Source organism: Arachis hypogaea, chromosome 13, assembly GCF_003086295.3.
Source record: "Arachis hypogaea cultivar Tifrunner chromosome 13, arahy.Tifrunner.gnm2.J5K5, whole genome shotgun sequence".
Lineage (NCBI taxonomy): Eukaryota > Viridiplantae > Streptophyta > Magnoliopsida > Fabales > Fabaceae > Arachis > Arachis hypogaea.
In genome coordinates, this window is record NC_092048.1 from 115175998 (window position 1) to 115248086 (window position 72089).

The following is a 72089-nucleotide window of genomic DNA, read 5'->3' on the forward strand; positions in this document are numbered from 1 at the left end:
TTTAATGCCAGGAAAGGTAGCAGAGCTAGCGTTAAACACCAGATTTGGCACAGAATGGGCGTTTAAACGCTAGAATGGTGCAGGGACTCAGATTCCTTGACACCTTAGGATTTGTGGATCCCACAGGATTCCCACCTACCCCACCTCCTCTTCTCTCCTCTTCACACCTTTCCATAACTCTCTTCCCCATACACCCTTGACCAATCACCTCAATACCTCTTCCCCAAACACCCCTCACTTATCAAATCATACCCTATTCCCCACAACCTCTTCACCACTCACATCCATCCATCATTAAACCCCACCTACCTAACCATTCAAATTCGAACCATTTCCCTCCCAAACCTACCCACACATGGCCAAATACCCTCTCTCCCTTACCCTATAAATACCCCTCCTTACTAGCTTCATTTTCACACAACATACACACTACTACCCCCCTTGGCCGAAACCAACACTACCCTCCATCTCCTCCATTTCTTCTTCTTCTACTCCTTTCTTTCTTCTTTTGCTCGAGGACGAGCAAACCTTTTAAGTTTGGTGTGGGAAAAGCTAAGCTTTTTTATTTTCCATAACCACTAATGGCACCAAAGGCCGGAGAAACCTCTAGAAAGAGGAAAGGGAAGATAATTGCTTCCACCTCCGAGTCATGGGAGATGGAGAGATTCATCTCAAAGGTCCATCAAGACTACTCCTATGAAGTTGTGGCCAAGAAAAAGGTGATCCCTGAAGTCCCTTTAAAGCTCAAAAAGAGTAAATATCCGAAGATCCGACATGAGATTCGAAGAAGAGGTTAGGAAATTCTCACTAACCCTATTCAACAAGTCGGAATCTTAATGGTTCAAGAGTTATATGCTAATGCATGGATCACTAGAAACCATGATCAAAGTATGAACCCGAACCCAAAGAATTGGCTCACAATGGTTTGGGGAAATTAGTTGGATTTCAGTCCGAAAAATGTGAGGTTGGCATTCAACTTGCCAATGATGCAAGGAGATCCTCACCCTTTCACTAGAAGGGTCAACTTTGATCAAAGGTTGGACTAAGTCCTTAGGGACATTTGTGTGGAAGGAGCTCAATGGAAGAGAGACTTAAGAGGCAAGTCGGTTCAATTGAGAAGGCTTGACCTCAAACCCGTGGCTAGGGGATGGCTAGAGTTCATCCAACGCTCTATCATTCCTACTAGCAACCGGTCTGAAGTTACTGTAGACCGGGCTATCATGATCCATAGTATCATGAATGGAGAGGAAGTAGAAGTTCATGAGATCATATCCCTAGAACTCTACAAGGTGGCAGACAAGTCCTTTACTTTGGCAAGGCTAGCCTTCCCTCATCTCATCTATAACCTATGCAATTCAGCTAGAATTGTCATAGAGGAAGACATCCTCATTGAAGAGGACAAGCCCATCACTAAGAAAAGGATGGAGCAAACAAGAGAGCCCACTCATGGACCTCAACAAGAGCATGAGGAAGTTCCTCATCATGAAATCCTTGAGATGCCTCAAGGGATGCACTTTCCTCTACAAAACTATTGGGAGCAAATCAACACCTCCTTAGGAGAATTGAGTTCCAACATAGGACAACTAAGGATGGAGCACCAAGAGCACTCCATCCTCCTCCATGAAATTAGAGAAGACCAAAGAGCCATAAGGGATGAGCAACAAAGGCAAGGAAGAGATATTGAGGAGCTAAAGCACTCCATAAGATCTTCAAGAGGAAGAACTAGCCACCATCACTAAGGTGGATCCGTTCTTTAATTTTCTTGTTCTTTATTTTTCTGTTTTTTGTTCCCTATACTTTATATTTTATCTATGTTTGTGTCTTTATTACATGATCATTAGTGTCTAGTGTTGATGAGCGGATAATTTATACGCTTTTTGGCATTATTTTTAGTATGTTTTTAGTATATTTTAATTAGTTTTTATTATATTTTTATTAGTTTTTAAATAAAAATTACATTTCTGGACTTTACTATGAGTTTGTGTGTTTTTTTGTGATTTCAGGCATTTTCTGGCAGAAATTGAGGGACCTGAGCAAAAATCTGATTCAGAGGCTGAAAAAGGACTGCAGATGCTGTTGGATTCTGACCTCCCTGCACTCGAAGTGGATTTTCTGGAGCTACAGAAGCCTAATTGGTGCGCTCTCAATTGCGTTGGAAAATAGACATCCTGGGCTTTCCAGCAATATATAATAGTCTATACTTTGCTCAAGATTTGATGGCCCAAACCGGCGTTCAAAGTAAGCATAGAAATTCTGGCGTCAAAACACCAGAACTGGCACAAAAGCTGGCGTTTAACTCCAAGAAAAGCCTCTACACTTGAAAGCTTCAATACTCAACCCAAGCACACACCAAGTGGGCCCAGAAGTGAATTCTGCATCATTTACTCATTTCTGTAAACCCTAGGTTACTAGTTTTCTATAAATAGGACCTTTTGCTATTGTATTTTCATCTTTAGATCATCTTTTAATCATGCTTTGATGATTGAACCCTCTTTGGGAGGCTGGCCATTTGGCCATGCCTAGACCTTTTGTTCTTACGTATTTTCAATGGTAGAGTTTCTACACACCATAGATTAAGGTGTGGAGCTCTGCTGTTCTTCACGAATTAATGCAAAGTACTACTGTTTTTCTATTCAATTCACACCTACTTCTTCTCTAAGATATACACTCGTTCTTCAACTTGATGAATGTGATGATCCGTGACACTCATCATCATTCTCACCTATGAACATGTGCCTGACAACCACCTCTGTTCTACTTGCAATAGCTTGAATGTGAATCTCTTGGGTTTCTAATCTAAGATTAAAACCTTCGTGGTATAGGCTAGAATTATTGGTGGCCATTCCTGAGATTCGGAAAGTCTAAATCTTGTCTGTGGTATTCTGAGTAGGATCTGGGAAGGGATGACTGTGACGAGCTTCAAACTCGCGAGTGTTGAGCGTGTGACAGACGCAAAAGGATCAATGGATCCTATTCCAACATGATCGAGAACCAACAGCTGATTAGCCGTGCGGTGACAGCGCATTTGGAAAATTTTCACTGAGAGGACGGGAAGTAGCCATTAACAACGGTGATGCCCAACATAAAGCTTGCCATGGAAAGGAGTATGAATGATTGGAAGAAGGCAATAGGAAAGCAGAGGTTCAGAAGGAACAAAGCATCTTCATACGCTTATCTGAAATTCTCACCAATGAATTACATAAGTATCTCTATCCTATTTTATGTTTTATTTATATTTTACATATCAATTCTCCATAACCATTTGAATCCTCCTGACTGAGATTTACAAGATGACCATAGATTGCTTCAAGCTGACAGTCTCCGTGGGATCGACCCTTACTCACGTAAGGTTTATTACTTGGACGACCTAGTGCACTTGCTGGTTAGTTGTGCGGAGTTGTGATAAAGAGTTGAGATTGCAATTGTGCGTACCAAGTTGTTGGCGCCATTGATGATCACAATTTCGTGCACCAAGTTTTTGGCGCCGTTGCCGGGGATTGTTCGAGTTTGGACAACTGACGGTTCATCTTGTTGCTTAGATTAGGTAATTTTATTTTATGTTTAAGCTTTTTACTTCTTATTTTCGAAAAAAAATTTCAAAAATACAAAAAAAAAATTCTATTATGTTCTTTAGAGTTTTTAAGAATGAATTCTAGAGTTTCATGATGATTTGTTGAAGTCTGGCTGGCTGTGAAGCCATGTCTAATCTTTTGGACCAAGGTTTCAACTTATCATCACAAGAGCTTGATGATTTCTATCAATTTTGCTGTTGAAAGTAATGATCTGCTAAAGCTTGGCTGGCCATTGGCCATGTCTAGTGTTTTGGACCAAAGCTTTCACTGAAAGCTTGGCTGGCTAGTAAGCCATGTCTAATTCCTGGACCGGAGTTTTAGACTAACATTGCAATGATTCCTGGAATTCTTATTAAAAATTTTGAATCCCTTTATTTTCCTTTCCATATAATTTTCGAAAAATCACAAAATTTTTTATAAAATCATAAAAATAAAAAATATTTTATGTATCTTAGTGTCAATTTTTAAGTTTGGTGTCAATTGCATAGTCTTCTTGCATTTTTCGAATATATGCATTATGTTCTTCATTGATCTTCAAGCTGTTCTTGATGATTTCATTGCTCTGATCTTTAATTTCTCTTATTTTGTGTCTTTTGCATTTTCAATTTGTTATAGTCCTTAGTATACAAACTTCTAAGTTTAGTGTCTTGCATGCATTGTTTATTTGATCTTAGTTGCATCCTTTTTATTATTGTGTCTCATCATTAAAATTTCAAAAAAAAAATTTCAAAACTATGTCTTTTCAAGTCAATAACACAGAGAATTGAAGATTCAGAACATTCAGCAGAGGAATTACACAGAAAAAGCTGGGCGTTTAAAACGCCCAGTGCAGAAGGAAAACTGGCGTTTAAACGCCAGCCAGGGTACCTGGCTGGGCGTTAAACGCCCAAAAAGGTAGCATTTTGGGTGTTAAACGCCAGAATGAATGCCATTCTGGGCGTTTAACGCCAGGAGGACACTAGAGGGAAGATTTTGTTTTTAATCCAAATCTTTTTCAAGTTTTCATGATTTTTCAAAATCAAATCTTTTTCAAATCATATATTTTCAATCATATCTTTTCAAAATCAATTTCTTTTCAGTTTTTTTTATTTATTACTATTTTCGAAAATCCTTGCTACAATTAATGATTTAATTCAAAATTTTCTAGTTGTTATTTGCCTATGAAGAAAGGATCATATTTTAAATTCTAGAATCATATCTTTTAATTTCTTGTTAGTCAAGTAATCAACTTTAATTTTAAAACTTTCTCTTTTTAATTTGATTCTCAATCATATCTCCTCAATCATATCTTTTCAATCACATCTTTTTCAAAATTAAGTTTCAATCATATCTTTTTTATTTCTAATTCCAAAATCTTTTTCAAAAATCACTTAATTTCTTTTCCAATCTTAGTTTTCGAAAATCATCAATCGAATTTTCAAAATTTCTCTTAATTATTTCAGAATCTTTTTAATTTATTTTCGAAAATTCTTCCCCTCTTCTCACATCCTTCTATTTAAGGACTAACACCTCTCCATTATCAACAATTCGAACTCTATCCTTCTTGATAAGTTCGAATTCTCTCTTCTCTACCTCATCCTTCTATTTTTATTTTCCTCTGACACCTTAAGGAATCTCTATACTGTGACATAGAGGATTCCATCTTTTCTTCTCCTCCCTTTTCATATGAGCAGGAGCAAGGACAAAGGCATTCTTGTTGAAGCTGATCCTGAACCTGAAAGGACCTTGAAGAGAAAACTAAGAGAAGCTAAAGTACAACTCTCTATAGAGGACCTAACAAAACTTTTCAAACAAGAAGAAGCCATGGCGGCCGAAAACAACAACAATGCCAACTATACAAGGAAGGTGCTTGGTGACTTTACTGCACCTACTCCTGACTGCTATGGGAGAAGCATCTCAATCCCTGCCATTGGAGCAAACAACTTTGAGCTTAAGCCTCAATTAGTTTCTCTAATGCAACAGAATTGCAAGTTTCATGGACTTCCATTAGAAGATCCTTATCAGTTCTTAGCTGAATTCTTGCAAATCTGTGATACTGTCAAGACCAATGGGGTTGATCCCGAGGTCTACAAGCTTATGCTCTTCCCCTTTGCTGTAAGAGACAGAGCTAGGACATGGTTGGATTCACAACCTAAAGAAAACCTGAACTCTTGGGAAAAGCTAGTCAATGCCTTCTTGGCAAAGTTCTTTCCACCTCAAAAATTGAGCAAGCTTAGAGTGGAAGTCCAAACCTTCAGACAGAAGGAAGGTGAATCCCTCTATGAAGCTTGGAAAAGATACAAATAATTGATCAGAAGGTGTCCTTCTGACATGCTTTCAGAATGGAGCATCATAGGTATCTTTGATGAGCGGATAATTTATACGCTTTTTGGCATTATTTTTAGTATGTTTTTAGTAGGATCTAGTTACTTTTAGGGATGTTTTCATTAGTTTTATGTTAAATTCACATTTCTGGACTTTACTATGAGTTTGTGTGTTTTTCTGTGATTTCAGGTATTTTCTGGCTGAAATTGAGGGACTTGAGCAAAAATCATATTCAGAGGTTGAAGAAGGACTGCTGATGCTGTTGGATTCTGACCTCCCTGCACTCAAAATGAATTTTCTGGAGCTACAGAACTCGAAATGGCACGCTTCCAATTGCGTTGGAAAGTAGACATCCAGGACTTTCCATCAATGTATAATAGTCCATACTTTGCTCAAGTTTAGATGACACAAACTGGCGTTCAACGCCAGCTCTCTGCCCAATTCTAGAGTTCAGCGCCAAAAAGGGATCAAAAACCAGAGTTGAACGCCAGAAATGGATCAAAACCTGGCGTTCAACTCCACAAATGGCCTCTGCACGTGGAAACTTAAAGCTCAGCCCAAGCACACACCAAGTGGGCCCCGGAAGTGGATTTATGCATCAATTACTTACTTCTGTAAACCCTAGTGACTAGTTTATTATAAATAGGACTTTTTACTATTGTATTAGTCATCTTTGGACGCCTGGTTCTTAGATCAGAGGGGCTGGCCATTCAGCCATGCCTGGACCTTTCACTTATGTAATTTTAACGGTAGAGTTTCTACACTCCATAGATTAAGGTGTGGAGCTCTGCTGTTCCTCAAAGATTAATGCAAAGTACTACTGTTTTCTATTCAATTCATCTTATTTCGCTTCTAAGATATTCATTCGCACTTCAACCTGAATGTGATGAACGTGACAATCATCATCATTCCCTATGAACGCGTGCCTGACAACCACTTCCGTTCTACATTAGATTGAATGAGAATCTCTTAGATCTCTTAATCGGAATCTTCGTGGTGTAAGCTAGAATGATGGCAGCATTCAAGAGAATCCGGAAGGTCTAAACCTTGTCTGTGGTATTTCGAGTAGGATTCAATGATTGAATGACTGTGACGAGCTTCAAACTCGCGATTTCCAGGCGTAGTGACAAACGCAAAAGGATAGTAAATCCTATTCCAGCAGGATCGAGAACCGACAGATGAATAGCCGTGCCGTGACAGGGTGCGTTGACCATTTTCACTGAGAGGATAAGATGAAACCATTGACAAGGGTGATGCCTCCAGACGATTAGCCGTGCCGTGACAGGGCATTTGGATCATTTTCCCGAGAGAAGACCGAAAGTAACCATTGACAGTGGTGATGTATCACATAAAGCCAGCCATGGAAAGGAGTAAGGCTGATTGGATGAAGATAGCAGGAAAGCAGAGGTTCAGAGGAACGAAAGCATCTCTATTCGCTTATCTAAAATTCTCACCAATGATTTACATAAGTATTTCTATCCCTGTTTTATTAATTGTTTTCGAAAACACCATTATCAATTTATATATGCCTGACTGAGATTTACAAGGTGACCATAACTTGCTTCATACCAACAATCTCCGTGGGATTTGACCCTTACTCACGTAAGGTATTACTTGGACGACCCAGTGCACTTGCTGGTTAGTTGTGCGAAGTTGTGAACCATGGTATTGGCATCATGTTTTTGGCGCCATTACCATGGAAAGAAAGAGCGATGAATTTTACATAATTAAAGTGTAATCACAATTTTCGCGCACCAAGTTTTTGGCGCCGTTGCCGGGGATTGTTCGAGTTTGGACAACTGACAGTTCATCTTGTTGCTCAGATTAGGTAACTTTCTTTTCGTTTTCTTTTCAAAAAGTTTTCAAAAATTTTTTTAAAAAATCTTTTAAAAATTTTCTCCTTTGTTTTCGAAAAAAAAAATGTTTTCAAAAATCTATTTTTCTTCATAATTTTTAAGAATGAATTCTAGTGTTTCATGAAGCATGGCTGGCTGTAAAGCCATGCTTAATACGACTGTAGGGCATGTTAGACGTGTCATGTCTGAGTTACATACTAAAGCTTGGCTGGCTATTAAGCCAAGCCTGACCCTTTGATTGGAGCTTTAGAGCATAAGATTCCTGGAATTCATATTAAAAATTTTGGAATCCTTATTTTTCTTTTTTTAAAATAATTTTCAAAAAAAATTAAAGGAAAATACAAAAAAATTAGAAAATCATAAAAATCAAAAATATTTTTGTGTTTCTTGTTTGAGTCATGTGTCATGTTATAAGTTTGGTGTCAATTGCATGTGCATCTTGCATTTTTTTCGAAAATTCTCATGCATTCATAGTGTTCTTCCTGATCTTCAAGTTGTTCTTGGTAAGTCTTCTTGTTTGATCTTTGCATTTGCATGTTTTGTGTCTTTTCTTATTTTTCATATGCATTCTTGAATTCTTAGTGCCTAAGCATTAAAGAATTCTAAGTTTGGTGTCTTGCATGTTTTCCTTGCATTAAAAATTTTCAAAAATATGTTCTTGATGTTCATCATGATCATCATAGTGTTCTTGGTGTTCATCTTGACATTCATAGCATTCTTGCATGCATTCATTGTTTTGATCTAAAAATCTTCATGCATTGCATAATTTTCATGTTTTTCTCTCTCATCATAAAAATTCAAAAAATCAAAAAAATATCTTTCCCTTTTTCTCTCATCAAATTCGAAAATTTGGATTGACTTTTTCAAAAATTTTTAAAACCAAGTTGTTTCTTATGAGTCAAATCAAATTTTCAATTTGAAAATCTTATCTTTTTCAAAATCTTTTTCAAAAATCAAATCTTTTTCAAATTTCTTAGTTATTTTCGAAAATTCCAAAAATATTTTTCAAAAATCTTTTTCTTATTTTCATATCAAAATTTTTGAAAATAACAATGACAATTAATGTTTTGATTCAAAAATTTCAAGTTTGTTACTTGCTTGTTAAGAAAGATTCAAACTTTAAGTTCTAGAATCATATCTTGTGACTTCTTGTGAATCAAGTCATTAATTGTGATTTTAAAAATCAAATCTTTTTCAAAAACTAATTTCTATCATATCTTTTAAAAAATATCTTCTTATCTTACCTTTTTCAAAAATTTGATTTCAAAATATCTTTTCTAACTTCCTAACTTCTTATCTTTTCAAAATTGATTTTCAAAAATTGTTTCAACTAACTAACTAACTTTTTGTTTGTTTCTTATCTTTTTCAAAACTACCTAACTAACTCTCTATCTCTCTAATTTTCGAAAAAATATCTCCCCCTCTGTTTTGGCTGAGCTTACGGCAGTGCTCAGCCCTGATCTGAGCTCCCTATCTCCCTCATCTGAAATGATGAATCTCTGTTGTTCATGGTTTTTTTTAAGTAATTTCTTGCTTATCTGTTTTGAGTTTTCTTAGGTTTCTTGCTTATCTGTTTTTAGTTTTCTTAGGTTTTTTTCTTAGTAATGATTTTTTTAGGTTTTTCTGTTATGAGCAATTTAGATTATTTTATTTTACAGTAATTATGGAACTGTTTTTGTTGTTCAGATGTATTTTTATTTAATTGTTCAGTGTTGTGTTTATTGTTGTTGCTGATTGTTGCTGTTTGTTCTTGATGGTTTTGATTGGTGATGTTTGTTCACTGCTATATTTATTCTTATTGTTCTTGATTGTTGCTATTTTTTTCTTGTGCTATTTGTGGTCTGAGTTGCTATTTTTCATGTTTTTGCTATTTTTCATGTTATTTTTTAATGACTATTTGGTTTCTGGTATCTTTGAAGATGTTGATTGCTGGCATCCTGAAATCTTGAAGCAAGAAGTAATGTTTCCAGAACCTGATAGTTATGAGCCAACCATAGAAGGAGCTTTACCAACAAATAATATCTGTTCAATTTTTATTAATGGAACCTGCAGACTTGAGTCTATGGATATCTCTGATTTAGCATAAATCATATCTTTTCTTTTCACATACCAGAACTCTATTGGAAACAACAATAATCATATTGTACCCTTAAAAATTGCTATTACAATCTGTTGATTGCTTACATGAAGTATCTGTCTCTGGTTGCACATTTACTTTGTTCTTAGGTCTTGTTCAAAATACCTCGTGTTCAAGAAATGAGTTCAAACAATTGGTAGCTCAGATGCTAATGGTCATATCTAACTTGGTGAGAGAAAACAATGTTTATTTAATTTAGTGTCATCACTGTCTTGCTAATGCTTATGCTTGGTTCCTGTTTTGAACTTTTGATATGTTGTATAATGTACTGATTTTGTTGTTTTTAGTGTTTAATTTAGTGTCATCACTTCCTTGCTAATGGTCTGGTTAATTTAGTGTCATCACTGCCTTGCTAATTCTAATGCTTGGTTACTGAATGCTCTATTTTAAACCTTTGATATATTGTATAATGTACTGATTTTGCTGTTTTTAGTGTTTAATTTAGTGTCATCACTCATCACTGCCTTAGTAATGCTCTGTTTAATTTAGTGTCATCACTTCCTTGCTAATGCTAATGCTTGGTTACTGAATGCTCTGTTCTAAACTTTTGATATGTAGTATAATGTACTGATTTTGCTGTTTTTAGTTTTTAGTTTAGTGTCATCACTGCCTTGCTGAATGATGTTGCTAATGTACTGGTGTTGCTGTTTTAGTGTTTTGATAATGTACTGGTATTGCTGTTTTAGTGTTTTATAATGTGTTGCTATTTCATTGTTGCTGTTTGATAATATACTGGTGTTGCTGTTTTAGGGTTGCTGATGTATTTTTTGATCTTTTAAGATTTATATTAGACTATAATTATATTTTAGGGTGATTAATTATAATTTATTTATTATTTTATTCTAAAACAGTTTTTTCGGTTGAACCATCGGTTAGACCGGTTAGACCAGTGAACTAGTGAACCAGTGACTAAAGTGGTTCGATGATCGGTCCGGTTCTTAGAACCTTGACTATGAACTCTCACCCCTTTGGCTATAAGTCTGGTTACAATTATGTTGCAGGAAGAAGAAATTACAATGAGAACAGGCATCAAGGTTGGAACAATCAAAGATAGGAGGAGCCACAAAGATTTAATAAACCCTCATGGCAACAACCACCTCCAATGGACTATCAACAACCACCACCATATGCCTATGAACCCTTTCCTCAACATGACTTTGGACCATCATACTCACAAGCCTCTTTCCGCCAATCACCTCCATATGACCCTAACCCGTATCCACCATACCAACCACCTTATGAGCCAAATGAACCATACACAGAACCACCACCTTTCCAACACAACTACTCTCATGAACCACCTTCCTATTATGAACCCTCTCTCCCAACCAATGAATCCTCATATCCACCCCAACCTCCAATGGATGACAGACTTCGTGTTATTCTTCAAGGGCAAGAAAGGATGAATAAGAGTGTGCAAAATTTTGCGGCTGCCTTCGGCGAGTTAGTAAATATAATAGCTTCCCAATATCTGAGTACTCAAAGAACTCCCATGGCTACATGTGGAGAATCAAAAGAAGAGCAAGGCATGAAGGAGACACTAGAAACTTCGATGGACAATGAGGAACATGGCTTTGTATTGGAACAAGTGGAGGAAGCCATAATAGTTGCAGAGGAAGAAGTGGTTGAAGACTTAGGAGATGCTGAACCTCCATGGGAAAGTCAAGACATAGAACCTCCTTCCAAGACGGTTGCATTTGATGTTAAGGAGGGTGTACAACCTCCAGGGCATATCATAGTTGAAGACTTGGAAGAGGTTGGTCAAGAGATGGAGAGTAAAGAAGAAAAAGCACAGCCTCCCATGCCCTTGGTAAGTAATGAAGAAGAGATTGAATTGGAAGAAAGCTACCAAGAGGAAGAGGTTGAAATTGAAGAAGCTTGCAAAGAGGTGGAAGTTGTCAAAGAGCACAAAGGAGTGGAGCTTGAAATTACCTTGCCAATGTTATTGGAGACCCCTCCCCCTAAGTTGCCATCATCCTTCACAACATTCAAGTGGGTAAAATTCATATCCCTTAGCTTTCTAATCCCACTTGAATATGGGCTACTGGAGATGGATGGTCAACTTAGAGCTCTTTGTGGCATTAAGAGTAAGAGGAAGATGGCCAGTGGTAAGAATTATCCTGCAGGGTTCATTATGGTTGGAAGCTTTAAGTTTAAACGCAAATGTTGGTATAGAGCTCAATTGAATGGGTCTAGGAAGTTGTTTGGACGCTTCAGTGAGAATTCTAAAGCTGAATCACCCGGATGGAATCATGATAATCAACTTGAAGACGGGTGCAAAAGCAAGATTTGGGACCCCGGAATTCATTCTGGCAATCAACACTCTTGGGTCCTTGTAACTTGTTTTAACCTACTTGAAGGCTTGCTGCGCCTAGTTTGGGACCCCGGAGGTTACTGGAATCACAAACATTGGTGGAGATTCCTGGATGAGTTCAAGCATAAGCCACCATAACAGGAAGCTCATCCAATGTCCAACTTAAGGACTTTAACTAAAAGTGCTAGGTGGGAGACAACCCACCATGGTATGATCGTTCTTTTTTTCATTTTTATTTAGTTTTATTTGTTTTTTAGTTTCATTTTATTTTATTATATTAAACCTGGATTTTTGCATCACATTCATATTAACACTGCATTCTATATTTTTTTTAGATTATAAAAAAAAGGGGATTTTCGCATGCGACGCGACAGCGTCGCCGACGCATCCGCGTCGTATGTGTGTTGTGAAGAAAAGAAAGTAAACAGAAAGTCACGCGAAAGTGTGGCTGGAGGCGCGCTAATGGAACAAATTGATCCATACGACCGCGTCGCCGATGCGGCCGTGTCATTTGAAAAATAGCTTCCCCACGCGTTCGCGTCACCCACACGAATACGTGGCTCCGTGGAATCGACATAAATGGGTGTATGGCAGAAAGTTGAGTTGGAGTTGGGCTGGACTCGTGCTGGAAGCCCAAGCCTAACCACGCGAACGCGTGCCCCACGCGTCCGCGTCGTTTTCAAAAGATGGCCATTCACGCGGTCGCATGCCCCACGCGATCGCGTCACCCAGATTTTTGGCAAAAGAGTTTCGAACAGAGAGTTGCGCGACCGCGAGGCTGCACTCGCGCCAATCGCACAAAACAGGCCACGTGATCGCGTGACCTACGCGTCCGCGTCACCTGACCTTATCACGCACCACGTGACCGCGTCACTCACGCGTCCGCGTCACAAGCGGCGCACAGAATATCCAGATCAGCCAATTTTCTTATCTTCTCTAATCCTTATTTTTCTTATCTTTTCTTATTTCTTTCTTCTTCCTTTCTTATTTTCTTTCACCTCCATTCTATTTTATTTAATTTATTTACATATTTTCATTCATTGCATTTTAAATTTGTGCATATTTTTATTTTCTTTTCTGAATTTTTTATTTTTCTATTGGTGTTAAAAAAAATTTTTATTCAACTGTTGCATCTTTTCTTGAATTTATTTTGGTAACTTGTTTTACACTGTGGGATGATATTAATTATCTGCCAATGCCAATCTTTTATGATACTTGCACTCCATTTGCATTGACATGAACTTGTATTGATACTTCCATTACCCACAATCCTCCCCTATGTTACAAATTTTATACCACTGGCATGCCATGGCTTCTATTATTTTCTCACGTACATGTTGAAGCTTCCATGTAAATGAGACCATTATCATTTGGCATTAACCCACCCATACTTCATTTATTTTCATATCTTTATTACTAGGTTACTTTTCTTCCCTTTTTCTTTCAGGATTGCCACCCGGAAGGGAACCGAAAGACGTTTACATAGGGAGACAGACAAGTCCATCTGCAAAATCTTGAAGAAAAGCATCAGTTGGAGAAACCCGTCCACCTGCACATCTCAGCATGCACCGAGGACGGTGCAATCTTTAAGTGTGGGGAGGTCGATACCGATCTCCATGGTTTAGTTATTTCCTAACTCGACACCAAAATTTTTATTTTATTTGTTTGTTCATTGTTGCATTTGCATGTTTGATTGCATATTTGTTTAATTTTGTGCATATTTTACTAATTGGTTGAAGTAATATTTTCTTTTTCAAGAAACTTTTTAGAGCATTTCACTAATTTGAATAAAATTTAATGTTACACTTGTTTGAAGAGATATTATACTGGAACATGGTTTAGAGCTCGAACACACAAAACCTGTGAGATTTTTGAGCCTATTTGAATTGGTTGCATTTTACCAACCAATATTTTATTTTTAGTGTGTGTTTTTCTCTCTAAAATTGTGATCTTTGTCTTGCTTAATTCTATATTTCCATTATTTGATGTATGCATACACTTACATGATTGAGGCCTTTGTTTCACTGAGCTTACATACCCATATGACCTTACCTTTCATTATCCTTTGCAAACCAATTTGAGCCTATTTTACCCCTTTGTTCTTTACTTTAGCACATCATTAACTCTAAGCAGAAAATAATATTGTCCTTAATTTGAATCCTTGGTTAGCTTAGACTAGTGAGAGTGCTCATGAATTAAGTGTGGGGAAATTGGGATTGAAAACATTTGGTTTGAAAATTGAGTATGTTAGAATTTTCTGAAAATGTGAAAGAAATGTTTAGGACATAATTCATGCATTCAATAATCTAATCATATGCATTAAAAAAAAGAAAGAAAAAAAAATATATATATATATAATAATAAAAAAAAAGAGAGAAAAAAGAAGAGCAATTAAGCAAAAATGGGACAAAATGCCCCAAAGTAAATGGTGAAAGCAATGCATATGTACTGTACTTGAAATTAGAATGCATGAATATGTGAAAAACATGGTTAATGGATAGTTAGATGTGGTATTATAATTACATGGATTGTCTAAAGTTAGGTGGAAAGTTTAAGTTAATTAAGGATTCAGATTTTAGTCCACTTGACCAAATACAATCCTACCTTGACCCTAACCCCATTACAACCCTTAAAAGACCTCTTGATATGTGTATCTGTGCATTAAATTTATGTTGATTGTTAGATGAAGAGCAAGCCTTAGAAAGCAAGGTTAGTGGAGAATTGAGAGAATCGAATCTAAAACACTTGAGTGATTAGAGTGTATACACTACCAGTGAGGGTTCGATGCTCAATTCCTTGTTCCCTGCTTTCATGAGCTATTTTCTTCTTGCAAGTTTATTTGTACTTCATTTTCATAATTTGAATTAGTGAAATCCAGTTCATATTTCTTCTTGAAGGATTTGTTTACTCTTAACCAAGTAGGTAGAAACATTTTGCATGTAGTTGCATTCATAGGTTGCATTTCATACATTCTATCATTCCTCTTCATTCTTTATAGCTTCTCTTGAGCTTAGCATGAGGACATGCTATTGTTTAAGTGTGGGGAGGTTCATAAACCACTATTTTATGGTTTATCTTGTGCTCAATTGAGTGGATTTTATTAACTCTTTACCCATTTATTCATACTATTTGCATGGTTTTACATTTGCCTTCCTAATTATGTGCATTAATTGAAATCATGCTTCTTTGGCCTTTATATTGCTAATATTAATCCTCTCTTATTACCATTAGATGCCTTGATATGTGTGTTAAGTGATTTTAGAGATTACAGGACAGGAATGGCTCAGAGGATAGAAAGGAAGCATGCAAAAGTGGAAGGAATACAAGAAACTGGAGAAACTGCTAAGCTGTCCAGCCTGACCTCTTCGCACTCAAAAGGCTATAACTTTAGCTACAAAGGTCCAACCGATACGGTTCTAGTTGCGTTGGAAAGCTAACTTCCGGGGCTTCGATTTGATATATAATATGCCATAGTTGCCCTGACGCTAGATGACTCGACCGCGTGCTCCATGCGGCCGCGTCGCAGTGACAAAAAACCAGCGTGGCAGAATTCGCAACCAGCGAATTCTGGGCTGTCTCTGACCCAGTTTGCGGCCCAGAAAATACAGATTAGAGGCTATAAAGTGAGGGAATGCATCCATTCATAAGGAAGCATTCATATTCACAATTTTAGGAGTAGATGTAATTTTTAGAGAGAGAGAGGTTCTCTCCTCTCTCTTAGGATTAGGATTTAGGATTTCTCTTAGTTTTAGGAGTGCCTCTAAATCCCAGGTTCAATGTTCTTTTACTTTATATTTATCTCTTATTTTCAGATACTTTAATGCTTATATTAGTTATGTTGCCTATTTGGCTTATGCTACATTCATGTTATGATTTTCTTTGAAATAATATTATTTGAGGTATTTCAGTTATTATTGCTTTCTTTTTACATGATTATTGCTTTCCATCTGAAGACATTTTTATTCCAGTAGATTTACTTTTTCCCTTTTGGTTTTGCTTAAGAAATCAGTAACTCATGAGTTATCCAATTCAACAGCATAATTGATAATTGTTATCTTGCCAATTGAATTGAACTTCAATAATCCTAATCTTATTCTTAGGAAATAAATAGGATTCGAAGGTCAAACTAATTAATCACTTGACTTTCCTTTGCTTTAGTAAAGTTGACTAAGTGGAATTAAGATTCAACTTTCATTATTGTTGATAAGGATAACTAAATCTGGACTTCCAATTTTTCATACCTTGCCAAGAGATTTTATTATTATTATTTTATTTTACTTGTCATATAACATATTCCCTCCTTACTTCTGAAACCCCAAATTTACAATCTCCATAACCAATAATAAGAACATACTTCCCTGCAATTCCTTGAGAAGATGACCCGAGGTTTAAATACTCGGTTATCAATTTTAAAGGGGTTTGTTACTTGTGACAACCAAAACGTTTGTATGAAAGGACTTTTGAAGGTTTAGAAACTATACTTGCAACGAGGATTTATCCGCAAATTTCTAGACCACGCAAAAGTTCTCTCATCACTCGTCAAAGCCAAGGACGACTTCACTCTTTTGTCCGACATCTCCGAAGTATTCTCCATAATAAGAAATCATAGGATGAGATTAAATCCTTTAAAATAAACCTTCGCAGTGGAGGTTGAAAAATTCTTAGGCTTCACGCTCACCTAACAGGGCATAAAGGTCAACCCAGACAAATGCACAACAATACTAGAGATGAAGAGTATGAATTGTCTTAAAGAAGTCCAACAACTAAATGGAAGGTTGACAGCATTATCTAGGTTTCTAGTAGGATCAGTGATGAGCGGATAATTTATACACTTTTTGCATTGTTATTAGGTAGTTTTTAGTATGTTTTAGTTACTTTTTATTATATTTTTATTAGTTTTTGTGCAAAAATCATATTTCTGGACTTTACTATGAGTTTGTGTGTTTTTCTGTAATTTCAGGTATTTTCTGGCTGAAATTGAGGGACCTGAGCAAAAATCTGATTCAGAGGTTGAGAAAGGACTGCAGATGCTGTTGGATTCTGACCTCCCTACACTCAAACGCGTTTTTCTGGAGCTACAGAAGTCCAATTGGCGCATTCTTAATTGTGCTGGAAAGCTAACATCTTGGGTTTCCAGCAATGTATAATAGTCCATACTTTGTCCGAGATTTGATGGCCCAAACTGGCGTTAAATGCCAGCCAGAGACCCTTTTTTGGCGTAAAACACCGGAACTGGCACCAAAATTGGAGTTGAACGCCCAAACTGGCACCCAAGCTGGCGTTTGACTCCAATAATGGCCTATGCACATAAAAGCTTCAAAGCGCAACCCAAACACTCACCAAGTGGGCCCCGGAAGTGAATTTCTGCACTATCTGCACTTAGTTACTCATTTTCTGTAAATCTAAGTTACAAGTTTAGTATCAAAACTACTTTTAGAGATTCATTTAGGGACGGATGACATTTTATATCTCATATTGTATCTTCTACGACATGAGTCTCTAAACCCCATAGGTGGGGGTGAGGAGCTCTGCTGTGTCTCAATGGATTAATGCAATTACTATTGTTTTCTATTCGATCACGCTTGATTCTGTTCTAAGATACTCACTCATACTTCAATATAAAGAATATGATGATCCGTGACACTCATCATCATTCTCAAATTTATGAATGCGTACTTGACAACCACTCCCGTTCTTTCTGAGCTTAACGTAGTCATTGGGCGACAGCTTTAGTGTGTATATCTTGGGTTTCTAATCCACGAGTTTGACTTGCATCTCCTGACAACAGAGCATTCAAACGAGCTTAACGTAGTCATTGGGCGACAGCTTTAGTGTGTATATCTTGGGTTTCTAATCCACGAGTTTGACTTGCATCTCCTGACAACAGAGCATTCAAACCCATGAGATCAGAACCTTCGTGGTAGAGGCTAGAACCAATTGGCAGCATTCCTGAGATTCGGAAAGTCTAAACCTTGTCTGTGGTATTCTGAGTAGGATCTGGGACGGGATGACTGTGACGAGCTTCAAACTCACGAATGTTGGACGTAGTGATAGTGTGCAAAAGGATAGAGAGATCCTATACCGACACAAGTGAGAACCGACAGATGATTAGCCGTACGGTAGCTGTGCCTGGTATTTTTCATCCGAGACGAGAGATCCGACAGTTGATTAACCGTACAGAAATCGTACCTGCACCATTTTCAGTGAGAGGACGGATGGTAGCCATTGACAACGGTGATCCACCAACATACAGCTGGCCATAGAAGAAGTCATGCGTGTTTGGAGAAGAAGACAGTAGGAAAGCAGAGATTCAGACGATAGAGCATCTCCGAAACCTCAACCTATTCCTCATTACTGAATCACAAGTATCATTCATTTCATGTTATTTACTTTTCATAAACAAAATCATTCATATCATTTGAATCTCCTGACTAAGATTTACAGGATAACCATAGCTTGCTTCAAGCCGGCAATCTCCGTGGGATCGATGATGAGCGGATAATTTATACGCTTTTTGGCATTGTTTTTAGTATGTTTTTAGTATATTTTAGTTAGTTTTTATTATGTTTTTATTAGTTTTTAAATAAAAATCACTCTTCTGGACTTTGCTATGAGTTTGTGTGTTTTTCTATGATTTCAGGTATTTTCTGGCTGAAATTGAGGGACTTGAGCAAAAATCTGATTCAGAGGTTGAAAAAGGACTGCAAATGCTGTTGGATTCTGACCTCCCTGCACTCGAAGTGGATTTTCTATAGCTATAGAAGCCCAATTGGCGCGCTCTCAATTGCGTTGGAAAGTAGACATCCTGGTCTTTCCAGCAATATATAATAGTTTATACTTTGTTCGAGATTTGATGGCCCAAACAGGCGTTCCAAGACAGCTCAAGAATTCTAGCGTTTAACTCCGGAACTGGCACAAAAGCTGGAGTTAAACACCCAAACTGGCACAAAAGCTGGCGTTTAACTCCAAGAAAAGTCTCTACACATGGAAGCTTTAATGCTCAGCCCAAGCACACACCAAGTGGGCCCGGAAGAAGATTTCTGCATTAATTACTGATTTCTGTAAACCCTAGGCTACTAGTTCTCTATAAATAGGACCTTTTACTATTGTATTTTTTCATCTTTGATAAGTCTTATGCTATCTTAGACACATTTGAGAGCGGGCCTCATGGCCATGCCTGAACCTTATTCTTATGTATTTTCAACGGTGGAGTTTCTACACACCATAGATTAAGGTGTGGAGTTCTGCTGTTCTTCATGAATTAATACAAGTACTATCGTTTTTCTATTCAACTCAAGTCTATTTCTTCTCCAAGATATTCATTCGTTCTTCAACTTGATAAATGTGATGATTCATGACACTCATCATCATTCTCATCTATGAACATGTGCCTGACAACCACCTCTGTTCTACTAGCAATTGCTTGAATGCGTATCTCTTGGGTTTCTAATCTAAGATTGGAACCTTCGTGGTATAGGCTAGAATTATTGGCGGCTATTCCTGAGATCCGAAAAGTCTAAACCTTGTCTGTGGTATTCCGAGTAGGATCTGGGAAGTGATGACTGTGACGAGCTTCAAACTCGCGATTGTGGGGCGTGTGACAGACGCAAAAGGATCAATGGATCCTATTCCGACATGATCGAGAACTGACAGCTGATTAGCCGATGTTGTGACAGAGCATCAGGACCATTTTCACTGAGAGGACGGGATGTAGCCATTGACAACGGTGATGCCCAACATAAAGCTTGCCATGGAAAGGAGTATGAATGATTGGAAGAAGGCAATAGGAAAGCAGAGGTTCAAGGGGAACAAAGTATCTTCATACGCTTATCTGAAATCCACCAATGAATTACATAAGTATCTCTATCTTTATTTTATGTTTATTTTCATCACCTTAAACTCCATAACCATTCGAATCCACCTAACTGAGATTTACAAGATGACCATAGCTTGCTTCAAGCCGACAATCGTCGTGGGATCGACCCTTACTCACGTAAGGTTTATTACTTGGACGACCCAGTGCACTTGCTGGTTAGTTGTGCGGAATTGTGACAAAGTGTGATTCACGTTTGAGAGCTCCAATTCTATTGGCGCCATTGTTGATGATCACAATTTCGTGCACCAATCGACCCTTACTTACGTGAGGTATTACTTGGACGACCCAGTGCACTTGCTGGTTAGTTGTACCGGAGTTGTGAAAAGTGTAATCACAATTCCGTGCACCAAGTTTTTGGCGCCGTTGCTGGGGATTGTTCGAGTTTGGACAACTGACGGTTCATCTTGTTGCTTAAATTAGGAAAAATTTATCTTTTTTTTTTGTTTAGAGTCACTAAATTTGAGTCTTTTATTTTTTTTCAAAAATATTTCAAAAATCTTATTTTTCTTTATTAATCTTTAATTTTTCTGAGTTTTTTTATTATTATTTTTGTTAAAATTTTAAAATCCTTGTTTTCTTTTTCTAGATTTTTTTCGAAAATTTTTAATAAATAGATAAAAACCAATAAACTAATAATTGAGTCTTCTGTTTGAGTTTAGTTTCATGTTTTAAGTTTGGTGTCAATTGCATGTTTTTATTTTTCTTCATACTTTTAATTACATGTTCTTAGTTCTTTCTTGATCTTCAAATTGTTCTTGATAATTTTCTTTATTTAATCTTTAAATTTTCTTGTTTGGTGTCTTTTGTTGTTTATCTTATACATTTTCGAATTATTAGTGTCCAAAGTATAAAAATTTTTAAGTTTGGTATTTTTGTGTCCTTATTTCCTTAAAAATTTTCAAAATTTGTTCTTGGTGTTCATCTTGATCTTCAAAGTGTTCTTGGTGTTCATCTTGACATTCAAAGTTTTCTTGTTTGTTTTCTTTGTTTTGATCTAAAAATTCTAAGTTTGGTGTCAATTTATTGTTTTTCTCTTTCCTCATTAAATTCAAAAAATATCTTTTCCTTTATTTACTCATCATTTTCGAATTTCTTAGGTTGACTTAGTCAAAATTTTTAAAATTTGGTAGTTTCTTGTTAGTCAAGTCAAAATTTCAATTTTAAAAATTTATCTTTTTAAATCTTTTTCAAAACAAATTCTTTTTCAATTTTCTTTTTATATTTTTCGAAAATTTTTTATAAATTTTTTTTAAATCTTTTTTTTATAATTTTCGAATTGCTTGTCCTATTTTATTATTTTGATTGAAAAATTTTAAGTTGGGTGTTTTCTTGTTAAGAAAGTTTCAATCTTTAAAATTTTAAAATCATATCTTTTTCAAATCTTTTCTTTTATTTATTTTCTTACAAGTATTAATTTTCAAGTATCTTTAATTTTAAGACATATCTTTTTCAAAACATGCTAACCACTTTCTCTCTCCTCATTTTTTTTTCGAAAATCCACACAAAATTTTCAAATCTTTTTAATTAATTAATTAATTTATTTTTCTAATTTCTTTTATTTCTTTTTCTTTTTTAATTTCTGAAACTTGCATCAAATTTTTTATTTACTTTATTTTAATTTCTTTAATTTCAAAAAAAAAGAGAAAATTTTTTTAATTTATAATCCACATCATCTCCCTTTCTCCATAATGGACCTGAGTGGAAATGAACAGTCCAGAAGGACTCTAGGGTCATATGCTAACCCCACTACTGCTTCATATGGGAGTAGTATCTGTATACCCCCATCAGAGCCAGCAATTTTGAGTTAAATCCTCAGCTCATTATCATGGTGCAGAAAAATTGCCAGTATTTCGGTCTTCCACTGGAAGAAGCTACTGAGTTTCTGGCACAGTTCTTACAGATTGCTGATACAGTACGTGATAAGGAAGTGGATCAGGATGTCTACAGATTATTGCTATTTTCATTTGCTGTAAAAGACCAAGCTAAGAGGTGGTTAAACAACCAACCCAAAGCCAGCATAAGAACATGAAAACAGTTGTCAGACAAATTCCTGAATCAATATTTCCCTCCAAAAAGGATGACACAGCTAAGGCTGGACATCCAAGACTTTAAACAAGAGGATAATGAATCTCTTTATAATTCCTGGGGGAGGTACAGAGAGATTCTAAGGAAATGCCCCTCTGAAATATTTTCAGAATGGGTGCAGTTAGACATCTTTTACTATGGGCTTACAAAAAAGGTCCAGATGTCTCTAGACTACTCTGCTGGTGGATCTATACATATGAGAAAGACAATTGAAGAGGCTCAAGAGCTCATTGATATAGTTGCCACTAATCATCACCTGTACTCAAGTGGTGAGACCCCCATGAAAGAAGAAGCTGAGGCAGCATCCACTGAACTTAGTCCTCCAGAACAAATTGCTGAACTCAATCAGCAACTATTTTCTGTAACAAAATAGTTAGCAGAATTTAAAGAGATGCTACAAGAAACCAAAGATGCTAACAAGTATATGGAGGAACAATTGAATCAGACAAGGCAGCAGTTATCTAAACAGATAACAGAAGAATACCAAGCTGTTTATTTGAGGAGCGGGAAGACATTGAATGTCTCAACTCAAAGCAGCCGAAAGCCAAAAAAGGAACAACTGACAGAGAATGACCAAACCACTGCCCAAAATCCCTCTGAGAACAGCAAGAGCCCAGAGAGGAATGATTCTGGTATTCAAACGCCAGAAAAAGGGTGAGAAGTTGGCGTTGAACGCCCAGTGGATGGCCAATTCTAGCGTTCAAACACCAGAAAATGGTGGCAATCTGGCGTTGAACGTCCATACAGCACCCAATTCTGGCATTCAAACGCCAACGAGGGATCAGACACCTGCAAGTGCTGATAACAACCCCCTTAAGCAGGCTTTTCCAACCACTTCTGTAGGAAATAAACCTGCAGCAACTAAGGTTGAAGAATATAAAGCCAAGATGCCTTATCCTAAGAAACTCTGCCAAGCAGAATAGGATAAACAATTTGTCTACTTTGCAGACTATCTCAAGACTCTTGAAATAAAAATTCCGTTTGCAAAGGCACTTGAGCAAATACCCTCTTATGCTAAGTTCATGAAAGAGATCTTAAGTCATAAGAAGGATTGGAGGGAGACTGAAAAAGTTTTTCTCACTGAAGAATGCAGTGTAGTCATTTTAAAAAGCTTACCAGAGAAGCTTAAAGATCCCGGAAGCTTTATGATACCATGCACATTAGAGGATGCTTGTACCAAGACAGCTCTATGTGATCTTGGGGCAAGTATCAACCTGATACCTGCATCCACTATCAAAAAGCTTGGTTTGAATGATGAAGTTAAACCAACCTGGATATACCTCCAACTTGCTAATGGCTCCATTAAAATTCCATCAGGCGTAATTGAGGACATGATTGTCAAGGTTGGGCCATTTGCCTTTTCTACTGACTTTGTGGTGCTGTAAATGGAGGAGCACAAGAGTGCAACTCTCATTCTAGGAAGACCTTTCCTAGTGACTGGATGAACCCTCATTGATGTCCAAAAAGGGGAGGTGACCCTGAGAGTCAATGAGGATGATTTTAAGTTGAATGTTGTCAAAGCTATGCAGCATCCAGACACATCAAAAGACTGCATAAGTGTTGATATTATTGACTCCCTAGTGGAAGAGGTCAATATGACTGAGAGTCTCGAATCAGAGCTAGAGGACATTTTTAAAGATGTTCAGCCTGATCTGGAGGAACCAGAGAAAATAGAAGAACCTCTGAAGACTCCTCAGGGAGAAAACAGCATTCACATGTCCATCTGGAGTATTTGCCTACAGAATGATGCCATTTGGTCTGTGCAATGCACCTGCAATCTTTCAGAGGTGCATGCTCTTTATCTTCTCTGATATGGTAGAGAAATTTCTGGAAGTCTTCATGGATGACTTCTCAGTATTTGGAGACTCATTCAGCTCCTGTCTTGACCATCTAGCACTTGTTTTGAAAAGGTGCCAAGAGACTAACCTGGTTTTAAACTGGGAGAAATGTCACCTTATGGTGACTGAAAGAATTGTCCTTGGGCACAGAATTTCGAACAAGGGAATAGAGGTGGATCAAGCTAAGGTAGAGGTAATTGAAAAATTACCACCACCTGCCAATGTTAAGGCAATCAGAAGCTTTCTGGGGCATGCAGGATTCTATAGGAGGTTTATAAAAGATTTTTCAAAAATTGCAAAACCTCTGAGCAATCTGCTAGCCGCTGATACACCATTTGTCTTTGACACAGAGTGTCTGCAGGCCTTTGAGACTCTGAAAGCTAAGCTGGTTACAGCATCAGTCATTTCTACACTAGACTGGACATTACCATTCGAACTAATGTGTGACGCCAGTGACCATGCCATTGGTGCAGTATTGGGACAGAGGCATGACAAGCTTCTGTATGTCATTTATTATGCTAGTCATGTTTTAAATGACGTGCAAAAGAATTACACAACCACAGAAAAGGAGTTGCTTGCAGTGGTTTATGCCATGCATTGACAAGTTCAGATCTTATTTAGTAGGATCAAAAGTGATTGTGTATACTGACCATGCTATTCTAAAATATCTCCTCACAAAGTAGGATTCAAAACCCAGACTCATAAGATGGGTGTTGCTTCTGCAAGAGTTTGATATAGAAATAAGAGACAAAAAAGGGACAGAGAACCAAGTAGCTGATCACCTGTCCCGGATAGAACCAGTAGCAGGCCGGATGAGCAACTATTTGCCATTTAGGAAGTACCGTGGTTTGTAGACATTACAAACTATAAAGTTGTGAGATTCATACCCAAAGAGTACAGTAGACAGCAAACAAAAGAATTAGTTTCTGATGCAAAGTACTACTTGTGGGATGAACCATATCTCTTTAAGAGATGTGCAGACGGAATAATCCGTAGATGTGTGCCTAGAGAAGAGGCACAGAAGATCCTATGGCATTGCCATGGATCACAATTTGGAGGACATTTCGGAGGTGAGCGAACAGCCACAAAGGTTCTCCAATGTGGCTTCTACTGGCCTACTCTCTATAGAGACTCCCGAGAGTTTGTACGTAACTGTGACAGTGGCTAGAGATCTGGTAATCTGCCTCACAGTTATGCCATGCCTCAGAAAGGGATCTTAGAGATTGAGTTGTTTGATGTATGGGGTATTGACTTCATGGGGGCTTTCCCACCATCATATTTAAACACTTATATTCTGGTGGCAGTAGACTATGTATCTAAATGGGTAGAGGCAATTACAACACCCACTAATGATACTAAGACAGTGATGAAGTTCCTCTAGAAGCATATCTTCAGCAGGTTCGATGTCCCTAGGGTACTGATTAGTGATGGATGCACTCATTTCTACAATAAACAGCTTGACTCTGCTCTGATCCGATATAGAATTAACCACAAAGTGGCAACTCCATATCATCCACAAACAAATGGGCAGGCTGAAGTCTCAAATAGAGAACTAAAACGAATTTTAGAATGGACTGTAAGTACCCGTAGAAGGGATTGGGCAAGAAGTCTGGATGATGCTCTGTGGGTATATAGAACCGCATTCAAGACTCCTATAGGGACCTCTCCATACCAGCTTGTGTATGGAAAAGCCTGTCATCTGCTAGTGGAACTGGAACACAAGGCCTACTGGGCAACCAGGTTCCTAAACCTTGATGCTAAGGTAGCTGGAGAGAAACGATTACTCCAGTTGAATGAGCTGGAGGAGTTCAGACTCAATGCTTTCAAAAATGCTAAAATTTACAAGGAGAAAGCAAAAAGGTGGCATGACAGAAAGCTGTCATCTAGAGTCTTTGAGCCAGGACAGAAGGTTCTGCTGTTTAACTCTAGGCTTAGATTGTTCCCTAGGAAATTAAAATCCCAGTGGAAGGGATCATATGTGATTACAAGTGTGTCACCATATGGATATGTAGAGCTTCAGGATATTGACTCTGACAAAAAGTTCATTGTTAATGGACAGAGAGTCAAACATTATCTTGAAGGCAATGTTGAGCAAGAGTGCTCAAAACTGAGACTAAATTAAAAGCTCAGTAAAGTCCAGCTAAAGACAGTAAAGAAGCACTTGCTGGGAGGCAACCTAGCCATTATAAAAAATTAGATGTTTATAACAATTATATGAGTCTATTTAATTTTGTTATTCATGTTCGTTAATGCATTTCAGTGAATAAGTCAGGGAAATGAAGGTTCAGGACATAAAGCAGAGGAATCATAGAGAAAAAGAGCTCACTGGCATCAAAATGCCAGTAAAGGGGTATTTTGGGCGTTAAACGCCAGAATGGCTATCATTCTGGGCGTTTAACACCAGAAACAGCAGCATCCTGGGCGTTCAGAAAAAAAGCCCAGTAACAAAGAAATTCTGGCATTTAACGCCAGCCAGGATATCTGGCTGGGTGTTGAACGCCTAAATTGGCTGCCAGATGGGCGTTAAACGCCAGAACAGCAAAGGGGAGGTAATTTTGTTTCCAATTCGATTTTTTTAAATTTTTCATATTTTAATTCATAATTTTTTTTGCATCAAAAATATTTCAAATGTTCATCTTTCAATTTCTATTTTCAAAAACTAATAATCCTTTCAATTCTTTTTAATTCTTTTTTTAATTCTTGTCCATATCTTTTTCCAAACTTACATATCTTCTCAAATTCTTTCAATCCTTTTAATTTTTTTAACATTAACAAGTTTTTTAAAATTAATTACCTCATTCTTCTTCTACTCCCTTCTATCTTATTTTGCTCGAAGATGAGCAAAGCTTTTAAGTTTGGTGTGGAAAAGTTCTGCTTTTTGCTTTCCATTACCACTTATGGCACCCAAAGTCGGAGAATCCTCTAGAAAGAGAAAAGGGAAGGCAATTGCTTCCGCCTCTGAACCTTGGGAGATGGAGAAATTCATCACCAAAGCCCATCACTAAGAAAGAGGATGGAGCAAACTAGAGGAGCTCAAGCACTCCATTAGACCATTAAGAGGAAGAAGTAGCCGCCATCACTAAGATAGACCCGCTCCTTAATTTTCTTGCTTTTATTGTTATTTGTCTGTTTTTATGTTTATTTTCTGTCTAAGTCTTGTTTTTATTACATGATCATTAGTGTTTAGTGTCTATGTCTTAAAGCTATGAATGTTCCATGAATCTTTCACCTTTCTTAAATGAAAAATATTTTCTGAAAAAGAAAAAGAAGTACATGAATTTCGAATTCTATCTTGAAAATAGTTTAATTATTTTGATGTGGTGGCAATACTTTTTGTTTTCTAAATGAATGCTTGAACAGTGCATATTTTTTATAGTGAAGTTTATGAATGTTAAAATTGTTGGCTCTTGAAAGAATAATGAAAAAAGAGAAATGTTATTGATAATTTTGAAAAATCATAAAATTGATTCTTGAAGCAAGAAAAAACAGTGAAAAACACAAAGCTTGCGAAAAAAATGGTGAAAAATAAAGAAAAAGAAAAAGCAAGCAGAAAAAGCCAATAGCTCTTTAAACCAAAAGGCAAGAGAAAAAAACCAATAACCCTTTAAACTAAAAGGCAAGGGTAAAAAGAATCTAAGGCTTTGAGCATTAATGGATAGGAGGGCCCAAAGGAATAAAATCCTGGCCTAAGTGGCTAAATCAAGCTGTCCCTAATCATGTGCTTGTGTCATGAAGGTCCAAGTGAAAAGCTTGAGACTGAGTGGTTAAAGTCGTGATCCAAAGTAAAACGAGTGTGCTTAAGAACTCTGGGCACCTCTAACTGGAGACTCTAGCAAAGCTGAGTCACAATCTGAAAAGGTTCACCCAGTTATGTGTCCATGGCATTTATGTATCTGGTGGTAATACTGGAAAACAAAATGCTAAGGGTCACGGCCAAGACTCATAAAGTAGCTGTGTTCAAGAATCAACATACTAAACTAGGAGAATCAATAACACTATCTGAATTTTGAGTTCCTATGGATGCCAATCATTCTAAACTTCAAAGGATAAAGTGAGATGCCAAAACTGTTCAAAAGCAAAAAGCTACTAGTCCCGCTCATCTAATTGGAACTAAGCTTCATTGATATTTTGAAATTTATTGTCTTTTCTCTTTTTTTTTTTATCTTATTTTGTTTTTGGTTGCTTGGGGACAAGCAACAATTTAAGTTTAGTGTTATGATGAACGGATAATTTATACGCTTTTTGGCATTGTTATTAGGTAGTTTTTAGTATGTTTTAGTTACTTTATATTATATTTTTATTAGTTTTTATGCAAAAATCACATTTCTAGACTGTACTATGAGTTTGTGTGTTTTTTTGTAATTTCAGGTATTTTCTGGCTGAAATTGAGGGACCTAAGCAAAAATCTGATTCAGAGGCTGAAAAAGGACTACAGATGCTGTTGGATTCTGACCTCCCTGCACTCAAACGTGTTTTTCTAGAGCTACAGAAGTCCAATTGGTGCGTTCTCAATTGTGCTAGAAAGCTAACATCTTGGAATTTCCATCAATGTATAATAATCCATACTTTGCCCGAGATTTGATGGCCCAAACTGGTGTTAAACGCTAGCCAGAGACCCTTTTCTAGCGTAAAACGCCGGAACTGGCACCAAAACTGGAGTTGAACGCCCAAACTGGCACCCAAGCTGGCGTTTGACTCCAAGAATGGCCTATGCACGTGAAAGCTTCAAAGCTCAGTCCAAACACTCACCAAGTGGGCCCCGGAAATGGATTTTTGCGCTATCTGCACTTAGTTACTCATTTTTTGTAAACCTAAGTTACTAGTTTAGTATAAAAACTACTTTTAGAGATTCATTTAGGGACGGATGACATTTTACATCTCATATTGTATCTTCTACGGCATGAGTCTCTAAACCCCATAGGTGGGGGTGAGGAGCTCTGCTGTGTCTCAATGGATTAATGCAATTACTATTGTTTTCTATTCGATCACGCTTGATTCTGTTCTAAGATACTCACTCGTACTTCAATATAAAGAATATGATGATCTGTGACACTCATCATCATTCTCAAATTTATGAACGCGTGCTTGACAACCACTCCCGTTCTATCTGAGCTCAATGTAGTCATTGGGCGACAGCTTGAGTGCGTATCTCTTGGGTTTCTAAACCACGAGTTTAACTTGCATCTCCTGACAACGGAGCATTCAAACCCATGAGATTAGAACCTTCGTGATAGAGGCTAGAACCAATTGGCAGCATTCCTGAGATCCAAAAAGTCTAAACCTTGTATGTGGTATTCCGAGTAGGATCTGGGACGGAATGACTGTGACGAGCTTCAAACTCACAAATGTTGGGCGCAGTGACAGTGTGCAAAAGGATAGAGAGATCCTATTCTGACACAAGTGAGAACCGACAGATGATTAGCCGTGCGATAGCTGTGCCTGGTATTTTTCATCCGAGACGAGAGATCCGATAGTTGATTAACCGTACAAAAACCGTACCTGGACCATTTTCACTGAGAGGACGGATGGTAGCCATTGACAACGGTGATCCACCAACATACAGCTGGCCATAGAAGAAGCCATGCGTGTTTGGAGAAGAAGACAGTAAGAAAGCAGAGATTCAGACGACAGAGCATCTCCAGAACCTCAACCTGTTCCTCATTATTGAATCACAAGTATCATTCATTTCATGTTATTTACTTTTCATAAACAAAATCATTCATATCATTTGAATCTCCTGACTAAGATTTACAAGATAACCATAGCTTGCTTCAAGCCGGCAATCTCCGTGGGGTCGACCCTTACTCACGTGAGGTATTACTTGGACGACCCAGTGCACTTGCTGGTTAGTTGTACCGGAGTTGTAAAAAATGTGATCACAATTCCGTGCACCAATCAGCATTGAAGTCTCTACCTTTGTACTCGATACTTAGAAAAGGGAGAAAATTCGAATGCACCCAAGAATGCGAGCAAGCCTTTCAGAATTTTAAAGCATTTTTCGGCTGACCTCCGATACTTACCCGACCTAGTCCAGGAGAAGAGCTCGTCCTCTACTTAGCAGTGTCATGTCGGGCTGTAGCCTTAGCCTTGGTCCGAGAAGATGAGAACGGAGAGTAGCCCATCTACTTCGTGAGAAAATCTCTACAAGGAGCAGAACTAAACTATCAAAAGATAGAAAAGTTCGTATATGCTCTTATCTTCACCTCCAGAAGGCTCCAACTTTACTTTTAGGCTCACATTATAAAAGTCCGAACTAATAAACCCATAAAGCACATTCTGCAAGAGGCAAACATTGCGGGGAGGATGCTACAATGGATTGTGCAGCTGTCCGAGTTCAACCTAAGATACGAAGCTTGGACAGTAATTAAGTCCCAGTATCTGACCGATTTTGTGGCCAAATACACCGAAGGGCAATGAAGTCTAACGACTTAGAATCTATATGTAAATGGATAATCTAACAAAGTCGGAAGCAGACACAAAGAATTACTTATTTAATACCTTCTCATCTTGTAGGACCAACTCCAAGCTAAAGACCTCATTCTCATTCCACTGGCTTGGAAACTCATATAAACGGGCAACCTCTACAACTAAAGACCAAGAGAGCTTGGTAGGATTGATATCTCTGACAAAATCTTTCTTTCCAGCCATTTTTCGAAACACAATACAGTTGCAAGCACAAGCTTTATCTAAATAAAATAACAATGTGTTTCTATATTTTTTTTAAATAATGTACCATCCTAATATTTATAGACATTTAACCTCGTGTCCTTCAATATGTGCGGGAACGTATTCTTCTTGCAAATATATTTCAAATTTGAAAGGACCTCAATCCAAAAAATTCGTACGAATATCAACTTTGTTGCAGGAAATATTGTAGCAACCTTATTTACTGGAGAGCCACAGGGCCGAACTTTTTTAGGAGGGAAGACTGTAGCAACCTCGTTGACTGGGATGCTATATCCACTAGAAGCCCCCTTCCCTTGCGCCAATTTCTGTTTCGATGGGAACACTATCCTTAGAGGATTGCACGAGGCTGCTTATATGGAGTTTGTGAGATTAGTTTAAATTTTATATTAGGTAGGTATCGACTATGAGGTTGCCACACATTTTCATGTCTATGGAGGGAACCTGTTATTGAATCGCGAGATGTCATCACCAACAATGATGGGTACTGAGCTATTTCTAGAGGAAATACTATGTGAATTTTGGGATTACTCATTAGTTTATTTCTCTCCTAAGTATGCCTAGGTGTCGTCAATTTGAGGAAATAGTTATTAGCTATTGTTGGAGGAAACACTATACCTTTCTAGAGATGTGTCATTATGCAAAAAGGTTGGTTTTGGAAGAAACACTATTCCTGTGCTTTGGGAACTGAACTGCATAACTATTATATATTAAATAGATTTAAAAAAACGAAAAAATTCTACATCAGCTATGGCTCCACGAGAATTCTCTGTCTTATAGACTTGTAGATAGATAGATAGATTAATTAGGAGAGGTTATAGGAGAGGAAGGGGTATTGTTTCTCTATTTGAATTTGTGGAATTTTTGTTGGGTCGGGTCAGGGTTATCTGGCACTGCTCAAGTAAAAAAAAAAAAAGATAAATAGATCTTTGACTTTTTGGTCTGCAGACATTTATATTTTTGAGTATTTAAAAATATGTTTAAATCACTAACTTTTTTAAAATTTGGACATATCAATTCTTAAATCTAATTTGTTTCATTTTAAAAAATTTTCTACGTGTGCATCCATATATCAGCTAGGCTAATACAACTAAAGTTATGTTTAATTTTTTTGTTAAATTTTAAACAAAAAAATCAATGCGTCTAGATTTTAAAAAGATCAAAAAGTTAATTGTATTTTCAAATGGTTGAAGATGTAAATGTTTGACAATCAAAATGTTCTTTTCTTAAAAAAAAAAAAAAAAACTACCGTAATTAATATCATCCAAGGCTATGACCAAAACGGGTGAGATTTTAGAAAAGAAAATGGTTACCGAACCGACAAAGGCTCCCCATTAACGCTGTATAGTACTGAGTTCTGACGCTCACTCTCATCGTTTCCTCTCTCAGCCAGCAAACAAAGCAACCCAAAAAACACTGCATATCCAATTCTCAAAACCCTAATTTCACCCCCCAAATTCCAATCCAATGGCTAAAGAGTTCAAGGTTCCGCCGGTGGCCTTCCCACAAGCCGGAAACCCCACCGCCGGAGGTCCAAACATCCAGCAGCGACGCATGGCTGCGCCGCCCTTCCAGCCAAACTCCGGCATCCCCTTCATGTCCTTTGACATAGGCTCCGCCGCTGCGTCCACCTCATCTGGCCCAATCTACTCTGGACCGGGCACCGTGGGCGGCTCCGCCAACTTCGACGACGAGGAACCACTCCTCGAGGAGCTCGGGATCCACCCTGAACAAATCTGGAGCAAGATCCGATCCGTTCTGAACCCGTTCCGCGTGAACCACACCATCCACAAGGATTCCGATCTATCCGGACCGATCCTTCTCTACATGTCGTTTTGCCTCTTCCAGTTACTTGCCGGAAAAATCCAATTCGGCGTGATTCTTGGCTGGATCGTGGTCTCTTCGATCTTCTTGTACGTGGTTTTTAACATGCTTGCCGGTCGAGCCGGTAACTTGGACCTTCACACGTGCACCAGCGTGGTTGGTTACTGCATGTTGCCGGTGGTGATCTACTCGGCCATGTCGCTATTCCTGCCTCAGGGAGGGATCGTGGCGATTGTTGCCGCTTCGGTTTTCGTGCTGTGGGCGACCAGGGCTTCGACGGGTCTCATCGTTTTGCTTGCGGATGGCGGCGACGAGCACCGTGGCTTGATAGCGTATGCGTGTTTCTTGATCTACACTCTGTTTTCGTTGCTTGTTGTGTTCTAGGGGTGGATGTGGATTTGTTTGGGCGCGGAGGATTTTTCTTGTTTTTCAGATTTAGAGAACGGTTCTTTTTTTTGGGGTTAGCATTGCATATTCACGCTATGGTATAGTCATAATTTGATGTAGAAAAGTGGAGATTATTGCCCTTATATTGAAAAAGATTTTGTTTAAAATGTTATCTCTAGGTTACTTGTGTTTGTGTGTGTTGCAGAAGTATATATGGTCGTTTCTTTTTTCCATCCTAAGAATTTTTGTTTAATAGTTGTTCAGTAAATATAACTCATTTGGCATAGTGAGTTATGTTTTTTATATGTCTGCATTCTGGAACTGTGTGGAATGCTTGATTGATCCTAAAACTTTTAGCAATGTGGCTTTGGTAATGGGTTTCGACACAGAAACAGGATGCCAAGCTCAATTTTGCATGCCAGAGTTACGTCTTCCATATTTGGTTATGAATTATGAAAAAGTATATTACATGCAAAGGTTATATCTTTAAAAGATATAGTCTGCTGTTCTTAGGTTTCATAATTTTGAAGTCTTCCAAGTGCAAACTGACTTTTATGAATGAATTCTTAGTTCATTTGCCTCCTTGAGAAAACACAGGGTTGAAACTCTCTGCTCTGTCTTAGTCCACTGTCATTCTTTTTATTTTTAAGTATGTATCTGATCTAAAACATGATCCTGTGCTTTGGATTTAATAAATGTCAGACAATGATTTGTTTGGTTTAAGATGAACAATTGACCATAATTATCTGGACGTACTTAGGAGTAAGAATTTCCTGATTATGTGTTGGTTTGAATTAGCTTATTTGAGTTAAAAAAGTACTTTTTTATAAAAAAATAAAGTACTTTAAGTTTTAAACACATTTTGATACATCTTTTAAGAAAAGTATATTTATTAAAAAAGCAAATTATTTGCTTTTTTCTAAAAGCCAGTAATACCTTGCTTTAAAAAAAAAAACAGAAGGAAAAGACGTTTTTAATATTTGAAAACTCTTTTTAAAAAGTCTATCCAAATGTAAAATAACTTTTATCTATAAAAAATGATTTTCTTAAAAAAGATAAAAGAATAAATACTTTTTTTCAAAAGCCAATTCAAACTAGTCCTATGATGATTTCTTTGCAGGTCAATTGTATGATTTAGTTGTTGCTTATTATTGTAGTCTCTCTATATGTAAGATGACATTTCTTGAGGTTTGTAGGTGAACATGAACCATTGATCTGATATTATGCCACTGCTTTCTTATAAAATTGTTTTATGGGATATCATCATAGGCAGACAATCCATAAGAACCCAGAAAAGCTACTTAGGAATATTGTAATTTTGATGCTAATAAGCTTGCAGCTTATTACCTCTTATAGAAGTGACACATTTTTCTTATTATCATGGTAGAAGAGATTTTGGGTTCATTCATATAATTGCATTTTATATTTGCTATTTCATGTACCTTCCCTTTAGTGAAATTCTTGCAACCTTACAACCAAAGGTTATTCCTTCTACTTGTACAGTTTCTGATAAGCTGCCTAACTTTTATGCTGCTATATGTTTTGTGGGTATTGTTGATTCATATTACTTACCATTCAAGGGCAGCAAAGTTAATTAAGACATAGTTGAAAATCTAAGGTAGATAATGTACTGTTGACGAATTTGATAATAACATTTAGTGCACAAAGAATGTTTTCTCAATTAGGTACTTTGTATTGGATTCAATCTATGTTCTTATTAGCAACTAAGTATTAACATTGTACAATATTAAGCAGACAAACAATCAGTGCTATAATTATTGTCTTTTGATTTTACAATTTCTCATTTTTTCCCCAAGATGCCAGTCTTATTCAAGTACTATTACTTTACCAGCTAAGGCTCTCCTCTAGTTAGTGTTTTCATTTCTTGTTATATGTTATGAACAAAGAGAAAAGAGAAAAATAAGAAACTGATTACTTATTTTCATTGTTTTCTTCACAAAATCCTAAAAGCAAGAAATAGGTGGAAAATAAGGCTACACTTTTGTAATTAGAACAGAGCATGCCCTAATAGTTAGCGTTTTTGCTTGTAGAAAGAAATAATTTAATTTTCACAGGAATTGTACTTCTATATCACTAGTGTAAGTGCTGATACATCATTCTGTAAAGATCTTTCTAGTTCAAAATTTTGCACGAGTTATAGTTTATATAATTTCTAAGGATTATGTACTAGATGAATTAGATTCTGATTTAGATGGTTTTTTCTATGCATCACTTTCGTGGATTGCATTTTTCTTTTTTTTGAGATGGTATATACTTTAACTTATTTATCTCACATTTAGAATGTTAGTAACTCGAGGCTTGACGAATAAGTATTCTTCGTCTTAGGCCTTACCTCTGATTATGGATGTATTTGTGTGAATCTATTACAATTTTTCTTCCCAGTTACTTCTTTAGTTCTTTCCTTTAGCCCTGAAAATTTCTGTTCCACCATGTAGCCTAAGCCTTTTGACTTGTACGAGTGAACAGAGGATTGTGTGCTGTCATATATTCCCCTCCTATAACATTATTTTTTAGATAGTTAAAGTTATCTCGTTTCATTATTGTTTCTGCCATTTTGGAGAGACCCTGCCTAGAATATTTGGAAATCAGGTGATGATTTAGGGTTGTTTTGCGTCCAGTTTCATACAAATTTTGTTGTTGTTGGAATTTATTTTTTTAAATAATTCTAACAAATTATAACTGCGAATTTATACTATTACAAATGCTAAGGTGTGCTGAATCCCGATCATGAAAGCTGGAGAAGTATCCTAACCTATTGATTCTGCATTCCAATGTTTCGAAGCAAATCTAAAATAATAGAAAGAGAAATCTAATTTCTACTACACGGTGAAAAAAAGAAATCTAAACCCAAAGTCTACAATAATAGAAAGAGATATATTGCAAGTCTACAATAATAGAAAGAGATATTGCTGCTGAGGTTTTGGCACAAATGGAGGATTTGTACACTTCTCATTAAGCTGCATCAGAGTTCAAATTCCATGAGTGTAATATATAGAATTCTTTCTAGTGTTTATGAGTGTGTGAGTTGTGTGAGACCAAGGGAAAAAAAAGAAGAGGAGATATAGTTGTTGCAGGGTAATGCTATTTAAGAGATATATTAGGAGGCCATTAAAATTTGTTTGTTTCAGGATAATGCTGCCGACCACCTTCCGAGTAGGTTGTGTTCTTCCATCTAGAGAAAGGCAAACTCTTTGGTGCCTATAAATTTAGTACCGAATTTGCGGAATTTATCTTTTATGGTAAGTTTTTAATATTTAAAAATTATTTATTTTTATATTTTTAAATTAAATATTAATTTTTATTTTTTTAATAAATTAAATAATTATATGTAGGCATCATAATAAACACCTTAAAATAATTCGTTCAAAAACCATCAATGTATTTTTTTTATACCAATATTCAATTATAATTTTATATAAGGAAAAACAAAACTTTTAGATAATAAGTATAACAATTAATTATTTTTATTTGTAAAATAGATCTAAAATTTAATTAAATATAAAAGTATGTGTATTAATTTTAAAAAAATAATGTTAAAATTGATTATTAATAAAAAATTAAATTCTTAATACATTAAAAATGTCAATAAGATTTTTATAAAAGATATAACTAAAAGTTTATCCTTTAATTTTTTTTTTATCTACGAATTGTTTTGGTTTCATGATAGAATTAAACTAATGTTGTCTTAATATTATTTAAGAATGTTTGCAATGCGGTTTGGATCAGTTTGAAGAAAAAAATTTATCTGATTTGAATATTAATTTTACTTGCGGTCCGATTTTGGTTGGATAATGTTTTTTTAGACAATCCAATCTAATTTGATCCAATTTCAAGCAATCTGGATTGAATTGAATTTACGATTTTGTAAATGAAAAAAATTAAATATACATAACAAATCTTAATATCAACTCTTAAATAACCAACAATGACATAAACAAATCTATACGTATCTTGAAAAACTAATAACATAATATAACAACAACAACAATAAAGCCTTGTTCCACTAGTTGAGGTAAATAAGCAATCTGTTGTGGAGATGTGGGGAAATAACATAATAATAGAAAATAAATTATAGATGAGTTAAAATAAATAAATAAATAAATCTCAATTTAAATTTTTAAAATATTCACTAAATAAATAATACATAAATAAGATAAAAATGTATAATAAATTGAACATATTGCAAGTAAAATTTTAAATATAATAATAATAGGCCTGCTACACATACAAGCCTTTTTGGCCTACAAGTTATACAAGTTGGCCCAAACCCAACAAAAAGCACGCGCACTACAGTCTTCTACAATTGAGCGTAAACACACGCGCCTTACTCAACCGTTTCGTTTTTCCAAAGCGCGCTCATTATGAAAGACTCTTCCTCTTCTTCCTCAATCAATACCCAAACCGTCGAGATTTAAGCCACATTCGAAACCAATTGCAATTTTGAAGAAACCTTCCAACTCCTTGCGAAAAGTAGAAGAAATCAAGAAGAAAACATACAAAGCTCCATCGAAAAACACCAAAAAGAACAAACAAACATTATTCAAGGTACTCTTTTACTGTTCTTCTAGGTTTTTCACATTTCTGTTTCTAATTTCGAAATCGAAGCACTATATCGTCCGTATTTCTCTCTATGTTTCACTGTTCTTGGTTTAGATCTCATATTACTCTTCAGATGAAACTATTCTTCGTTTACGCTATTTTACGTACTTCTAGTGAATGCTTTAACGTGTGTTTTGATCTGTTTTGGTACATGTTTTGTGCATGTTTACATTTTTTTAAGTAGGTTTGTATACTCTGTATTGTGCATGTTTACATGAAAGACTCTTCCTCTTCTAAATGATTTTTGGGTGTATATGTCGAACTTGGAATGCGACTGTTGCTTCTAGTGGCATTTTGAACTTAAATATCTTTCTGAACTCATATAATGTCATGTAATCCAAAAAAATGTAGAGGTGTATGGGACTGATATATATATATATATATATATATATATATATATATATATATATATATATATATAGGATTATTGAAGTCTAACTGGTACTGTTCTAATTGTGCTTGACCTTGTAGTGTCATTTTATACATGTTTGTTTGAGTTGAATATGATTTTGAACTCATTTAATTTCATTTAATTGAAAAAACAAAATGTTTATAGGACTAGATTTGGGTATATATGACTGATATTTGGGTGTATCTGACTGATATTTGGGTGTATATCTCTGATATTTGGGTGTATTTTTTATCTATTGACAGTATCTCTTTTTCATTGCAGTAAAAATGGCAACCAAGAACCAAGGTGGAAAAAAAATACAATGTAAGCACAAATATGTCTTAAAACAAGTCAATTTTTCCTAATACAAATATATGTTATTTAAAGAACTCTAATTTTACTTTTTTTTTTAAACCAAAGACTTGAAGTGTGCCACCAGATTATTGAGTGAAGAATTTGAAAATATGAGCAAGGCAAAGAAAGCAATTGTTCGGGAATTAGGTTTTGGTAGACTCGTATACATCCCGCCAATGAGGGTGCATCACAAACTATTAAAGGAGTTGGCTAACTCCTTTAAATTGGGCAAAAACACACTCAAAATAAGCTATGGTTCCTTTAAAGTTAAACCCAGCACAATAGGGGCTGCCCTTGGCCTCAATGCATCAGGTAACTGATTACAGAAAACCTCTATACTTCCATTCTTCGTAATATCTTATTCTGATATCATGTAATCAAGAAATAATATAGGTGTATATGAGTGATATTTGGGTGTATATGAGTGATATTTGGATGTATTTCAAGTGATTTGGAGTGTAAATTATTTTCTTTTTTGTAGGAGATCTATTTCCTGATAAAGTGAGTTATAAGAAACTTTCTGAGGAGAACAAACTAATTTTTAGAAGGTTCCAGGGGAAGACTCTAAAGAATCTGACCGATGAGATGATGAGTATTGGTGTTGAAAACGAACAAGATCGCCTGATGTTCAAGAGGATTTTCATCCTTTATATTCAGATGGCGTTCTTGTTGCCAACAACAATAAACAAAATCTCTCATGTGCACCTAGCTCCAATTTTTAAGATGGACAAAATAACGGAGGACAACTGGGGAGCCCATGTGCTGAATTTCATCATCAAAGGCATAACTAATTACCGTCTGAAAAAGAAAAAATCAATCGACGACTGCCTCTTTGCCTTGATGATAATCTATTTCCATCTGACAAAAAACAAAGACAAGAAAGGAGAAGAAAATCCTGGACTGCCCTGGGTTAGCAACTAGAATAGAGAGCAGTTGGTTGTAAGAATGAGAGCAGAAATAGATGGACATATGGTAAGTGAACAGAATACCTTCTCTAATTTGGGTATATTTTATTTATGTAGATGTTGTAAACTAACATTTCTACTATTTCAGGACATCGTAAAGAAGGCATAAACAAAAAAGAAATTGAAACAAATGAAGAAAAAGAAAAGAAAGTAAAAAACAAAAAAACAAAAAAAAAAACAAGGCAAGTTCATCATCATCTGAGAGTGATACATCTGAAACTGAAGTTGATTCTTCCTCGGAGTCTGAGTCTGAAGAAGACTCAGAGGAATCAAAAAGGAAACAACCCACCAGAACGGCCAAAAAGTAAGTAATATTTTTGGTGTATTTTGTCACTTTTAGGGTATTTTTTACTAATGATTGTTTGCCTTCCAGAATGAAATCCAAAAAAAGGAAGCAGATTCTGGAGGATTCCAATTCATAAAATGAATTGAATGATGAGTAAGATTCTGAAATTATCGTCGCTTTCTTTTCTGTTTATTTTCAAAATTTGATATATTAACAGAGTGTTTCTCATTAACTTTCAGAAGTGAAGAATCATCACCAATAAAAAAACAAAAAACAAAGAAAAAAATTCAGACTTCACCCAAAAAGTAAGCACTGCTTTGGATAGTATTTTATCATCAATTTTATTTTGTTTTTCTAATTCATACTTTTTTTTCCAGGTCACAATCCAAAAAGAGAAAGCACATTGTTAAGGATTCGTCTCCTGAACAAACTCAATCCTATGATGGGTAAGATACTTTGTAAAGCTATATTACAGTTTATCATCAAAATTATATTTGTTAACATGTTCTTTTATGCATGTACTGTCAGATCTGAACTTGGAACTGAAGTATTACAAGAATTCTTAAGGGAATCAAAAAAGAAGAAAACCAATGAAAAACTGCTGCACAGGAGTTTGTTATATTTTGGTGTATATTACCGATTTTAAGGTGTTTTAGTTGCTGATAATTGTTTTTGGTTTTCCAGGAAGAAGGGAGCTCCGCTGCGATCGACAAAAGGTCACTATGACTCATTCGAAATGTAAGAACCTTTATTTGATAAAATCTTGTTATCCTGATTTAACTGTATGGTATTTTTACTGAATGATGTTTATTCTATGCTTAGAATGCTGGAGGTGAACTTAGGAAGTGAGAATGATCCTTTGTCTCAAGGACAAACGGATCAAAGTAGCATAAACAAACCAGCGGATAGCATGTAATTTTTGTTTCTAATACCGGTTGCTTTTATCTTTTTTTACCTTCTACTTCTAATTCTGTATATATTTTTTTTGAAAAAAAAATTCTTTAATATTTTATTCAAGAAAAAAAGATAGAAAAAAAAGCAAAAACTGCAACTACGTAAGTTCTCAAAAAATAAAGTATGTGTTTCTTTTCAATGCTTCAGGTGTATTTTGAATTTATTTGGGTGTATTTCAAGTTGAGTCTGGTAGAAGAATCAGCCAATGACCCAGCTCAACAGAACATGATGGTTGTGCGGATGGAGACACATTCACAACTTGAAGCGCTTTCAATGTAAGTTTTACAACTAAATTTCAACCTTATAATCATGAATTTTAACGAGCTTTCTTAATTTTTTATTTTTGTCTTGTTTAGACTTCCGATTCAAGTTTATGTCCCTCTGTCCCAGACAACCCCTATGCCAGCAATTGAACCATCCCCTGCAAAGTCTCCGAGAGAGAAAATTAGTGAAGAAAGAACAAAAAGGTAAGGAATAATATTCGGGTGTATTTGGTTATTATTTGGGTGTATATTGTCCTTATTTGTGTATATTTTTCTTATTTCGTGTTTGGGTGTATTTGATTATTATTTGGGTGTATATCTTCACAATTGATCTGTAACTGATATTTTTATAATATGATTCGTTTTATCTAACCCTGCAGCACTCCACAACCCCCGAAACCTGATGAAAGCACACCCACGGTTCCACCAGCTCCATCTAAAATATAAGTTCAGCACAATAAAATTTGGTTTTCAATACCATTTGTCTATTCTTATTCTTATAGTACGTTATATGTCAACATGCAGTAATCCAGCCCCAGAAGACGCTGCTGCACTGATAATAATGGTCCGGACAACATCCTACATACCTAAAGAAGGTCCGATGCCATCATTCAGCCTTGGCTTGACTGATTCAACTCAAGAAGAAGCACTGACGCAAGAGGGGTAGAAGGCAAAAAGTCCTGAAATACCAAAACTAATCGAACAATTAGAAGAACTGGTGGAAAAAATTGCAAATAGTGGGGTGAAGATAGCATTGGATTATGCAGAGGGTAAAAGTCCATCGATTGAAAAGCAGTGTGCCGAAGAAATTTTTGAAAAGTTTGAAACTCCTGTGAAGAGCAAGGAGATATCGGCTTAAATGAAAGAGAAATGCTACGTTTGGGCCACACGTGTGAAGACATATAGAGATGGAAGCACTAATGAGATGACCCGGTGTGCACCCTCAAAGCCCAAGATCGATTCATTTTGTCAAAAGTCCACTTTGCATCTCTGAAAGCTGCTACACATAAAGAAGCTGAGGTAATATTAGAATAACATTAATGATTTTGTCATGAAATGTAACTGCTATGTTGATTGATGTAAATTGATTTGGGTTTTTTTTTTCTAGATTGTCACTGCCATGTGCCTAATCCTGAACCAACAAAACATTAAAAGATTTCAAGAAGAAATATACTGTCTCCCCCCTGATATTGTGGTAAGGTGTACTTCAATGAAATTTAGGTATATTTTTGTAATCTTTTGGGTGTATTATATATTTCATTTGGTGTTTCACAAATGTTGCAGAACATGGCCATTGGAAATCATCCAGATGGAGAATTCTTACAGCCTAAAACCAAAAAGCCATTTAAGGTCGAAGACTACCCAATGTTTATACCCTTTTTGGACCTCAAAAAATTAGCATCACATCGATATGTAAGTTTTCGTTTCTAAAACTTATCACAATTCTTTGGTTATGTGCCAATTAAACTAAAATACTGTTCAATGTGGACATGCTTTAAATTTTTGCACCTGTTTGCTATTCAGAGCATTGGTGAATATGGGTGGCTGACGTAAGAAAGAAAAAATTTTATATACTTGACCCGTATCATAAGGAGTGTCCCTCCAAAGCCAGAATGAAGCTAAATACATTTGTTGTAAGTTATTTTTGTGTTTTGTGTTTTAATATTTGGGTATATTTCTGTTCAAAATAAGGTGTAGTTTGTGATCCTTTGGGTGTATTCCTTTATTAAATTTATTCTTATATTTTGCTTTGTTTTTTGTTTTTAGGGATATGTAATTTCGAGAATGAGGGTATATGCTGGGGGAACCTCTCAGGAAAAAGGATCATGAAATTGAACCACCATACATTAACATCTCTGGCCAAAAAATAAGGTATAAATCTTTTACTCTGAAAATTAATCTTTCCTATATTAATTTGCTAATTTATTTTTTGTTTTTCAGTTATGATTGTGCTATTTATGTAATGAAATGGCTTGAAATAATTCAACTTGAAAACATTAAAAGAGGGAAGTATGAGTGGGTCAATTGGACTCAGGTAATTATGTTTAAAACTATATAACTCTCTATTACTTTACTAAATTAACATAGTTGATTAAAAAGAATATTCTTTTAAACTGTAGGAGGAGGTGGACCACTTTAGAGTAGAATTTGCTTCCCGGATTCTATTTCATAAAATGAATCAAGACAGAGCTGAAGCCATTAGGGGAAGTGAAGCAGTAAGATTGTCCAAGCTATCGTCACTGTTGTTGAGTCCATATTGTCAGATAGATTCATATGATATTGACAGTGATTAATCTAAGTGTTGTGTATTTTTGGAATAGTTTAAACACTTGTTGTAAAATTTTGCGAATATAATCCAATTTTATTATAAATTTTTTTCCATAATTAAACTGTCTCTTCTGTATTCAAAAGCTCTAAATTACAGGTTCTAAAAAAATGAAGGAAAACAACACCAAACCTACTATACATCCAAAAAATTGAATTTTACATCCAAATAATTTTAATATACACCCAAAATTCTATCCCTTGATGCTGGATCCCTAAAACCCTAAACCCCTAAACACTAAAACCCTAAACCCTAAAACCCTAAAACCTTAAACCCTAAACCCTAAAATCCTAAACCCCTAAACCCTAAAACCTTAAACTCTAAAACCCTAAACCCTAAAAACATAAGCCCTAAAAACCTAAAACCTAAACCCTTAAACCTTAAACCCTAAACCCTAAAACCCTAAATCTTAAACCATAAAAACTAAACAAAACAATAATTTCTAACATAAACAGCAGCATCTTAAAAATATAAAAAAGTTGAATTTTACACCAAAAAAATTGAATTTTACACTCAAATAATTTCAATATACACCCAAAATTCTATCCCCTGATGCTGGATCCCTAAAACCCTAAACCCCTAAACCCCTAAACACTAAAACCCTAGACTCTAAACCCTAAACCCTAAAACTCTAAAATCCTAAACCCCTAAAACCCTAAAACCCTAAACCCTAAAACCTTAAACCCTAAAAACTTAAATCTTAAACCCTAAACCCTAAAACCCTAAACCCTAAAAACCTAAATCCTAAACCCCTATACCATAAACCCTAAATCCTAAACCCTAAACCCTAAAACCCTAAACCTTAAACCATAAAAACTAAACAAAACAATAATTTCTAACATAAACAGCAACATCTGAAAAATATAAATGTAAAATGTCAAACACAAGAAAATTCAAAAATACACCCAAAAAACTGAGCGTTACACCAATATCCTGTAACTATACACCCAAAAAACTATCTTCTGCTGCTGGTTCCCTAAACTGATAATTCATAACATGTTCATGATATTGGTTGGAATTTGGTTGCACCACTGATGTAGCATAAAAAAGGTTTAACTAGAAATAATAAACTCACATATTAGTAAAACTATTAACAAGAAAATTAAACTCAATCACCACCTATTTGAAGAACATCACTTTTACCTCGTTTAGATCTTTCGTTTTCTTCTTTTTTGAGGCATTTACAATCTGTTTGTCCAACTTTGAACCTAGCCTATTTTTTGGAGGTCCTCTTGTTCAAACCCTTGGAGGGCTTTGAAGCTCGTTAACGAATTCCAAGTTGGCATCTTCGTGACATAATGAACATGTTCCCTTCTTTTTGGCTTTCAGTTCTTCCATCTCAACCATGACATTATCGTAGGCACGGTGCAGAATGGCAATTAGCTCCTCGGATTCTAATGCAAATTCGCAAATATTTTGCGAATGAAACACCAATTCGTCAAACCTCTTGCTTCTTGGCTCCAACAGTGGCTCGTCGTGGCTGCTCTTGATGTGTATGTGTCACCTCTTTACCTTCTTGCTCCATCATTCCAATATATATCTCGGTGACACTTGGGTTACTCGTTCAAAGCTTAACACGCTTAGGGCGTGACGGCACAATATCCCTCTTGACTCGAATAATAAGCACTGACATTTCACTTGGGCTGCTACTGAGTCGTAAGTAACCACAAACTTGTTGAATATTGAGCTGGAAACTTGTTCTCCAACTTTGTATACTGAATAGCCTAGAGCGGAGTTCGTTAATCTTGTGATGCAATTCACCTTCCCTCTGAATTGTGCTTGGACTTTCCTAAACTTTTGGTGAGTGTACACATGTTGAAACTGAGCTTCTATGGAGGATTTTGTTGCACACGGTATGACGGTGTGAAAATCTGCAGCATCGGATTCTCTCTCTTTTTGCTCCCTACTTCCGAGGCAATTATCGTATTGTTTGACAAATTGGATAAGTGAGCTGTTCCGAGTAATGAACTTGTTAAAAAATGAATGCATGCTCTCGCTCCTTTTTGTGCTTCTCATTTCGGCCCATAAGTGGTGATCCAGATAAATTGGAACCCATATATGACGGTCTTCATAAAGATCTGTATAATACACCCAAATCAGACTATATTACACCCAAAAACATGCAATTTACACCTCTGTTGCAGAATTTAAATATCATTATCTGAAAGCCACTTGTTGTCTACAAGACCATACTTCAGCAAAAAATCATTCCAATTCCTATTAAATGAGTCTTTGGTATGAGAGTTACAAACAACTTGGCTCATTTCTTATTCAATTTCTGTGTGTCCCTTGTAGCCGTTTAATTTGCTTGGAATCTTCTTCGTGATGTGTGTTGTAGGCATACAAGCCTATATAGCCCTTTTCATTGACGCGCATTGATTGGTGAGAATCCCTTTCGGAGCATTTCCTCCCATGCAACGAAGCCAACATTGAAATAACCATTTGAATGATTCAATATCTTTGTTTTTTATCAAAGCGCATCCAAGAAGTGTTGACTGACCGTGGTGATTCACCCCGACAAAAGAACCACAAACCAAAATATACCTGAAACAAATTACGAGAAAACAGAATTAAAATCATTACATACACCCAAATAATGATTTTATACACCCAAAAATATCAAATATACACCTCTGCAGTAGATTCATGAAACAACACACAAAACAGAATTAAAATCATTACATACACCCAAATAATGATTGTATACACCCAAAAACATCCAATATACACCTCTGCAACAGATTCATAAAACAACATTAATTTAGCATCACAAACAAGAACAGCATATTACCTGTTTGTATTGTAGGTGGTGTCGAATGAAATAACATCTCCGAAATACTCAAAGGCAGCTCTGCTCCTTGCATCGGCCCAAAAAGCCAGTTTAATCGACTGATCGTCCTCGAGTTCGAACTCAAAAAAGAAATTCTGATTCTTCTCTTTCATTCTTAATAAGTATTTTCCGAATTCTTTTGCATCTTCTTTTTCCGAAACATTCCGCACTTCTCTCGTGATGTAATTCCTCACGTCTTTTTCGATAAAATTTAACTCGAGGTGGCCCCTGGCTGCCGCAACGAATGATTAGTAAGTTTTGCTTGGTCTAATACCGGCTTCCTCGTCATTCTCTATTGTACGACGAATGGACATGCTTAGTTCCCTGTGCTATTTGAGCATCTCTACTTGAGTTGGACAGCAATGATGTGAATGATGCAACACGACTTTCGAAATGATCCAAGCACCAACATCCTTCAATGTGTGTATATAAATTCTTGCAGGACAATTTAAACTAGCTGTGGGATTTGTCTTCTCGGTCGGAGATATTTTAGATTTCCATTTTTCCTCTCTGCTATATGTAATCAATTGATTCTTAATTTCATTTTTCTTCTTCTTTGTGCTCCGAACTCTTGTAGAAAAATCTGTGGCCTTTGCATAGCCCTTGTAAAATTTTGCAGCATCTTCAAGGGTGTTAATAGTCATTCCAACCTTGGAAACAAACTGGTCATCAACAACACAGAGGGGCTGCAAAATGCACCATGTTAAAAACAAGGATATACTATAGAGTTTTTGCACGTCATAAAAAAATAACAATGCAACTAAAATACACCCAAATAGTTCTGATCTACACCCGAACGTCTAGTATAAAATACACAAAATTAATCAAAACTTGTACATTAGATTCAATTCACAATCAATGTTCACGCATTAATTTCACAGTCAATGTTCACGCATTATTCAGCTAGACAATCATAAACGACTAACTGCATCAAATTCAGATTTAATAATTAACTGAAACTAAATCACAACTCAGGAACTTCATTCGATTCAAATTCAAAATCCACTTCGCCCTGATTCAGCTGACAATCTAAAGTTGAATCATCCATTATCTTCAAAAAGATTTCAAAACTTGATTTCAGAAACCATGAAAATCGAGAAAAATGAAGCAAGAAAACAGAGAGAGAAACGAACGTAAATGACGAAGGAGAAACCAGTGAGAAACGCACGTAAACGAATGAAAATGCAAAGAGAAACGCACGAACGAGATCGAACAAAGAAGGCAAGAAATTCGAAAAAGGAAACGAAATCCTTTGAAAAAAGGAAGTTATATATTCGCGCGGTAATTGATTTAAAAGTCTGTTAAGGAGGCGCGTGAAACACACATGCCACAAAAGGCGCGTTTGAGGGTAAAGGACTTGTAACACTTGTAAGTGTTAATCACTTGTATGCTGAGATTATTCCTAATAATAAAACAATAATATTATATCACATTGTGCGATTTAGATTAAATTGGATCAATTTTGAGAAGTAAATTTAAAATTTGATCTAATCCATGTGATTTGTCATAATTAGAATCCAATCAAATCTAAATTAGTACAATTTTAATTTGTTTTTAATTTGAATTGAATTTGATGATTTTTTTAATTTAGATATATTTGGATTTGAAAATTTCTAATATTAGTAGTAAATGGAAAAAAAAATAAGTTCTAAAGCCACGCCACAATGCTTAGGATAACACTTTGTTCTCCTGTTCTCTCTGCTCGATAGCTGTTTTATCCAAAGCCAAATTCTCGGATTCTCAAATTCGCAAAGTATGTAACGCTAAAACCCTTCAATAAGAAGAATAATCATAACATTCAGAACTTGCAAATTCAAACTTTGAGGAAAATGGGTTTCCATGCTCTTGCCAATAGCAAATCCTTCTTCACCAGCGAAACCCACCTTCCTTACCTTCCTTCATTTTCATCTGATAGAAGAAGACCAACACCAACACCACTGACAAGAACACTTCATTTGAATCAAAGACCCAATTCACTAAGGGTCTTTGCCTCGCAGGAAGAGCCCCCGAAGCTCAATAGCCAGGACTTGATGGAACTCAAGTTTGGACGCTTACTTGGAGAGGACCCTAAGCTTACTCTCGCCAAGGTTCCTTTCTTTTTCTTCTCAATTTTCCTTATTCATTCACCCTTTTGCCTATTTATTTCTATTTGTTTGTTAGGGTCCTTAAAGGAATAACTTGAATTTTGCTGTGTGTATATGCCTGTTGATTATATTCATTGTGGTACTTGTTGTTTCAGATAATGGGAAGAAAAGCTAACCCTGATGCTACTTTTCTTGATATTGAGAAATCGTATTATAAGAAGGGGAAACACGTTGAGGTGGAGGAAGTTCCATTTGAAGGTTCTAAGGAAAGGAAGTCATCGAGTAAATTGGATGGTTTGGGTTTGGTGCGGCCTGTTCCGGCTAAAGGGGCAAGCTTCCAATCCAGTGATAACAAAGTTCCATTGGAGATTAAGAAACCGAGCCAACAGCAGAGTAATGCAGGGAATGTCAATAAAAGTATTCTGAAAAAGCCACTGCAGAGTAATGCAGGGAGTCTTAATATAAGTAGTGCTCCTAATGTTATTCTGAGAAAGCCAACCGTGTATAAAGAGGATGACGAAGACGTGTTGTCGAGGTTGAGAGTAAGACCAAATTTGTATCAGCACATGCGGGATGGACAAGTGAAGGAGAAGTTTAGTGATATGTCGCTTTTGAGGAAGCCTGAACCACCAATTGCCAAGGATGAAGATACAAACCAAGAGTCTTCTACTCGTGCGGACAATGAAAATGATTTGAAGATCAGTGTAGAAGATTCAAGAGGTAAAGCTGGTAACTGGACATTATTAGAACAGCCTCATAGACCGGAGAGCAACAATGATGAACAGTCTGCTGATTCAAATGTTATGCTTAAAAATGATGTAGGTGCTAATATTCATTGGAATATAGAATCATGTATGCGACTTGTCCTTTATTAATTTCATGCTTGATTGATTAGGAATTGGAGCAGCATTATGAGTTCCAACAGGAGCTGTCTGATTCAAGTCAACTGTCAAATTTAAATTCAGTTGATAAAGTGGACTTGTCTGTGCAAGTTCCGCTACAGGGAAAGCCGCAAAGGTATGTGAAATTACCATTATAATTGTATATTTCAGTTTATGATTGCAATAACTTTAAGGCATTTTCAATATAGATTAGACCAACATGTGAAGCAAACCTCAGATGTTGTTGAAGAGAATGCTTTTATGAATACCGGAGGTTACAAAAACAATGATGAACTAGGGAATCTTGTCGATGTTTCAGATTTTCAGGTCAGATTATATGGAGTATATAAGTTATTTATCAGATGCTGATGCTTTTGAATAGAACCTTTATGCTATTTGTTAATGTAGGAGGGTGAAGATGCTGATTGGACCAGGGCGGAAGATTTGATTAGGAATGGAGATAGGGCAGATGTGGAAATATTAAGTTGTAGTAGCAAAGGCTTCATTGTAAGTACTTAATATCTTCATTTCTAATATTTCTTAGTATTGGATGCATTTCTCTTTGTATATAGTCTCTGAACTTGATTACACGATTTTACAGGTATCATTTGGTTCTTTGGTAGGATTCCTGCCGTACCGTAACCTTGTTTCCAAGTGGAAGTTCTTAGCTTTTGAGTCATGGTTAAGAAAGAAGGGATTGGATCCATCCATGTACAAGCAGAGTTTAGACACTATTACAAGCTATGATGCTGAAAAAAATAAAATTTCTCCCAATTCTCCCCTATATCAGGAGAATGATACTAATGTTGAAGAGAAATTTTCTCCAGATATCAAAATGGAAGATCTGTTAAGGATTTATGACCAAGAGAAAATTGAGTTTTTGTCCTCTTTTATTGGGCAGGTTTGGTGCTTAAAATACAAGAACTCTTTACAGATATTTTCCCAAAATTTATTTTCAAATGTGAGGTTTGAATATCATCATTCTTTTTAATAATACTCAATTATATGCAGAAAGTTAGAGCAAATCTATTATCCGTAGAAAGAAAATCTAGAAAGCTCATATTTTCATTAAAACCAAAAGAGAAGGAAGACCTACTTGAGAAGAAGAGAAATCTCATGGTAACTACTTAAGTTATGATAACTGCTCTTGAATTAGCATGAGGCATGTGTTGTTGAGTGGATGCAACATCAAGTGATCTTTCGATATCTCCTTTCTTATGGCAGGCTAGACTTCAGGTTGGGGATATAGTAAAATGTTGCATCCAGAAGATAACTTACTTTGGGATTTTTGTAGAGGTATGTAAGGCATTTTATATTTAATATATGGGTCGTTCATTTTGACAATCTTATTTCGTTGTCTTATTAAAGCAACGAGAAGTGGAAGTACCTTGTTTAACCTTTTCTTTTTTGGTGTGTGTGCATGCGTGTAGCTTGAAGGGGAGTCTGCACTAATTCATCAATCAGAATTATCATGGGATGCCACCTTGAACCCAGCATCATACTTCAAGATTGGTCAGGTATTTTCCTCCATGACAGTGTGACAATTAGGAAAGTGGAGAATTATTTTTGGATGCAAGCTATAAATGATCTATTTCTATGGAATTAGCCAAATATTTTCCATTCTAAGTATAGGAGGCATTAATTGCGTAGCCCAGATGTGCATAGTCTTTCTACGCTACTTTGTGTTTTACTTTGAGTCCTACTTCTTGCTCCAGGTTATAGAGGCAAAAGTTCTGCAATTAGACTTTGCTCTTGGGCGCATATCTTTATCGTTAAAGGGAGTCACGGTAATATATCTACATGAATATTTAATCTTTGAACATTTTCTTTATTTTAAAACTTGGAGATTTTACAAAGCACACCTTCCTTTGGCAGCCCGATCCATTAATGGATTCCTTGGAGTCTGTAGTTGGGGAGCATGGACACTTAGATGGGAGACTGGAAGAAGCTCAAACAGATGAGGAGGTAATGACCTTCAATCTTTATCTGGGAATATAGAAGTTACTTTAAATACTTTGAAAAGTAGTGTAATCAACTACACTTCTCTTTATTTTCTGGTTGGTTTTATGGTATGACATGGCTAATTATAATATCATGCTTGTTTTTGACAGTGGCCTGAAGTTGAATCTCTCATCAAAGAATTACAAAAGATTGAGGGGATCGAGTCTGTTTCAAAAGGCCGGTTCTTCAGAAGCCCTGGTTTGGCACCAACTTTCCAGGTATAAAACACATTTGAACCTCTGCATGTGGATATGCATTTAATTGTTTGCTTTTAATCCGCCAGAACTTGCCATCAAGTTAGCATTATGCATCATGCAATTTGGGTTCTGCACATGGTTGAGGAAGATTGATCAACTCTCATGTGGAGGAGTTATTGTCTTGTAATTTTGTAGTTGAAAAATAATGTTGCTGGTGAAAAATGTGATTGTTTCTTGGTTTATTTGCTTGCAGGTTTACATGGCATCGATCTTCGACAATCAGTACAAGTTGCTGGCTCGATTTGGAAACAAAATACAAGAGGTAATGCTTTTTGGTGGTCTACTTTGTTTATATGCAGGTGATAGTTGAAAGGATGATTGATGTTAACCCCTCTAATCTGCATATGAATCATGTTGGGCAGGTGATAGTTGAAACGTGTATAGATAAAGAAAGGATGAAGTCGGTGATAATGACATGTACCAATAGAGTGGAATAGTGGCTGCAAAGTGCAAAAACTGCATATTCTTTTGCTGAGTGCAGGCTGCAAACCTCCAACCGAAGTTGATTAACACCCACTTGGGCAAGAGCATAGTTGTACAATTTCATTATAAAGTTTTGTCCTTTTTTGAGGGGTGGGATTGGGTGGCCTTCATTGTAGTGAAAGAAAGGAAACATGTAGATTGTAGAGGAATCTTGAAATGGTTTGATTTGCGTCTTAATGTATATAATTCCTAGTAAATACATGTTTTTAAAATTTGCATTAAAATCTGAAAGTTGGAAAACAATTATGACAATATAGATGTCCACAAGATATGTTTAAATTTGGTAAAAGATTAATTGAATTATAGAGTTTGTCTCATACAAAAAATTGGAATATAGTAGCATGAGTTTGCATAAGACACAAGATTAAATATTGCTTTGAAAATAATTAAGCCATTAAATTTTAAGCCATTCATTTAAGATTATCATTAGTAAAAAAAAAGTATTTTTTAATAATAAATTAAAAACTTAATTTTTTTTTTTCCAATTAGTATTTTAACAAGTGCCTATCATTCGTTAGAAAAATTTTTAAATTATTTTTAGTACATTTAAAATATAAAAAATTTAAATTTTCGGAAAAAAAGAAACAGAGAAAAGGAAATATATTGTGCCGAAGCATAGGATGGGGTTAACGTTGTAATTGACCAGAGTTTGACTGAAGTTTGAATATCTCTGAGAATAAAGACATAGGTAGATTACTGTGTAAAAGCTAAAAGGTTTGTGTTTCGTTCATGGAGTGTCGTGTCGTACCGTAGCGTGTTCCATTTCGTGGCGTGCAGCGTGCGGCGCATATTCATCGACCCATCAAATTTCAAGACTCACTTCCTCACTTCTCCTTCCTTTCACAACAAACAATGGGTGTCGGAACTAGCACCTTCGTTACCAGATGGATCAACTTCCTCACCATGGTAACTTCTTCACCATCTTTGAATACCCATTTCCTACATTTCCTCTCATAATTTCAAAATTCAAATATAAAGATTAAATCTTTTGGGTTTGCTGCATTTTTCACTTAATGTGCTTTCTGCTGTTTACTCTTGCATACCCCAGGCTACGGTTTTTAGCAGCTAACTTCACTTCTGATGGACTCCTTTTGCAGGTTTTAGCCATCGTTGTCATAGTATTTGGGGCGTGGATGAGCATGCATCATGATGGGTGCAGAAAGTCTCTCACTTTACCTGTGTTAGCCCTTGGAGCAGTTATTTTCTTAATGTCAGCTTTCTAGCATTCCTCATGATTTTGGTGCTTTATTTTTTTTTTTATCTTGCAATATTTTTCTGCTAGTTTGTAATCCTTGTATCACGTTTTTTATGTTGTACAGATCCATAGTCGGTTTTTTGGGCGCCCTGAAAAATAACTCCATACTGTTGTGGATTGTATCCTTATCATGCATTCTTAGGATGCTCGTATAAGTGCATAATGCCTTCTTTCGTTTTTCTATTCTAATCCAAAACCTAGAAATATTCAGTTAGCCTCCTTAACATTGCACCTGCAGTATCTGATCTTGCTGTTCTTTGTCTTGGTGGGAATCTTGGTGTTCACTGTATTGGTGTAAGTATGCAAATTCATTGACAAAGTTATTAACATCTCTTAACATAATTGTATTCACATTGCTGAGCTATGTTGGTATGTTCATCATTTAATCCAATTTAGGAGGGTACATGACTGCTCTGTTTGTAAATTCTCAGGAGCAGGTAGTTAATGTTTTAGAATTTATTACATATCAAAAACTAGCAAAAAGTGGAAACATGTGAAGCTCAAAAAATTGCTTATATATTTTAATTTTAATGTGGTGTAAACAGATGTGTGTTACGTATTCTGGATCTCTTATCAATCAGCTAATCAAGCTGAATGAATTATACTACTCTTGCTCAGATCTTATATAATCTTCTACCATTGTGTCAGGTTCATTGTGACTAATGATGGATCAGGTCATAGTGTGACTGGATTGAGGTAGGGACTCGAGCAATATCCTTCTATGTTGACATAATTATACTCCTTCATGATAGCAAACCATGAATGACATCCTTCTTGTCTGGTTAGGTACAAGGAGTATCAACTTCAAGATTATAGCTCTTGGTTTCTCAAAGAGGTAAGGTTATTATCAACATAGAGAATTGATAATGCACAATAACATTTCAAGAGGAACTTTCTTGATATGTTCTTTTTATTTCAGTTGAACAATTCTCACAACTGGGAGCGACTTAGGGTTTGTCTTGTTAAATCTGATGACTGCAATAAACTATCCAAAAAATATAAGGTCTGGGCGCTGCAGTATTTCACTGAAATTAGTTATATGCTAGTTGTTCTATCCTCTACCCAAAGAATTCTGATTTATCCCATTTCCAATTTCATGCTACAGACTCTCAAAGAATATAAACTAGCTAAGTTGAGCCCTGTCGAGGCTGGTTGCTGCCGACCACCTTCCCAGTAAGTTGTGTTCTTCAGTTCAGAATGCATTTCCGTTGTTTATAGCAGTCGCCAAAGTACATTTCAATAGTTATGTTCATGTTATGTCCTTAGATGTGGGTTTCCCGCTGTAAATTCCTCCTACTATGACTTGACATTTCATCCGGCTAGTGCTAACAAAGATTGCAAGCGATACAAAAATTCCGGAGCTATCAAATGTTATGACTGTGATTCTTGCAAGTAAGCATGTCCAGGTAGCCCATGATTCATGTTCTTGTTCTCTGCATGTCGATGGTCACACTGTCATGATTGCGTAATTTTGCAGGGCTGGAGTGGCACAATACATGAAAATTGAGTGGAGAGTTGTAGCAATATTCAATGTTGTGCTATTTGTTGTGTTGGTAAGACATTGCTGACGAAAATCAACGAACCCTTCAATAATAATTAATCTTTCATGACATGGTTTTGTTGAAATGGCAGTGTATTGTATACTTTGTGGGATGCTGTGCAAGACGAAATGCTGCCAGGGGCCATTCTAAAGCTTAAAGACTTGAATATTATCATATTATGTTGTTGATATCTCCAATATTATTCTTTGAGAAAAGGACAAATAGCTCATTGACCTTTTAATCCGCAGACATTTAAATTCTTGAAGATTTGAAAATATATTTAAATCCCTGACCTTTTCAAAACCTAGATATATTGATCCCTTATGTTCACTTGGGTCTGTCAGACTCAACGGAAAAATCAAACGTGACTCTCGTTGTACTGACCTGGTTGATATGGATGCGCACGTGAGAGAGTTTTTAAAATTGAACAAATTAGAGTAAGGGATTGATATGTCTAAATTTTGAAGAGGTCACTGAATTAAATGTATTTTTAAATCTTTAGAGATTTAAATGTCTGAAGACCAAAAAGTTAGGAATTGAATTATCTTTTTCTCTTTTTCTTTTATTTGATGTGCATAGAAAATTCAAAATTAGAGTGCAAAATGTAACACTATTAATCATTACATATACTTAGTGGGTTTGTTTGGATGAGCTTTTATAAAATATCTTTGTTTAAGTGATTTTTTTTAAAAAATCTTTTAAAAAAATAAAAGTAATTTTATGTTTAGATATTTTATATAAAAATATTTTTTAATTTAATAATATTTGGATATAATAATATAAAAATATTTTTTTCTTTATTTATATTGTTAAAAATATCTTTTTTAAGTAAAAAATATCTTTAAAAAAATGTAAATTATAGTTTTTTTAAAAAAAAATTTATTTAGTAATTTTATTTTTACTATTAAAATTTTGTTAAATATACTATATATAAAAAAAAAAAATTCAAGGTTCCAACTTGGCAACTCCAATCTTCTTACTTGGTGCCTTGGTGGTTAATATGGAAGTCCTTAACCCATTGGTCGTGTTGTTTTGAAGAGGGACAACTCCTTTCTGATGTTTTGGAGATTTTAACTAAGGAGTCAAATTTTTTTATCAATATTAATTAATTTTTAAATAATTTTTTATTTTAAATCTTCTAAAAAGTAAAAATTTTAAATGAGAAAAATTATATAATATTAATTGATTTATATATGTATTCTTTTCGGTTGTATATATATTCTCACTATCATTTACAAGTCACATTTTTTAACAAGTCATATTTTCTAACAAGTCACATGGAGAATAGTTGGTGGATATTTCAATAATAATATCTTTTCATATCCTGTCTTAGAAACATAGTTAGACCTAAAATGAATAGTTCCAATTAAGAGATTCAATAACCTAATCTACACTTATTCGACTTCATAGAGATCGGCAACAAGAGTTCGGCTCCACTTATCTAAGTAAGTAACCGACTTTTAAGATATCTTTCACTCATTTACAAAGGAGATTTCAACAACTTCCTTAAAAAAAGGGAACGGTCATCTACTATAAAAGGTGGAGTTACTCGATTATCTATTATATTATAAATACACTGACCATAGTTGTAAGCACCGAACCGATTAGGCTACTGATTCACTAGTTTATCGGTTAAACCGATGAACCACTGGTTGAACCGGTTATATGTAAATAAAAAATATAAAATAGCCAAAAACCTAAAATTAAAACTTAAAATACATATCTTCACTAATATTTTAAAAACGATTAAGTTTCAACAAATTATAATCAACAAGTTATAATCCGATTATTATTAAATATAAAATTCTAGTATTTTTTCATGATATAGATTTTTTAATTTTATTTTTATATTAAAGTGTTTTTATATTTTTATATTTAACTCCGCCTATGTTACACTTGCAGTACATAGCCGGTCCCAAACCCGGATAAAGGAGGAGGGCTGTGTTAGGTCTTCGATAACCAACATAAAAATATAGTCGAACCCCATGACATGAATCAAAGACATTATTGCGCCAAAGCTAGGTCGTTGCCGGAAGCAATGCGCTATATGGCTCGAGTATGGTGTCAAATGAGCAAGAGCCGCTGCATCGGTGCTCGGATGTAGTGTTAAATGAGCAAGAGTTTCCGCGTTTTCGTGAACGAACGAGGGTAAATAAGCTAGTTCACAAAGTAAAAGGTAAAGGTCGGAGCGATAGAAGGTTGAGATTTGGGACATGGAACATAGGCACTCTAACAGGAAAGTCCATGGAGGTGGTGGACACCATGACAAGGAAGAAGATTAACATTATGTGCCTACAAGAAACAAAATGGGTTGGTGCGAAGGCTAGGGAGTTGGATACTTCTGGTTTCAAACTTTGGTATACAGGAAAGGTGAAGAATGGGAATGGGGTTGGTATTATTGTGGATAAGCAGTGGAAGAAGGATGTAGTGGATGTCAAGAGGGTGGGAGATCGGATCATCTCTATCAAACTTGTGGTGGAGAGAGGTGCTTTTCATATGATTAGCGCTTATGCACCGCAAGTGGGTTCGGACGAACAACACAAGATAAGGTTTTGGGAGGATCTAGAGAGTTTGGTCCAAGGCATACCTTCGTCAGATAAGATTTTCTTAGGAGGAGATTTAAATGGCCATGTTGGAAGAGAAGTGACTGGGTATGGAAGTATTCACGAAGGCCATGGTTTCGGGGTGATCAATGCTGAGGGTAAAACTATTTTGGACTTTTCCTCAACCTTTGACATTCTCATCGCAAATACATGTTTTAAAAAGAGAGACGAACATCTTATAACCTATAAGAGTGGCATGACAAGCTCTCAAATCGACTTCTTCTTGTTGAGGAGAATCGACCGGAAATTTTGCATTAATTGTAAAATTATCCCGGGAGAGAGTTTGACAACACAACATAAGGTGGTCGTCATGGATTTTTGTGTTGAGTAAAAGTTGAGGAAAAGACATCATACGAAGAACTCAAGGACGAGGTGGTGGCGGATGAAAAGTGAGGAACAAAGAAGCTTCCTAAGATGGGTAGGAGAAGAGGCAAAGTGGGATGGGAAAGGAAGCGCGGAAGAGATGTGGAGGGAGATGGCAGAAGCTATTAGAAGAACAGGAAAAGAAAGCTTTGGCGAATCTAAAGGAATAGGACCAAGAGACAAGAAGTCTTGGTGGTGGAATGCGAGTGTACATGAAAAGATAAAGATAAAAAGGGAGTACTTTAAAGAGTGGTCTTTATGTCGCAATGCAGATAATTGGAAAAAGTATAAAGCGGCTAAGAAAGAGACAAAAGTGGCTGTAAGTGAGGCAAGAATAAGAGCATATGAGGGTCTCTACCAGTCTTTGGGCACGAAAGAAGGAAAAAAAGTATATATAGAATCGCAAAGAGCCGTGAAAGAAGAACGAGAGATTTGGATCAGGTTAAGTGCATAAAGGATAAGGATGGAGAGGTGCTGGCTCAAGAGGAGAAGATTAATGAAAGGTGGAAGAGCTACTTCTACGAGTTATTTAATGAAGGACAGAAGACTCTTCCGAGCCTTGGTCGGTTATGCACAAGAGAAGAAGATCAAAACTTTGACTACTATCGAAGGATTCGAGACTTCGAGGTAAAATAGGCTCTAAAGCAGATGAAAAATAGCAGGGAAGTAGGACCTGATAATATCCCGATTGAGGTTTGGAATGGCCTTGGAGGGAAAGGCATCAACTGGTTAACCAAGCTTTTTAATGAGATTTTAAGGTCAAAGAAGATGCCTGATGAGTGGAGAAGAAACACCTTGGTACATATCTACAGGAATAAGGGGATATACAAAGTTGCGAAAACTATAGAGGGATCAAGCTCATGAGCCATACCATGAAGTTATGGGAAAGGGTGATAGAACGGAGGTTGAGAAAAGAGACACAAGTAACAGAGAACCAATTTAGATTTATGCCAGGCAGATCCACAACCGAAGCAATATACCTGTTAAGAAGGATGATGGAGAGATATTGTAGTAATAAAAGGGATCTACATATGGTGTTTATTGATTTGGAAAAAACATACGATAGGGTGCCAAGGGAGGTCTTATGGAAGGTTTTAGAAAAGAGGAGAGTAAGGATCGCATATATTCGTGCAATTAAAGACATGTATGATGGGGCCACAACTAGTGTGAAGACTCAAGGTGGTGTGACAAAGGAATTTCCTATTGTTATAGGATTACACCAGGGATCATCCTTAAGCGCATATCTTTTCACATTAGTCTTGGAAGTACTCACAGAGCACATCTAAGAGCCTGTGCCATGGTGCATGCTTTTTGCTGATGATATCGTCCTTATGGGAGAGTCAAGGGAAGACCTAAATAAGAAGTTGGAGTTATGGAGAGGAGCTATAGAAGTGTATGGTCTGCGCATAAGCCGTAGCAAGACGGAATATATGGAATGTAAGTTCAGTCTGAGAAGGGAAAACTCTAATATAGAGGTGAAGATTGGAAAAAACATCCTACCAAAAGTTAAAAGTTTTAAGTATCTTGGGTGCATCATACAGGATAATGGAGAGATTGAACAAGACATAAATCATAGGATCCAAGCAGGTTGGTCAAAATGGCGGAGTGCATCTGGTTTTATATGCGACAAAAAAGTGCCTTTAAAACTTAAAGGTGAATTCTATCACATTGCTATAAGACCGGCTATGCTTTATGGTACGGAGTGTTGGACGGCCAAAAGGGAGCACGAACATAAGCTGAGTGTGGCAGAGACGAAGATGTTGAGATGGATGAGTGGTCATACGCGATTGGATAAAATAAGGAACGAAGATATAAGGGAGAGAGTTAGAGTAGCACCCATTGTGGAAAAGATGGTTGAATCGCGTCTCAGGTGGTTTGAACATGTGAGAAGAAGACCGACAGAACACCCAGTCAGGAGGGTGGATGAGATAGAAGATGGACAAGGGATGAAAGGCAGAGGAAGACCTAAGAAGACTATCCATGAGGTGGACAAGCGAGATCTACATGTAAACGGTCTCTCTGTAGACATGATACATGACAGAGCACAATGGTGTCATTTGATTCATGTAGCCGACCCCACCTAGTGGGACAAGGCTTTGTTGTTGTTGTTGTTATTGTTGTTGTTGTTGTTGTTGTTGAAAGTATTTTTATATTTATTATATTCTTATATACTATATGTATTTATTGAAAAATAATATTAATAAATATAGTATAATCATAAAAAATTTATATTATAATTAATAAAAATATTTTATATTTATTATTTATACATATTTAATAATATTTATATTAATAATTATGAAAAATAAAAAATATAATTAATTTATACATAAGTGAATATAAAATTAAAATAATATCTAAATAAATTATTGTGCGATTTTACTATATAATTACTAATTAGCATATGAAATAATAAGGAATAACATAGCTTAGTGGCAAAGGAAGCATGTAGTACAAGGAGGATCCAAATTTAAACTACATCTTCATCAATTTTGGAATTTTCTCTTGAGCAGTTTGGTTTGACCGATTTTTCACCAGTTTTTACCTGCTTAACTGATTCTTACCTGTTCTTAACCATAAACGGTCTTTGGACTGGACCGGACCGATTGGGGGGTCCGATTCACCGATTTTTGGGTCAAACTGGCTAGTTCGGTATAGTTTTTACAACTATGACATTGACACCCTGAGGTATATTCAGAACCCAATCTACTAAAAATCTACTAAAACCTTTGCTAAATTAAGCATCGGAGACCCTTGCAAGCACCACCCCCACCTCCTCACGAGGAACTCGAACAGCGGCACTTCGAGACCAATAGAAGTCGGACGCTACCCAAAAAGAGTCTGGACCTCATGTTCAGGCTCAAAAGCAACCCAGTTTCAGGTAACCCTCGGAACATTGGTGTTGTTGTCGGGGACCTAGAAGTCTACACCCCACCATGGCGGACAATTAGTTCAAAGACGGACACACGATATCTGAATCAGAACCAGAACCTCACAACGATGATCGAGCATTTATGATACCTCCACAACATGATAGAGCAAGTGGCCATAGTGTGGAGGGGATGTCAGGAAACCATCAACCAAGGAGAATCAATTCAGAAATACATCCACTAGAGAATGAGGAACCCCTGCACCCAACAGAAATCATGGGACTCATACACGAGCATCACAGCCGATTAAAGCAACTCGAGCAGGAAATAGAGCGACAAAGAGAAGCTAAAAAATACTTGCAATGGGAGGTGCGACAACGAAGAGAATTGGGAGAAAAACTGCAAAAATTAGAAGTCGAGTTTCAAAATTGGAGCAACCATGCAGATCAAGAGGAAAGTCCCTTTGGAGGAAGAGATCGGTTCATATAAGAGATCATGCGGGTTAGGGTTCCCAGGAACTTTAAAATCCCCGACATAGACCTCTACGATGGAACGACCGACCCGAGACACCATCTCAGTAACTTTAAAGTCAGATGCATTTGGCTGATGCGTCCGATGCGGCCGTTGCAAAGCTTTCCTGTTGACGCTAACCAAAGCGGTGATGAAGTGGTTTGATAGCTTACCATCTAGGTCGATGACCTATTTCGACGACCTTGCAAGAAAGTTTCTTACCCGATTTTCAATTCAGAAAGATAAAGACAAGCACGCTCCTAGTCTCCTAAGGGCAAGCAAGAGGTCGGAAAAACTCTCCGAACTTATATGGAAATATTCAACAAAGCTTTCTTGGAAATTTAAAATCTACCTACAGAAGCAGTAATAATGGGGCTAGTGAATGGTCTCAAAGAAGAATCATTTTCTCAATCCATATCAAAGCGACACCCGACCTCCTTGTATGAGGTACAAGAACGAGCAGAGAAGTATATTAACATGGAGGAGAATTTCCGACTCAGAGAACCAGCTCCAAGACAAAACCCCCTTATCAAGCTCAGGATAAGGAGAAGGAGACAAAGAAAAAAGATGAATATAGCTCGAACAAGCCTCAAAGATATCAAAACTATACTCCTTTGCGAGTTTTCCTTGTTGACATATACAAGGAAATCTGTCATACCGAGAAACTTTCACCTCCTCGCCCTATTCAGAACAAGAAAGGTGGAAGTCGGACAAAATATTACGAGTATCACAAGCTATATGGGCATTCAACCAATGAGTGCCACGACTTAAAAATGTGATAAAGAAACTGGCCAGAAAAGATCCGTTAGAAAGATACGTTGCAGAAAGGTCTGATGATCTGAGAAAAAGGAAGAGAGGCGATGAAGACAGGGGTCGACGAGTTCGGCCACCACAAACCCCCGATAGACATATCCATATGATAGCTGGAGGATTCGCAAGAGGCATGGTAACTAAGTCTTCTCGTAAAAGATATTTGAAAGAAGTCTATTAAGTCAAAGAAGAATTTGAAGTTCCCGACTTACCCACAATCTCATTCACCAAAGAGGATGCTCAAGCAGTGACCCCCGGTTATGACGATCCCGTCGTGATTACAATGATACTCGCCAATGCAAACCTCCACAGAACTCTGGTAGATTAAGGAAGCTCGGCCGATATATTATTCAAACATGCCTTCGACAAGCTCGGGTTAGAAGAGAAAGAGCTGAGAGCATATCCCGACACCCTTTTTGGGTTAAGAGACACACCCATCCAACCTCTTGATTTCATTCCGTTACACACCACTTTTGGTAAAGGTGTGAAGTCCAGAACTTTAAGTATAGACTACATCGTGGTTGATGTAGGATCAACCTACAATGCACTGATAGGTCGGACAATCTTGAACCGACTCACCGCGGTCATTTCAACTCTTCAGCTCTGCATGAAATTTCGGACTTCAGAGGAAACTGCTACCATAAAAGGAGATCAGAGGTTGTCATGAAAATGCTACAATGAAAGCCTGAACCTACGGGGAGGTATTAAAGGAAAATAAGTCAACATCATTGAGCTCGGTGGCATCCGAGCACGAGAAGAACTAAGGCCACAACCTGATGAAAAAACTAAGAGGTTTAAATCGGAGATCAAGTCAGAAAGACAACAAGCATAGGAGCAAACCTGGACAAGGGATTGAAAATAGATCTCATTAAACTCCTACAAGAAAATTCTAACCTATTCGCATGGAAGGTCTCTGATATGCTTGGAATACACCCCGACCTCATGAGTCATAAGCTCGCTGTCTACCTGGGCTCACGACCTGTTCAACAAAAATGACAAAATCTTGGTCTTGAAAGAGCGCAAGTCGTTGAATAGCAAGCCCAAGCTTTACTAGAGTAAATCCCTCAAAGTGCACATTCGCAGTAGAGACCGAGAAGTTCTTAGGCTTCATGCTCACCCAAAGGGGCATCAAATCCAACCCGGACAAATGCAAAGCAATACTTGAGATGAAAAGGCCCGAACTACCTAAAAGAAGTCCAATAATTAAATGGAAGGTTAGCAGCCTTGTCCAGGTTCTTGGCAGGATCGGCTCTGAAGTCTCTACCCCTATTTTCAATACTTAGGAAAGGATGTCAATTCGAATGGACTCGGGAATGTGAGAAAGCTTTTCAAGACTTCAAAAACTTCCTGAGTCAGCCACCAATCCTCACCCAACCTGTTTAGTGGGAAGAGCTCATATTGTACATGGCAATTATAAGTAAGGCCATAGCCTTTGCTCTTATCCAAGAAGATGAGAATGGACAGTAGCCGATTTACTTTGTTAGCAAGGCCCTACAAGGGGGAAGAACTAAACTATCAAAAGATAGAAAAGTTTGAATATGCCCTTGTCCTCACCTTCAGAAGGCTCCGACCTTACTTCTAGGATCATACAATAAAGGTCCGAACTAATCAACCTATGAAGCACATCCTCCAGAAGACGGATATCGTAGGCCGGATGCTACGATGGCCAATAAAGCTATCCGAGTTCGACTTAAAGTATGAAACTTGAACGGCAATCAAATTTCAATACCTGGTTGACTTCTTGAAAGAATACACTGAAGCACAAGGAAACCCTACGACCTGGAACTTATATGTAGATGGATCATCCAACAAAGTTAGAAGTGGGGCAGGAATCATTCTGGAGAATGAAGAAGGAACTCGGATAAAACTTTCATTAAAATTCGAGTTTTTAGCCTCAAACAATCAAGCAGAGTACAAGGCCATGCTTGTTGGCTTAAGGTTAGCCAAAGAAGTCGGGACAACAAAATTAATTGTGTTCAGTGTCTCTCAAGTAATAACTTCTCAAGTAACTGGGGCTTACCAAGCTAAAGATCCAAGAATGAAAAAGTACTTGGAAGAAACACGGGAATAATTAACTCAATTCCAAGAAGCAGAAGTCTGACATATAATTCGGGAATCCAATACCTGAGTTGATGCCCTCTCCAAACTGGCCAGCACCAAGCCAGGGGGCAACAACAGGAGCTTCATCCAGGAAACTCTCCACACACAATCAGTAACCAAGGAAGTCAACAAGTCGGGCACATTGGCTTTCTCCAATCTAAGCTTAGGTTGGATAGCCCCTATTATCGAATATCTCAAATTTGATATTGTTACTAAGCAAGAAAGGGAAGCAAGGAGGCATTTCAAGAGAAGCAGAAAACTACACCCTAGTTCACAATGTCCTCTATAGAAGGGGAATATCTATACCCTTACTAAAGTATGTCCCAACCTACAAGACTAATGAGGTCCTAGAGAAAGTCAACAACGGCATTTGCAGAAATCACCCAGGAGCACACTCACTAGGTAAAAAAGTGATCTGGGATAGTTTCTTTTGGCGGACCTTACAAAAAGAGGCACCCGACTTCATCAAAAAAATGTCTGCCTTGCCAAAAGAACGCTAACTTCCACATGGCACCTCCAGAAGAACTCATTAGCGTCACTGTACCATGGCCATTTGCAAATGGGGGATGGATCTACTCGGACCGTTCCTTCTAGCACCCTGGCAGGTAAAACACCTAATAGTTGGGATCGACTACTATCACAGTCCAAAGAAGTCAGAAAATTTTCTATAAGAACATTGTTACCTAGTTTGGAGTTCCACATTCCATCACTACGAATAATGGAACTCAATTTACTGACTCCGCATTCAAAAGCTTGGTAGCAAGCCCCAAAATCAAGCACAAGTTCATATCAGTAGATCATCCCCAAGCCAACGGACAAGCAAAAGTTACTAATAAAGTCATATTGGCTTAGATCAAGCACCGAGTACAAGACGCAAAGGGTGCATGAGCCGAGGAGCTTCCTCAACTGTTGTGGGCATACTGGAAACCCCCCACTCAACAACTGGAGAATCCCTCTTCTGAGTTGCCTATGGCATAGAAGTCATGATTCCCATAGAGGTCAACAAAGAATCCCCAAGGGTTAGATTCTATGATGATGTGGGAAACGTCCGAGCTCAAAGGGCAAAACTCGATCTCCTTCCAGAAGTCTGAGAACAAGCTCGGATAAAGGAGGAAGCATTGAAACAAAGAATGGCCTTAAGGTACAACAAAAAAGTCATCAGAAGAAACTTTTCCTCAAACGACTTTATACTAATCTAAAATGACATCAGAGTACAGAAGTTGGGTGGAGAAAAGTTGGCTACAAACTGGAAAGGACCTTACAAGATCATTGACATCTTGGAAAAGGGATACTTTAAAGTGTCTGATCTACAGGAAAACGAGCTTCCAAGGTTGTGGCACGCATGTAACTTGAAAAGATACTACAGCTAGAAACACCTCGCTTCCTGGCGTACTCTTTTTTTCGACTTTATGGTTTTTTCCCAAAAAATCTAAAGGGAGTTTTAATGAGGCAACATAGCAAGGGATAGGAGTTAACATTAGAAAACTCTTAGTAGCAGGATAGCTTATGTACACCATTTTTTCTTTAATGATAATCAAATTATTTCATTGATTGTTCTACTAACACCCACTAATTTACGCTCAAAAAAGCGCAAAAATCATTGCCTAACCTAAATGGTCGGCTAGATGAAGCGACGAAGTCCAAATTAGTGTAAGAAGTTACATAAGCAGATCGTGGCTTGACCTTGTTAAAAGACACTTAAAAGTCAATAAAAGAGGCAAGCATAAAACGAATTGCAGACGTAACTTGATAAAACCGAATCTTAAAAATCAGTATGTAATTTAAAGAGTTTCCCAAATAAGGGAAACACTGTCTCGACCTAGTAAAAGAAAGGTCCAATAGAGTGTCTGACCTATATCAGCCGACATCTAAAAAACATATTATCAGACCTCGTAAAATGACTCAACCAAGTCGGGTTAGAAAGAGAGTCATCCAGTAACTTTGCAAAATTTTTACTTAGTTACAAAGCTACTGCAACACAAAAGTAGCTACGCCAACTAATGCAATCCCAGAAAGGATGTTAAGAAGACATTTATTAATTCATATAAATGTTTCCACAAAGTAAAATTGTGGAAAAAAATTTTAAAGTAGCACCACAAAATAAGAAAGTGTTCAACTACAGTTATTATAAAATGAAATTATTCTCAAAGACCCACAAGTCAGGCCATCAAATATTACACACTGAAATTAAGGATGGGAATTTTTGTCGCCAAAAGCCATGTTGAAAGCTTTTTCAGATTGAATCGAGGAAGTCAAGAGGGTCTCTTCAGGTTAAGTTGGAGAGGAGAAATATTCATCCATCCGAGTTGGGATGGGGGAACGATCTTATGACCATGTTGAGATCAATAAGGAAAAGTTCCACCTCGGATGTAATAACCCGGAATTGAGCTTTTAAATTTTTGGCTATTTCATCCATACGCTAGGCAACCGACTCCTCCAGATTCACATATTTTCCCCTTTACTTGGCCACCTCGTCCACTAAGTCCAGCTTCTCCCGAAAAACTCGGGTGTAACTTTCCTCAACTTTCTTCTTTAAACCTTCTACGATGGCATAGGCGGCTTCAGATTGCTTCACCTTCTCTCGAGATTTGGTAAGGTCAGAAACAAACACCTCCTTCTCGTTCTCCCATTCCTGCTTAGACTCTAGTAAATATGTCACCTTAGCTTGTAGGTCTATCAAAGTTCATTGAGTGTCACTAAGAGGGGTCTTCTCCAACTCTCTCAGCAAAGCAAAACACACGCCGACTGTCTGAATTCTACCTCGGGCCAATACTTGGAGATAGTTTTTTTATAGAAATATCATCCATAATAATAAAACTATGTGGCAGGATGTATTCCTCACAAAAGTTCACACTATCAAATCCCAGCTCATATACGCTTCCGAATTCAGACATTTTTTGCTTTTTGGGTTTTGGTTCAGGAAAAGGAGGTACTGGGAAATAGTTTGAGGGCCACAGCCAGCAGGAGAAGTAAAAGGAGGAGGATTGGGATGAGGAAGGATCTTAACTGTTGAAGAAGGGCCCGAGTCCAACTTGGAAGAGGAAGAGAGGTCGTCCGACTTCCCAGTCTCTTTCAACTGGATAACTCGGGCAGCAGCAGCATTTTTCTTAGCTTGGAGGAGAGTTTTCAGAGCGTCCGACCCACCAGTCATCTCTTCTGCAAAATCCAATTAATCAACGTTACGCAACAAAATCTAAAACACCAACAAAGGCAACTACAAGATATAAAGAAACACTACCTAGCTGGGCCCAAACGAAGCTCGGCTTTCCTATCAAAAATTTTTTGGTATCAAGGTTAGGAGCTCAGCCCCAACACTCTTAGAACAAGGCAACCATACATTCCTCTACTTGATATAAGTCGTCAAGATTGTATTTTATAATAACGTGGTGTTCTTCCCAATACAAGCTAAATAGGGGTTCATCTCTTTCATTTAGAAAAAAAGCTCGGATACTGATGAGTCCATATTTGATGGTATATTTTGACTCAATTTGGATGGATTCTAGCACATGAACTCACACTTAAGCACCAAAATAGCATACTTTTGTGTTTGATCCCTAATTTGATTCTAAATGTGAAAACATACGTTTTAATGCTTAGATTAGTAATTTTTAATTCCACTTTTATGTCATTCGATGCCGTGATATGGTTTGTGAGTGATTTCAGGCCTTGAAGGCAAGAATGAATGGTCAAAAGTGGAAGGAAGCATGCACAAGAGAGAAAACATGAAGAAAATAAGGGAAAAGTATACACAGCGAAGTGTGCGTGTGCACAGCCCTACGTGCGTGCGCACAAGCAAGAATTTCCATGTGTGTGGTCATACAAGCAACTGTGCGTAGGCACAGGTCAATTTTCAGCCGAGTGTGCGGACGCACACGTCTGTGCATCCGCACAGGTCCCTGCACGTGATTGTATTAATAAAACACGTGCTGCGCAAATTTGGAGGCCCTTGGCTCATTTTTTGAAGGCTGAAATGCTGTTTTGGAGTGCTATATAAAGAAGACTTCAACACTTATCAAGGGGAGGAATTGAAGCATAAATTTTTACATAGTTTTTCATAATATTAGGAGTAGGAGTAGTGTAGAGTAGAGAGCTCTCCTAGGGTTTATCATTTCCATTGTAGCATTTTATAGCAAGCTTTGATTTTGGATTTTTACTTCTTTAATTGTAAGTACTCTCAATTTCCTCTTTAATTACATTGTCTTTACTTGCATTTCTTTTTGGTTCAAGTTACTTGTTCATATTTGCAATTTTGTGTTACTTGAAGTTTTGATTAATGAATTTTATGTTCCATGCTTCCTTTATGTTTGATTGCTTGTTTATGTTTAGTTTTGTTGGTAGTTGGTTATAATTTTCCATTTTACTTTGCAATTTTCCATGTTTTACTTTCATGCACACAAGGTGTTTGTGAAACTGCCAACTCTAGATTTTGAGTATATTTTCATACATTGGCTTATGGTTTGAGTTCCTAGGATACTAGAGTCATAATGTCCGACATTTAGTGGTAATTCTTGGGTAGTTGGTTTACTCTTGTTTCCATTGACGCTAGCTTTTTATCAACTAGTTTGGTAAGTTAGCTAGGACTTATGGATTAAGGTCAATTATGCTTTCTTGACTTACTCCTCGATAGTTAGAGTTAACTAGGCGAGATTGACTCATCATAATTACCATAGTTGTGGTTATGGCGATGATAGGATTCCTTGGATCCTCATTCCCAAGTCAAGGCTCTTTATTGCATTTATAGAATTTTCACTAGTTTTGATTTTATTCCTTGTTGCTTGCATTACTTTCAATTTTGATCATTGCTTAGTTCTTTTATTTCTTAAGTTCCTTTAATCTTTTGTTCTTTAATTCAAAACCCTTTTGTCCTCTTAACAACCAAACGCGTAACATTTCATTTGCATCCTAGGGAGAACGACCTGAGGTTTGAAAGACTCTCAGTTTAGATTAGAAATTGTAAACTTTGATCGAACATTACTTATTGGTTGAGAACTATACTTGCAACGAGGTTATTTCTCCTTTACCGAGAAGGAATTCTTAACCGACGAATTTGCTCGCATCAGATACCCTCAACAGATTGGACTTTGAATAAATAATTTTTGAAATCATGAAAAGAATCATCAAAAATGGAAAAGACCTTCCTTCCCTGAATAGCCCAGAAGGAGATCCAACCTTGTTTTTCAAAACTAAAGGGTTTTGTCAGTTGGAAAAGGTAGAAGAAGACCTTGGAAGACAAAGGCAAGTCGAGTTCCTAACATATTAGTTGATAAATTTTAGAAAATTCCAGGAATTAGGATGGAGTTGAGAAGGAAAAACTTTACAAAGGCCCAAAATTTCAGACTCAAAATCGGTAAAAGGGAGGCTCACTCCTAACTTAGTGAAAAAGCATTCATACACGTAGATAAAATGACATTCCGACTTGTTAAGTCAGGAGAAATAGATTCTCTCCTCAGGATTAGAAACTATAATCTCATACTTATTCTCATCCTCCCGTTCTCTACATATCCTATGTTGTCTACAAAAAGTATCATACTCATTATCGATTACAGGGACAACAGAAAGTACAGTAATATTTGCCCAATCTAAGTCGGATAGGACTTTAGACAACATGATGAGAACTACTAATCAAGACATAAAGCTATACCTACAATACAACAAAAGAAAAATCGTCACTACAAGTCGGCAGGCTAGGCAAAACAATATTACTGGTCAAGACAAAGTCGTAAGAGGTCGAGTCGTCTTCAACAACAAAGAAGAACTTTACAGTTCCCAAAACTTCTTGCGTAAACAAAAAATACATTACCAAAGGTAAAAATAGCGCCATCTTCGATATATAAAATGGCATCATTTGGGGGCATCACAAAGCAAAACCCCACATTCAAATTTACAACAAAAGAACAGACTTCTCAAAACAAAGGAAGAGAATATCGAATAATCAGACAAAGAGCATCAAAATATTATTTTTTCAACAAAAAAAACTAAAGAAGCGGTACCAGAAGCACACCAAACAAATGCAAAAAATAAAAGAAAAAGAAATAGGGACCAACCTTGGTTGAGGGCGAAATTAAGAGAGCGCCAACAAACTACAAAACACGAACGTTCCCTTCCAAAAAAGCACAAGCAATGCCTCCGAAATCTCAAGATAAAGAAATATTAAAAAAGTGGAAACGAACACAACAAAGAAGATGAAAAGCTTTTTTGAGAGAAAAATGAAGAAAAATGTTCTGAAGAGGAATAAAAAAAGAGAAAGAGAAAGATGGGTTGAGTATTCATAAGGCTCTAAGGATAAAGAGTATTTTACCTAACCTCATTAATAACGTGCACGGTTATCAAGATAACAGTAGAGAAGCATGTAATTGACTACGAAAAGACGTGATGCTACAAGTTCGCGAAAACACGTCGAGTATCCGACCTAACCCATAGGAAGGTGGCGTGCTCGACGTGATGCACTAACACATAAGAACTTGGCCTAAGCTACAAATGCTTGAGCCTGACCTCACTAAAGCTTGAAATCAAGCAGGGATACTGTTCACACCTTGGCCCAGAAATATGGCCAGCCCAAAATGAATAGTCCCAATTAAGAGATCCAACAACTCAATCCACACCCACTCGATCTCATAGAGGTTAGACACCGCAACAAGAGTCTGGCCCCACTTACCCAAGTAAGTAATCGACTCCTAAGATATCTCTCACTCATCTAGAAAGAATATCTCAACAACTTCCTTAGAAAAAGGAAACGGTCATCCACCATAAAAGGTGGAGCTACTCTAAAGGGTGGTTATCTATTCTATTATAAATACACAGACACCCTCAGGTATATGCAGAACTCAATCTACAAAAAGCCTACTAAAACACTTGCTAACTTAAGCATCAGAGTCTTTTGCAGGTATCACTCCCACCTCCTCACGAGGAATTCGGACGGCAGCACCTCGGCACCAACAGAAGTTGGACGCTACTCAAAAGGAGTCTGGACTTCATGTTCAGGCCCAAAAGCAACCCAGTTTTAGGTAACTCTCGAAACAATATCTTTACAAGAAAAATACATTTTAAACCGTTAGATAGCTCAATCAAATATAATTGGTTAAACATATTAATCTATTTAATGATTCACAATGTAATATTCATGTAAAAAAATATTGTTAAAATATCCACGTAACATTTTTGTACAAAAAGAAACTTATGGCTTGCCAAGTTTTGAATTATTCAATAGCTATGGAATTAATCTTTTCAAATTAAGAGAGGGATAAAATCAGTTAAATATTGATTGAAAAAGTTAGTTTTCAGGAGTTTGCTACTATTATAAAAGTATTTTTTAGTTCTTGATGGTCTAAGATTCTTTATGAATCATGACCATTTAAATTTTGAATCAATGGTTAAAATTTAAAATTTTTATTAATTATAAAATAATTATATTTATATTTAAATAGTTTAAAAAATAGTTTAATTTTAAAATTCTAATTTTATCCTTTCTTCTTTTTTTTCTATCTCACTCTAAACATCATTACTACTTCTACCACCACCAAAAAACCTCTTGTAGGTCATCATTCAGAAGTTGGGTTCATCTGAATCAAGTATCATTTCATACAATGTGTTGAACAACTTATGAAATTGTGTCTAAGAGTGTTTTTTTACAAAACAAAGTGTAGTAGATCATGACTTATGAAGAGTTTATGCTTGCAATTGAAACTTCAATTTAGACTACACAATCGGTCTTTATTTTGCTAAATATATGATGAAATTTTACAAGTATTTGGAGATGAGTCTCCAAAATTTTGAAGACTACCAAGTTTGTGCCGCCAACCACCAAAACCACGTCGCCGCTCACGGCGATAACACCTTCGATGGCTGAGGAAAGTTCATGCCAACACCCACTATTGCCGTTGGCAAACCTACATCCATCGAGTTTGCCGCGGCAACTATCACTGCAACTTCTACCATGAGCCAAGGACCCGTTCATCTTCTTGCCCTCTTCGGCACAGGCATCACAGCGCTGTCGAAGGGCACCATGATGTCAATTTCTGTTGCGCAGCTTTAACGTCTCCAAAAAAGAGTTTTAAGACGAAGAAAATGCCCAAATTCACAAGAGTGTGTTGGGTGAAAAATGCAAAAGAGAGACAATGATTTAGTTCAAAGTTTAGATGCATAACAACAAGAATAATTTTACAAAAAAAGAGAGACCATTGATGGTGCTGGTTTTGCCATTAATGGTGATGTTGATGCTTTTGTGACGGTAGCAGTAAGCATTATCATAGAAGATGTTTAATGGAAAAGAAGATATAAAAAAGGATGATATATACATTTTATAAAATTATTTTATATTTTTTATATGGATCATTAAGTTCTAAAATTCTAATTAGCCCATTGAAATCATTTCCTAGTTTTCAAATGTTTTAAGTTGATAATTTGGTATAAAATGTCGAAATTGGCTTACTTCATCAGATCTAGATTGTAGATTGTGAAAAATATTG

At 36.5% G+C, this 72089-nt stretch overlaps 3 protein-coding genes and 2 long non-coding RNA genes across 6 annotated transcripts; all 5 read left to right on the forward strand.

Moving 5' to 3' along the window:
- Positions 1–31852: 31852 nt before the first annotated feature.
- LOC112732797 (uncharacterized) lies at positions 31853–33044 on the forward strand. The gene has a single exon (XM_025781598.3). It carries the CDS (start codon positions 32134–32136, stop codon positions 32872–32874), a length of 741 nt encoding a protein of 246 aa, XP_025637383.1. The 5' UTR covers positions 31853–32133; the 3' UTR covers positions 32875–33044.
- Positions 33045–38170: 5126 nt separating this feature from the next.
- LOC114925038 (uncharacterized) lies at positions 38171–39430 on the forward strand. Its single transcript, XR_011869875.1, has 4 exons — positions 38171–38212; positions 38309–38554; positions 38724–39214; positions 39296–39430. It is a non-coding gene; the product is annotated as an uncharacterized lncRNA (long non-coding RNA).
- A 302-nt stretch (positions 39431–39732) lies between these two features.
- Positions 39733–43085, forward strand: LOC112735994 (uncharacterized). Its single transcript, XR_011870431.1, has 14 exons — positions 39733–39798; positions 39871–39939; positions 40022–40231; positions 40316–40405; positions 40595–40722; positions 40804–40914; positions 41091–41157; positions 41236–41730; positions 41819–41905; positions 41995–42123; positions 42235–42344; positions 42478–42582; positions 42652–42745; positions 42831–43085. It is a non-coding gene; the product is annotated as an uncharacterized lncRNA (long non-coding RNA).
- A 4402-nt stretch (positions 43086–47487) lies between these two features.
- LOC112732798 (uncharacterized) lies at positions 47488–51769 on the forward strand. Its single transcript, XM_025781599.2, has 14 exons — positions 47488–47953; positions 48106–48768; positions 48846–48967; positions 49041–49158; positions 49240–49338; positions 49433–49732; positions 49843–49950; positions 50056–50127; positions 50262–50348; positions 50547–50618; positions 50707–50796; positions 50943–51050; positions 51283–51351; positions 51452–51769. Exons 1-14 carry the CDS (start codon positions 47696–47698, stop codon positions 51524–51526), a joined length of 2241 nt encoding a protein of 746 aa, XP_025637384.1. The 5' UTR covers positions 47488–47695; the 3' UTR covers positions 51527–51769.
- A 115-nt stretch (positions 51770–51884) lies between these two features.
- Positions 51885–55044, forward strand: LOC112732799 (tetraspanin-10). Of its 2 annotated transcripts, none has more exons than XM_025781600.3 (11): positions 51885–52478; positions 52670–52782; positions 52892–52946; positions 53066–53121; positions 53476–53523; positions 53614–53662; positions 53747–53830; positions 53933–54000; positions 54094–54219; positions 54305–54380; positions 54460–55044. In XM_025781600.3, the coding sequence occupies exons 1-11, from the start codon at positions 52425–52427 to the stop codon at positions 54523–54525; spliced, it is 795 nt and encodes a 264-aa protein (XP_025637385.1). In that variant the 5' UTR covers positions 51885–52424; the 3' UTR covers positions 54526–55044. The 2 variants fall into 2 exon arrangements, 1 of the variants encoding a protein (XP_025637385.1); XR_003168123.3 differs by having other exon boundaries at positions 52207–52478; positions 54094–54233; positions 54460–54528.
- The last annotated feature ends 17045 nt before the right edge of the window (positions 55045–72089 follow it).

What these genes read in the sequence shown, in the direction of transcription:
- LOC112732798 (XM_025781599.2), top strand. Translation starts at nt 47,696, where the DNA reads ATGGGTTTCCATGCTCTTGCCAATAGCAAATCCTTCTTCACCAGCGAA. An exon ending in AGAAGAAGAGAAATCTCATG is followed by an intron (nt 49,951 to 50,055) that starts GTAACTACTTAA and finishes TTCTTATGGCAG; the next exon opens with GCTAGACTTCAGGTTGGGGA. An exon ending in TTGGAAACAAAATACAAGAG is followed by an intron (nt 51,352 to 51,451) that starts GTAATGCTTTTT and finishes CATGTTGGGCAG; the next exon opens with GTGATAGTTGAAACGTGTAT.
- LOC112732797 (XM_025781598.3), top strand. Translation starts at nt 32,134, where the DNA reads ATGGCTAAAGAGTTCAAGGTTCCGCCGGTGGCCTTCCCACAAGCCGGA.
- LOC112732799 (XM_025781600.3), top strand. Translation starts at nt 52,425, where the DNA reads ATGGGTGTCGGAACTAGCACCTTCGTTACCAGATGGATCAACTTCCTC. An exon ending in ACTCCATACTGTTGTGGATT is followed by an intron (nt 52,947 to 53,065) that starts GTATCCTTATCA and finishes TTGCACCTGCAG; the next exon opens with TATCTGATCTTGCTGTTCTT. An exon ending in TTGGTGTTCACTGTATTGGT is followed by an intron (nt 53,122 to 53,475) that starts GTAAGTATGCAA and finishes CCATTGTGTCAG; the next exon opens with GTTCATTGTGACTAATGATG.